Source organism: Xenopus laevis, chromosome 4L, assembly GCF_017654675.1.
Source record: "Xenopus laevis strain J_2021 chromosome 4L, Xenopus_laevis_v10.1, whole genome shotgun sequence".
NCBI lineage: Eukaryota > Metazoa > Chordata > Amphibia > Anura > Pipidae > Xenopus > Xenopus laevis.
Window position 1 is genome coordinate 122,241,437 of NC_054377.1, and position 72,089 is coordinate 122,313,525.

Here is a 72,089-nt window from a genome sequence, read left to right on the forward strand (position 1 = left end):
GGGGCGGGGCCCGGCTGCACATCCCGCGCCATGGCCCGCCCCCCTCTAGTTACGGCTCTGGGCATTGAAAGTACTGTTTCTATTTTTGCAGATGATACTAAATTGTGCAGAACTATAGGTTCCATGCAGGATGCTGCCACTTTGCAGAGTGATTTGTCTAAGTTGGAAAACTGGGCAGCAAACTGGAAAATGAGGTTCAATGTTGATAAATGCAAGGTTATGCACTTTGGCAAAAATAATATTAATGCAGGTCATACACTAAATGGCAGTGTGTTGGGAGTTTCCTTAAATGAGAAGGATCTTGGGGTTTTTGTAGATAACAAGTTGTCTAATCCTGGGCAGTGTCATTCTGTGGCTACTAAGGCAAATAAAGTTCTGTCTTGCATAAAAAAGGGCATTAACTCAAGGGATGAAAACATAATTATGCGCCCACCGCAAGCCCCACCTACAGGTCTGCCCTCCCCACCACACAGTAAAAAAACAAACATGTTAATAAAAAGATATTGGTGGTCAGGGCCCCCCATAAAAAAAACATTTGTGGCCAGGGCCCCCCCATTAAAAAATATTGGTGGCTAAGACCCCACATGAGAAAAAAAAATTGGTGGCCAGGGCCCCCCCACCCACATTATAAGAAAATTGGTAGCCAGGGCCCCTTAAACGTCCATGCCTTCCAGAAGTCAGCAGCTCTCAGAAAGATGGTGGCCCGCTAATCAAGTAAGTGGGTCATGGCCGGGCCCCCTACAACTCTCCCTGTCCCCCCCTGATGGCTGCCCTGCTGGTAAGGCCTCATCTGGAGTATGCAGTGCAGTTTTGGACTCCAGTCCTTAAGAGGGATATAAATGAGCTGGAGAGAGTGCAGGGACTAAGTGCAACTAAACTGGTTAGAGGAGTGGAAGACTTAAATTATGAGGGGAGACTGTCAAGGTTGGGGTTGTTTACTCTGGAAAAAAGACTGTTGTGAGGGGACATGATTACACTTTACAAGTATATTAGAAGACATAATAGACAAATAGCAGAGGAGCTTTTTACCCATATAGAGGATCACTGCACCAGAGGCCACCCCTTTAGACTAGAAGAAAAGAACTTTCATTTGAAGCAACGTAGGGGGTTCTTCACAGTGAGGACAGTGAGGTTGTGGAATGCACTGCCGGCTGATGTTGTGATGCTGATTCAGTTAATGCTTGGATGATTTCTTGTGATACTATATTCTATAGTTAGTATAGATATGGGCATATATAATTTATGTGAAAGTATGGAGGGTGTGTGTAAGGAGGGGTGTGATATATGGTGGACGTGTTCTAAGGTGCTCAGGTTCTGGGTGTACATCCTGATCTTTTCAGTCCTGCAAATGAACCTATGGAAAAATCCTTATGAAGCCCTGATGGGAGCACTACCCAAGGAAGTCCATAAAATAAAATGTACATTTTATAAATGAGAGATTAACTGTGTTAGCTGTAGATAGCCTTCAATAAGTCCAAAAGACATGGCAACCATGGGTCACATATAGGTTTAATGGCACTCTCTCTATAACAGTGAGTAAGTAACAAGTTAGGGGCATTTGCCCAGCGGGACGGGTAGGCCAGGGGGGAGGAGGGAGGGTGGGCAACAAACGGGTGGGGAGGTGGGGGGTTTGCGCCGACTAGGTTTCCTTCCCCTTTAAGGGGATGTGCTCTTGCACCCATTAGCGCTCTAGTAGTTGCATCCTGGGGTAATATAAATCATGGCCGCAAAAGACATCATCTGAGGCTGTACTTTGTTTCTGTGGTCAATAGAAGAGGCTGTGTGTATTACTATCTAGTGGGGGAAGCAGTCCCTGGGGTTACAGGGGACACAGAAGGGCAGAGGGATTGGCAGAGCTTTTATTTATGTATATAGTTTAGGAAAACAAGTCAACTTACTGAAGTTCTAATGGGCCCTAAAATTGTTTACTGTGAGGCCCAGTAACATCACTGGCATCAAGTAATGTGAAAACACCTTAACATTAAAGTCCAACAGCTCACAAGAAGGAAAGCGAGGACAGTCCTAAATATTGATAAATATTATAAATATAATTAAACTGTATTAATAACATAGGTATACAGTATCCTTCTAATGCATAAAGGAAGGCACGGGGAATTACAGAAGAGTTTTTGAGTCCAGCCGTACTAGAACTGGATGTGTTGCCTTTATTAGTCCTATTTGGGCGTCACAGGGTTAACTGAGCCTTAGCCCCTCCCACAGGCGTGTGTCTGGTTAGCGCTGGGGAGTGGGAGTCGCACTTGGGTTCAGTACAGAGTCGCACGCCTATAGTACAGTAGACAGTGATCAGCGAGCAGAAGTTGCAGGATGAAGCCCATGTTTGTAGCGGCGACTTTGCTCCTCCTTTGCCTGATCCCCGTGCCGGCAGGTCTGTCTCTTATTCTCCAAGCGATGCTCGGAACAGAATAGTAATATTTCTGCGCATGGCGCAACATGTGCGCCTCTGATCTAAAGGGGGTGGGATAGAGAGTTTGCTGCATATCTGATTGTGTCTGTGCAAGGATCCTGTACCTTTAATGACTTTGTATCCCCACATAGTGGGCCCCCTTGCTCACGGTATGGAGTAAAAACAGGGTGTTTGAGCAAATTCCCACCAGATCTTTTCTGACTGTGAACACTGACCAACACGCTACATAGTTACAGGCAACTACAGGGTTAAGACTTCTTTACCATGTCACTAGGACTAGGAGTGGTTCTAGTACATTTAGTGCTCTTTACATTACTCAGGCCTGGTCTGTACTCTTTGCTTATTATGCTGTGTATAGAACTCAGAGGTGCCTACGGTTTATTTTTCAATAAAGGTGGCAACTCTATCACAGTTATGTGTTGCTGCTAATCGTGTTGTGTATCACCTCTCATCATGCACCTGCGGGTGTGCCATACTGCTTGCCAACACCGTTCTTGCCATCAATTATAATTTACCTGTTAACTGGTGTCTTTCATTCTCCTCCTGTGACTGATGTGTAATCTCTGAAAATGGCCACACTATATAAATAAAAGCTAATAATAATGCTACTGTGAGAAAGTTACCAAAAAGTGTTAACTTGTAGTGGACCCCACCTGCTCGTATACCCAAAAGGGGTTTCTCTTAGGGTTCAAGCTGCAGCACACTGGCAGATTCGGGGAGATTTGCTCGCCTGGTGACTAATCGCTTCTTCTGCGGGGCGACAATCTCACCGAACTGCCTTCCCCCTGCTTTCCGCCTGCTATAATGCGAAAACGCCAGCACCAATGCTCTCACGGTGCTTCAATTTCCGAAGTCGCTCGAAGTTTCCTCGTGAGGCAGTTCGGGGAGATTGTCGCCCCGCAGAAGAGGCGATTAGTCCCCAGGCGACTAAATCTCCCCGAATCTGCCTGTGTGCTAGCACCCTTAGTGGTCCCTGCTCTTATACTCAAAAGGGATACCTCTTCATTGCTTCTTCCTTCAGCTTAGTACAATTATGGGACCTGTTATACAGAATGCTCAGGGACTGGGCTCTTCCAGATAACATATCTTTTCACAATTTGGCTTTTCATACCTTAAATCTACTAGAAATTCATTTAAATATTAAACATAAGGCCTTCTGAAAACAGAAGGTATTTACTTGCATATACAGAGCACTGCCTTAATACCAAAAAAGTGTATTTTTTAGTTTGTAATATTGGTGTGTAGGCAGCCATCTCCAGTCATTTTGCCTAGTCATGTGATTTCAGAAAGAGCCAGCACTTTAGGATGGAACTGCTTTCTGGCACGCTGCTGTTTCTCCCGCTCAATGTAACTAAATTAGTCACAGTGGGACCTGGATTTTACTATTGAGTGTTATTCTTAGATCTACCAGGCAGCTGTTATCTTGTGTTCGGTAGCTGCTATCTGGTTACCTTCTCATTGGCTGCTGGGGGGGGGTGATATCACTCCAATTTGTAGTACAGCAGTAAAGAGAGACTGAAGTTTATCAGAGCACAAGTCACATGACTGGGGGCAGCAGGGAAACTGACAATATGTCCATCCCCATTTCAGATTTCAAAATTATATATATATATATATATATATATATATATATATATATATAAAATCAGTTTTTAGGAAAAAAAAATTGTTTTCCTGTGACAGTATCCCTTTAAATATTAAATAAGCTCTATAGGCTGGTTTTGCTTCCAATAAGGATTAATTATATCTTAGTTTGGATCAAGGTGCTGTTTTATTATTACAGAGGAAAGGGAATTACATTTTAAAATTTGGACTATTGGGATAAAATAGAGTCTATGGGAGACAGCCTTACTGTATGTAATTCGGAGCAAGTCCAAACTGTACTAAGGACTTCCTGGTAACCCATGCAGGTGCAGTGTTCAACAAGCAGGTGCTGTAATGCCTGTGTGTTCACATACAGAATGTGAAAAGCACCTTGCTATATGGGCCAAGGCTTGTAAAGCAGCATCTGTTAGGACATGCACTTTTTAGCAGACAAAGAAGAGTCTCTCCAAGAGCAGATTATCATGAGTTGATACAGTAGGTTTATTCAAAAGAGACCTATAAGTCTGTCAGTGCCAGGTTCACTGTATTAAAGGGGAACCTGCCGAGAAGTGCTGCATCTTGGTTACATTGCCCCAACATGTCCTTCTGTTTCTCTGTATCACCAATCAAATAATGTGTGTATAAATCAAATAACCTTGAACAGTTTTAATTCTTGATCTTCATGTGATCACATACAAAACCACAATGCATAGGGAAACGTTTATCAGTAATACACCCAACACTGTAAGGGTAAGGGCACACCTGGCGATTCGGGGAGATTTAGTCACCTGGCCACTAATTGCCTCTTCTTTGTGGCGACTAATCTCCCCGAACGGCTTATCTTCCGCTGGCTAGAATGAAAAATCTCCTGCTGCATGGCACACGCGACACTTTCTTTTCCGAAGTCTCCCAAAGTTGCCTCAGGAGGAATCTTCGGGAAACTTCAGAATACGAAGCTCCACGTGTGTGCCCTTACCCTAACAGAGCCATGCAGGTTTGGACTGAGATTCAAAATGTTTTTTCAAGGCCATATAGGCACAGATATCTCCCTAGTGAGCCCAAAAATAGTGACCGTCTATAACATTTTACAGCAGCCCAATTGATATTTGCTAAAATCTACAGATTAACCAAACCAATCTGTCTTATTCCTTATATACGAGTGGCAGACTCTATAAGTAAATCCTTCTTAGGATCTCTTAAATAGAATCCTTTTAAATGGTCATAACATAGAGATACCTGTTTCAAAAATTATGTATCTTGCTCACCCCTAGTCCACAATAACCCGGTTGCTTAAACCCCAGGTCCCACGCTTGGATTCGCTGATGCTTTAAAAAGGCATGATTATTGTAAAGGGGGAAAGCACTCCCAGAATTACACGAGGGTGCATCGCCCCGAACCCATAGCTGAAGGTGAGATACACTTGAAGACAAAATCGGCAAGCACTACGTCCACCTGCCTATGACATGCATCAGGACATTTGATGGTTTTAACTTGCTGAAATAGTTTATCGTTTTACATACGAGTGGATCACGGAGTGCTTGTCGATTTTGTCTTCAAGAGACTCTACATATTGAATATTTTGTAATTGTCTATTGCTTAGCTAGTCTTTTCAGGGACAAGACATTGTTCTGTCTAGATTTGACATGTTGGAGGGGCATGAAAGGTGTTTTCCAGTCCTTATTCTGTCTGCTTGGCTGTTTTCCTTCTGTATGTATTGCCACCAGAGACTTTATTAGGGACAAGCCAGATTCTCTAAGAGTTTAGCTTCAAAATCTTTTTTGCACTGGGGCAAGCCAACTGTGTAAATATGGGCCCTTCTTAATCTTTAATACTGACCCCAAACCAATATTAACTGGTTAGGAGGCAGTACTAAACCCCTAAATTTAATGATCACATTTACAAGCATGGATTGACAATCATACACATTTGCCTTTAGAACTTGATATGAAGGGGTTAAGATATTTTGTATCAGGCCAGTCATCGTAGGGTAATACATTTTATTTCCTATCCAGAGAATATGGGTGGTAAGTGCATGACCCTTCCAGTAAAGCAGCTATTCACTAGCCCTGCATCGTATTTTTACTAGGTTTTGGGGGAAGTAAAAAAAAAAATCCTCAACAGCCCCTATTAATATTTGCAGTAGGCTCTAGATGAAACATGAAGAAAAATGCTCTACTGGCCATGTGGCAGCATGGAAGAGATTCTAACAATCTTCTTTCAAGTGTTCTAGCCAGTTAACCTCGTGAAATGACAAAACAGGAAGCTAAGCTCTGACTTGACTCTGTATATTATCAAGGAGGCAAACCAGGAAAAAAGCTTACAATACTACAATTTGCACCCAGACAGATAAACTGAGTGTATTTGTGCATTTATTCTGGTAGAACACACAAGAGATCACACTTCATGCTTTGTGCATACATTTTATTTGCAATAGCAATTTGTCAGTTCTGGGGAAAAGGGTGGCAATTCTACTTAACTTGTAGATTGGTGACACATATGGCAAGTAGGGTTGCCACCCGGCTGGTATTTTACCGGCCTAGCCGGTAAAATACCTGCCAGGGCCGGTATTACAAATTTACCGGCAATGTAGCTGCCGGTAATTTGTAATACCTATAACAAAAGCCCTTGGCCCTCCGGCAGAAACTTACCCCTCCTACGTCTTCTGCCCCTCTAGCGATGGGGCCCCGCCCCCTTTCGTGGCACACTGCATGTGGATCCGCCCCTTTTTATGTCAATCCGCCCATTTACCCGTGACCCGCCCCTTTTTCCGTCACGGCGTTACCGCCCCCCATCACTGGCCGGTAAATTTTTTTAAAATAGGTGGCAACCCTAATGGCAAGATGACAGTATCTAACACATCAGCTGAATATTAGTGATACGTGTTCATCCACATGGATGGGCTAATTGCTCTTATCCACTCTTCATACCTATAGCCTAAACGTGCAGATTAGTTTCAGTGCATTAAAAAGGGTTTATATCAGCCATAACATGAATTACATAATTGCATAATAATAGGTGTGTGGTCCGGACTGAAAATTAAAATAGGCCCTGGCATTTCAGGTACACAGAGGCCCGATCAGCGCACATAGAGGCCCAAACAGCCCCCACCAGCCCACTAAATACTGACTTTCTATGGGACCTTATAGCAGCCCCTCTGGCATTTGCCAGAACCCACAGATTGCCAGTCCGGCCTGTGTGTTAGTGACTGTGACTCCCTTGAGTTACCGACTAAATTGTATTATAGTGTATTGTCTGTGTGCCACCCATTGGGCTTCTATAGCTCTCTGTATATACTATTGACCTATTTTCTGTTTAGTTTAGTTAATTAATTCAGAGCTAAGTAGTTTAAACTTGCTCGCTTTCACCCAACTCATGTCTCTGATTCAAGTGTGTCATGTGATCACAGTGTGGGCAGCCGTTATTTCCCTTCAGAGTGGCAGCCATTCTACCTTGTTCAGCTTAGGGTGAGAAGTTATTCTGTTTTTACCTCGAGGATACATTTTTGGATTACGATTTCTTGCATCAAGTCATCAATAAAGGTCAAGGAATGAAAGTTCATCTAAGGCTGTGTTCTTGTGAGTAAGCTACTGTCAAATGTAAGTTCATCCATTTCCTACCACGACTTACTGGAAGCAGAATAGTCTGCCATACCCACATAAGCAAACATGATCTGTATTCATGTGTATTCAATTTCAGCAGTGCCCAATTCTGCCAGTAGCAAACAAACGGTTCTATAGCTGCACCTCCTGAAGTGTAATGGATATAGCAATGGGGTTTACTAACTCTGTGAAAGCAATTTCCTTATTGTACAGTAAAACACAGGCATTTGGATGTGTGACTCCTGTTTGTTATTATAAGGCCCAGAGCTGGCAGGAAATGGGTAAATTTTGTTCATGGGCACAATCTCCTCCTTAAAGGAACAGTAACACCAAAAAATTAAAGCTTATTAAAGCAAGAAAACATAACGTATCAATTGCACTGCGCTGATACAACTGGTGTGTTTGCTTCAGAAACTCTACTATAGTTTATTTAAAGAAGCTGCGTGTAGCGATGGGGGCAGCAATTCAAAGCTGAAAAAGGAGAAAAGGCACAGGATACACAGCAGATAACAGCTCTGTAGTATACAATGGAATTCTTTAGAGCTTATCTGTTATCTATGGTGTATCCTGTGCTTGAATGGCTGCCCCCATGGCCACACAGCAGCTTGTTTATATAAACTTTGGTAGTGTTCCTGAACTAAACACAAAAGTTCTACCAGTGCACGGAAACAGTACAGTATACTGTCATTCCTTTAAAACACTTTTTTGGTATGATTTTAATCAGTGCATCCAAATGTGCATCCAAAGCACATCAAATAATTAAAAAAAAAAACCAAAACTTTGTTTTGACAGAGGCCATTTTGTTGTCTTTTACATTCCCTAAATTAAAATAGGCATTGGGGGATAGAGTGTATATTAGGAATAAGATAAGATGGTAATAGTGGGGTTGATCGTCCTGTTAGTGCTACCAAACCTGCCTCCCTTCAGCTAATGTAGATGTAGAAGTGCAAATTCCAGTCAGATGGCGCATAGAGCTGTGCTACTATAACACCTGCAAAGGAGGGTTATGGGCTAGAGTGACTGTCAGTAGCCAAAACCATAAATGAAGACTGAGAGGGCATTTGCCTTTGGCCATGTGAGCTTAAATGTTCATATTTTGAGCATGATAGACTGTATGGGAAAAATAAGTCATAAAAAAGAAAGGGCACTGTCGCTTTTAGATTGTTTTCCTTGTGCTATGTAGAGTAACTTTGGAACTGGAATGTGGGCTCTATTAGCCTACACCTTTGGTTGGGGAAAATATTTTTGCCCAATGGGTGCCCTTTAAGCCTAGTGGAGATGTTGAATATTGGATGAATTGGCTATGGGCCTCTGTTAGCCATTTTCTGTCACCGACTGTATTGGCCCAATTGGCAAGCATTCTGCACATTTGACTACTGGCCATAGTTTTATCATTAGTCCTCATATGCTTCAAATGACTGTTAAATCAATTTTAGCACAAGTGCTGTGTGTTGCATGCATGTTTTATGCTTATGGAGAGCCAATTTTATTTACTGAAATTACTTTTCCTTCACCAGTTTTTGGGTGGTCCTTGGATTATTCCTCTTGGCAGTCATCTTAATCGTAGCTGGAGTTATCACTTGCATCTGCAAATCCGTCTGTTATCTGTTCAGCGCTTGCCTTGATTGTATCTGCTGCCGTAAGCCAAGTAAGTATTTGTCACCTGTAGTCTAATCGACTACAGGTTAAGTGAGTCACGTAACAAAAATGACACCACTAAGCACCAAATATAACTGATGACATCACTAAGTAACGTTTATAAGCATATCATTTACAGGATATTCATGGTTCTTGTGTATTTTAGAAATAAATTGCATCTCTGTACACAAGGCATTAAGGAGAGTGCATGTTGAATAACCTATTTCAGACATGTTTATGAGCTGTGCTTGAAACAGTTTTACTAGGGTTACGCAGTCGGTCATTCTTTGGATCTACCAGATGTCGGGTTGCTAAAATAGGGAATAACAGGCAGCAACCTGATTTCCAGTGCTCCATGAAGTGTCAGGTCTATATTTCAAGATGCTGTAGCTCAAAAAATACAGGGATTTTAGCCAGCTTTAGACAGCATTTATGGATATGGCAGTAAGTACAATGGGCAGAGGTGTTGCTTTAAACTATTTATGCTGATGCCCATGAGCTCTGGAACAGTGTATTCATGCACCTCAGTGCTATAGCTGAGCTGTTGTATTTAGCTACATTATATGAAGTATGTTTGTCATATACACAGTGCCGTGCAAACAATGAAATGAGTCTGTATGGAAATTCAGAAGGATCTTGTAACAGTCAGGTGGCAGGTGGTGGCTATTGTTATGTAGACTCACTTGCAGAACTGTAGGATGGGGTTAATTGGAGTTGCATACATTTTACTAGTCTATAAATATTTCTCAAAATGTGTTGCCTTATATACAGTATTGATTTGCAGTTTTCATCATAAGTGGGAGCAACTATAGAGTGTTTGTTCCAGATATGCATGTATTAAATCTGGATGGAAGTGCTTGCAGGAGCTCACTCACACTGCTCCACCAAACTTTGTGATGTGCAGTTGCTGCGTGTAGTGTAATGGTAAAACAATGGCAAAACATATGTGAATGAGATTTCCTTGTGCTTCTGGGAACACTCACAACTTTGCAATCATTTGGAGCAGCTACACTCCCATATACAGTGACATAACTATAGAGCAGTGCTCCCCAACCAGTAGCTTGTGAGCAACATGTTGCTCACCAACCACTTGGCTGTTGCTCCCAGTGGCATCAAAGTAGGTGCTTATTTTTGAATTCCTGACTTGGAGGTTTGAAGTTTGAAGTTTTGGTTGCATAAAATCCAGATGTATTGCCAAACAGAGCCTCCTGTAGACTGTCAGTCCACCTAGGGGCAACCATACAGCCAATAACAGCCCTTATTTGACATCCCCATTAACTTTTCCATGCTTGTGTTGCTCTCCACCTCTTTTTTACATTTAAATGTGGCTCACGAGTAAAAAAGGTTGGGGACCCCTGCTATAGAGGAAGCAGACCCCAGGGGAACAGGGGGCGTAGCCTGCTGGAATCTGTTGGGCGGGAGGGGTTAACAGAGCTGTCTTCTTACGTTACTAACCATATATACAGTACATGTAACATGATAAACTCCTGAGTCCTTCATCCTTAAAGCGAAAGTAAAACAAAAAAATAAAATATTTAAAAGTAATTAATATACCGTTACCCTGCACTGGTAAAAGCTGCGTGCTTGCTTCAGAAACTATTATAGTTTATATAATAAGCTGCTGTGTAGCAAGGAGGCAGCCATTCAGGCTGGAAAAAGGCACATGTTGCACAGCACATACCAGATAAGCACTTTCCAATACAATGGTGTCTATCCTGTGCCTTTTCTCCTTTTCCAGCTTGAATGGCTGCCCCCATGGCTATACAGCAGCTTTTTTATATAAACTATAGTAGTCTTTCTGAAGCCAACACACTAGTTTTACCAGTGCTGAGCAAAAGTACATATTTTAATTACTTTGATACTATTTAATTTTTTGGTGCTCCTGTTGCTTTAACACACTATGCCCTTGTCTCTCTTCCCTGCAGCTTTCCTCATCTCAGTACTCTCCTCTCCCTGATTTCCATGCTCTCACCTTCTCTTCCCAGTGGCTTCTCAGATCTGTGCCCTCTCCATCTCCTCTATGGATGCCTTGCTCTCTCCCAATATGCCAGTTATTTCTCACACAGGGGCATGTCTGACTCCATGGCACCCATACTCACCACCTGCCCCTAATATTTCTACTTCAGGGACAAATAATAGCACTGTCTGCATTAGAAGAGCTGGATTTTCTAAAACAAACTGGATTTCTGCTCTTAGAGTTCCAATATTATACAAGAACAAAACTTTTAATAACAGCTCAACTGGATCAATTTATAGCAACTGTCCTTCACTCCCTAACGTCAGATCTGTGCTTCTCATATTCCAGTATTATCACATATGTGGTACAAGGACAAAGGCCTTCAACCAATTCAACCAGTTGAATCCTTCAGCAGAGGTGTCAGGGAGCTATTATCTTATTATCTGTTGATAGACTGCTGGGGGAATATGGGAGGGGGGACAACACTTCATGTCACATGGTACACAGGTCCGGACTGAGAATTAAAATAGGCCCTGCCATTTCAGGTACACAGAGGCCCAATCAGCCCACACAGATGCCCAAACAGCCCCACCAGCCCACTAAATAGTCACTTTCTATGGCACCTTATAGCAGCCCCTCTGGCCTTTGCCAGAACCCACAGATTTCCAGTTCGGGCCTGATGGTACAAGTCACATGGCTGAGGGCACCTGGGAAACTAAGAACATGTCTAGCTCCACATCAAATTTTAAAATGTAATATACAAAAATCTGTTTGCTCTTTTAAAAAACAAATTTCAGTGCAGAATTCTATTGGAGGAGTATTATTAAAAGGACCCGTTTAATGTTTTCTTTTGAACTCCTCGTCGATTTCACGTTCCTGGATGTTTCCTATGCCCTAGAAAAGTTAGGTCACTGACTTTGGGCCTTTTAATATTAAATTTAGCATGAGTGGGCTTTTTTAGCTCCAAAATGCACAACCCTCTTTCCTTAGGGGAACGGATGAAGCCCTTTTCTTGGTACTTGGTATCGGTACTATTGCCTCTCTAGGGATACAGTTGTGTCACATCTGCTGTGGCTGATGGTACTCCTTTGTGGTGCTCACCAACTTGGAGCCTGATCACTAGACATGCCATGGGTATACAAGGCAACTGTCAATCATGCTCTGCTGCTCTACGTTTGCTTCACATGGGGGAGAAGGGATGGAATGCAGTTAAGAAGCAGGACTAGTTCAAGGCGTTATTAATAGTTGATAGAGCAGTAAGGGGCCTTTATTATTATTATTATTGACCTAAGTTTTAAGTGATTTTATAGTATTATTGTTCTTTTAAGGTGGCCATTCACTGGCCTTTTCATGAAGGCATCCATCTGATAAACCTGTGAGTTAAAGGAACAGATACCATATGACTGTCCATACAAAAGAATGGCAGACTATATTGTTTTGTTCATCTGTTTTTTGATATTTGATATAATGTGAAACACTGACTCCCCTCAGTTTATACACCATACACTGACTGTCTTATTTTGCTTCAACAGTTTTTGGATGGTCCTTGGATTTGGCATTTTTATAGGCCTCATATTCATAGGTGGAATTATTTCTTGCATCTGCAAATGCTGCTTGGTCCTGCCTGCATTAAAAACCATAAGTAAGCCAACCAGCATCATATAGGGTGTGAGCTAATGACATTAAGGGGTTGACCCTTAAATGGAATTCTCCATTGCAGGGTCAACTTCCAAGGTATTCTTCTGGCTGCATTGCAGCAGTCCATTTTAAGGGTACATTAATTCAAAGTAATGAGCGAGTGCAGGTCTAGATATGGCAGATGTCACCTGTTGATCACCCTGCGTACCATTGGCCTGAAGTTTTATTTCTATTGTTATCCTGATTTTGTTTTACTTGTCTATAAGCAGCTATAATATTGCTTAAATGACATTTAACAATTAAGTCCACTTAGCACTTATAGAACACACTATGAGATTAAAATGAATGTTGTTTTCTTGCATTATTGTTGCTCCATAGAGTGCTAACAATTGTTTTGTTTTGTGGCACAAAGAAAAGCATTTTCTTTTTGCCAGTTACCAAAATATTGTTTTTCCCTAACTGTAGTCTCCAGTCATACTGGCTAGTGATACTAGTCAGTCGCAACCCTGAATATGCATGTTAGCCGTGTAGCTTTAAAACCACCACTCCAAGCCTACCAATGTGAGATAGTCAAGGGCCCCTGGTAGGTAAATTCATTTTACACATCAAAGACAAGGGCATGAGCACCTTCAAGTGTTGTTGTACTGCAGCACCTTGTTCTCAAGGTGAAGGTTTTAAAGGGATACTTATTTTGTTTCTTTTACGGACTGATTTACTTAATTTATATATTTTTACCCAACCAATAACTTCTTAAATATATTCTACCACTATGTTGTGTGTGCAGGAACTGCTGCAAGCAAACAACTTGTGCTGTGAGTCATATGTACAGTAGATAGCATGAATAACTTGAGTGACATTGGTGGTTTATGGTATTACAGGTATGGGAGCTGTGATCCACAATGGATGGGACCTGGGGTTTTCCGGATAATGGATCTTTCCATAATTTGGATCTTCATACCTTAAGTCTACTAGAAAATCATGTAAACATTAAATAAACCCAATTGGGCTGGTATTGCTTCCAAGAAGGATTAATTATATATTAGTTGGATCAAGTACAAGGTACTGTTTTATTATTACAGAGAAAAAGGGAATAATTTTTAAATACTTGGATTATTTCTATAGAGTCTATGGGAGACGGCCATTCTGTAATTTGAAGCTTTCTGGATAATGAGTATCCGGATAATGGATCCCATACCGGACTGTTAAAGGTAGTGTAGTTGAAATTACCCATTAAAATCCCTGGTGGGTTAAAAAAAGTAAAGCAGATTTATTAAACATGTGCTTCCACCTATTAGATTGTTAGCTTTGGCCGCGACTCTCTTAAAAGTATTTGGAAATGGATATATATTCTTATGGCAGTGTTAGGTTATGTTTTGCACTTTTTTGACCTGATGAAGGATTGGGGGATCTGAAACATGTATACTACACAATAAATGAATGACTGGATGATTCATTTCTTTCTTGAAAGTCAAGTTGCTAAGATACAGGGGCAAATTTTCGCCAGCGACCGATTCGCCACATTTGCGCTCGGGTTAATTTGAATAGAGCGGGTACTTAAAAGTCGTATGGACGTCTTTATTAGTTGGTGCAAATGCTTGAAGTGGCCACTTTTTCAAACATGTCCAATGAACCATAATAAAGACAGAAGAGATTCTCTAATGCCTTAGATATGCGCCCACCTTAAAACAAATGTAACATGCCCCTCAAATTAGTTGAAAAAAATTGTTTTGTTATTAGGGTTAGTTCACATTTCTGAGCGAGAATCTCCCCGAACTGCCTCAGCGTGTTTTCCCATATAGGAAAACACGCTGAGGCAGGTCGGGGAGATTGTCGCTCAGAAGACGAGGCAATTAGTCGCCAGGCGACAAAATCTCCCCGAATCTCCTCGTGTGAACTAACCCTGAATGCATCTCTGGCATACAGGATATGATGTCACTGACTGAGGAAGGTGTAGCTTCATTTTAGCAGGTCACCTGATCTGAGGTGGCAAGGTAAACTCTGGCAAAAGAGGTAATGTTCAGTAAAATTCACATTTTAGTGAATTTGCGGAGTAACGACTGTTCGACAGAGCGGAAAGTCGACTGGCAATAGGGTGTGAACGAACAATAGCGATGGTCATTGTTCTCTAGTGAATTGTCCTCTACACCTGTTAGTAAATTGGTGATGTCCCTGCGGATGTGATTTTCGGTGAATTTTCACTAGCATCGGCCACTTTGCCCTTTAGTGAATCTGCCCCATAGAGTTTGGATGATGTGATGGTGCCTCTACTCTGTTTGCAAAACCCAAATACAAGTATAACAGTAGGAAAGCATAAAGACAAAGACAAAAGGTCCTCTGTATTCAACCCATTATCAATATATAAAGGACATTGAGACATCTGTGCAGTAAGCTACTAAAAATGCCTTACCCTTTATATACAAAACAGGGATTGTTTGTCCAATTATTGCAATATATTCAAGCTGGCCAACTATGTAAAAGTCATCCCTGGTCTGACCTGTCTTACACTCACATGACGTAGTTGCAACATATTTATTATCAATATTTCAGACCCACTGTGAATGCCTTTATCAGGATCAGTCTTGTAATAAAAGTAATCTTGTAATAAAAATTCAAAATTGCATCAATTGTAAACAAAAAATATATATAAGTATAGTTGCCCAGAGTTTAAATAAAAACCACTTTTAGGGTTTGGATTAAGTTTGGTTTAACACAGGGATTCTGTTTTATCTCAATCCTGCAAAAATTGCCTGGATTTGGCCAAATCGTGGATCCCTATTTTTATGCAGAGTTTGCATATCACTACTATGTACTGCTGAAGATATGTTGTTGTTAGCACTAAGCATTGCATTTAACAATTGTTTATTCTACAGTCAGGACACATGTGTAATGATAACCATTCTCCTTACAGCCTGCTATATACACTGACAGATCCATGTCTGTTTGTCTTTGCAGGAGAAGGAAATCAGACTTTTATGGAATTCCCTTGAAGCCTCTGACTTGCCAATTGCTTATATTTTACTACTGGATTATCTAAATGGAGAGAAGATGACCCACCCTTTGAGTGGCAAGTGTTGCTTTGCAGCCATATGAGTGCATTTTCTGGTACATGTTTTGCTTTAGTCACTACAGTTAGGAATCACTGATAGATTCTATACATTATGAGTTTACGTTTATGGCTATTCACTGACAATATAAAGCATTATGTTCATTCTTCTGGGATAAGAATTTCCCATACACATTCCATATACTGCCCGAACAGTTACATGGGGATCACACACTGTATGCCCCCCATTCCTGTTGTTCTGGAACTACAAAAACACGGGTATCCTGTACCCTCCAGATATTGTTAAATTATAATAGCCACAACTTAAGCCTGACAAGACGGTGTTGGGAGTTCAATATCTGGACAGATTTCTTTACTGAAACAATTAATGGCTTCAACATAACTCCCTGTACGTAAATTCCAAATATTTCCCCGTCAGATGCAGCTGATTGTGTTCTTTTTTATTGTAAGTTCTTTGTATTAAAACGGGATGTTCACCTTTAGAAATGTATTATTTTAAAGAAGTATACCACAAATACGCACTTTTTTCATTTACTTTTTAATTTCAATTTTTTTTACTTTAATTTAGGTTTATAATATAATTTATTATAATTTCCTCCCTCAGTAAGTTAAGTTGAAAGCTCAGGGAACATGTTCGCAAGGAGCCGAACATATTTTAAAACTGTTGTGGAGTTGATTCCTAAGAACCACTCAGTAGATTGTTCACTCCACTCTTTAACCTTGTTACGGTTCTTGTCATTATTGGCTATTATGGGCTTTTACCTACAAGCTGCTTTATCAAAGGGAGGAGCAGAGCTACAAAAAGAGGCTGCTCGGTGCATAAATTTATACCAAACAAAGGAAAATTGTGTGTTGTCACCTCTACAAACATTTTTAATGGTACAATTATGGCCACATACAGTATTATGAACAAAGATAACATGCTAGTGGTTTGTTTTCACCTTTAAAGCAACATTGCCATGTTCCAGATTTTAACCACAATGTCACTACAGGGCTTTAAAAAGTTTATTAACTTGTTAAATATAATGAATTTTGTAACAACAGTGTCACCTGCTGGTCAGGTCCTCTGATTGTATTTCATGAGAGAGATATATAAGTTCAGAAGGAAAATAGAGACCTTCTCTGATGTTGATCTCTGCTCAAGAAAGACATCAGAAGCCTCAGATGGCCTTTCTAGTATATATATAAATTTATAACGATTTTTAACAGTTCTTGTACGTGCATGTAGTCCTGGTGGCACCCAAGTAGCTTAGGGCCAGGCCCAAAGCCAAAGGTGGCTGTTATAGACAGTCAGTCCCTGGGGTTTGGTTTTGCTAATTGTGACACCAGCCACATTTGCATCGGTGAATAAATGTATTTGGTCTTTGGTTTTACCTATAGTCTCGTTTAAATTTCACTCTTGCAAAGCTTTCCTTCAAACCTGCTCTGTGACTGTTACTTGCAGAATTCATTCTGCTACATTCCCAAAAGTCTCTGACTTTGAATCCTGGTTGTTCTGACAGCCCTGAATTTGGGTGATTTTAATTGCCACATTGATGACCCCTCTCAGTTCTAGCCATTTCAATTTCTCTGTTTAACGTCCTCCCTCAATATCCAACAGGGGATATGTACAGTCACACATAAAGACAGTCACTTCCTTCCATTGTTGGTTAAGTTGGCCAGGCACCCTAGGTGACCCAGCCGACCATGTTACATAGTTACTTAGTTAAATGGGTTGAAAAAAGACAAAGTCTATCAAGTTTAACCCCTCCAAATCAAAACCCAGCATCCATACACACACCCCTCCCTACTTTCACATAAATTCTATATACCCATATCTATACTAACTATAGAGTTTAGTATCACAATAGCCTTTGATATTATGTCTGTCCAAGAAATCATCCAAGACCCTCTTAGAGGCATTAACAGAATCAGCCATCACAACATCACCCGGCAGTGCATTCCACAACCTCACTGTCCTCACTGTGAAGAACCCCCTACGTTGCTTCAAATGAAATTTCTTTTCTTCTAGTCTAAAGGGGTGGCTACTGGTACGGTGATCCACTTTATGGGTAAAAAGGTCCCCTACGATTTGTCTATAATGTCCTTTAATGTACTTGATGTAGCCCACTCATCTCACATGCGCACAAAAAAAGCAGGAGTGTGTGTGCCAAGAATGCGGGAATTGCTGCTGCAGGTGTGGTACAACTCTCAACTTACAACCTGCTCACTTGATCCTATGCCCTTACCATTACTTAAACAGTGTGCCCCTGCCCTTATTTCAGCTCTTATATATTCAGTTTCTCCCTAGATTTATTCAAACCGGGCAGTGTCAAAACCAGTTATAAAGGCTACAATGGACCGGATACGGTCCATCTAACTACCGCTGTGTCAGTTTTTTTGTCCCTAGCCTTTAAACTCCTAGAACCTTGAGTCTTTTCTTGCATTGCTAACTTTCTCCGCACCCATAATCTGCTAGACCCTATAGTCTATAATCTATTAATATCTGCTTCACCTTGCTGAAATAATACATTTCTAAATATAATCTATTAAAAATTATTTACCATTTATGAAATAATCAAGTTACTTTTTACTCTCCCACTCTGAGCAACCTGTCTCTCTCTCCATTCTGTCTTCATGCAGTAGGTGGAGTCAGATTTTGATTGACATTTAGATCTAATACATCCTTTGGGGGGGTTGCACCCTTAGGGTCTGGCCACAGGGGCAGATTCGGGGAGATTAGTTGCCAGGTGACAAATCTACTCTTCTTCGCGGCAACTAATCTCCCCAATCTGCCTACAATCTACATGAAGATTTGCAAGAATAAAGGGAATGGGACAGGGGCGACGAACACCAGGGGGCCTAGGGGCGCCCGCTATGTAAATCCGGTCCTGACTCAGAGCGCTTCATTTTCCGGAGAAGCCCGTAGTTGCCTCAACTGGGAAACTTTGGCATTGGGCACATTTTTCCCCACCATGCTCTACTCAACAAATACAGATACAGGTCAGGTTGAGAGGAGGGTTTAAAGATATGATAATCCTTTCATATAAATACAACAGCCCATGCTTCATAGGTTAGGTTTATGTACCTATTAAGCTTGGTAATCCTATTACTATTATAACATTTACCAATAATGTTTTAGTTATTTCAAAAATACATGACAAACAAAAGTATCTTTCTTCAACAGTTTTATTTTATTCATTTATATATAAATTAAAGATTGCAATATGGGATCTTTCTCACTCAAGTACGTGATCTGCTGGGGCTAGAGTCTGGGTTGTCTTTTTATTTTTGGATTATAATGTTTCATTTGTTTCAACATAAACTATACACTACACAGGATTAGTCATCGCTTGGGGTAAACAAGATTACAGTAAAGAATGTCTATAATTTATGCTTTTCCCATATTTGACTATACTTGCTGAATGTTCACGATCACTTGAACTTGAACCTGTTTTTGCATATGTAACTTTCACATCATTGTACTGTTCCCTCTGATTGCATATGACTGCCTGTGTATTTGTTTTTTCCTGACTGTAAAATACAACTAAAAAATATTGAAATTTAAATTAAAGATTGCATTGTAATTACTCTGCAATTGCACAATGTCAATCAGCAGAGTATTCACATTGCGATATCCAGGGTTCCGCGTTTTCCTTTGGTCCTTGATGTTTGTCTATGGTATGGCTATCCAACTGTAGACCTGCGGGCCTCCATGTGTCCATAGACTTTAAAAAAAAAAACATTAAGATTAATAACTTAAGATATGTTTTACAAAATAATTCAATTGAGGCAAATAAATTACAAAATAGTGACATGTGAAAGTTACTACCTGAAGGTTTTCAGTTATCCAGGTCAGAACATTAGTGAACTGTACAGATACATACTGGGGCTCATTTATCAACACTGGGCAAATTTGCCCTTGGGCAGTTACCTATAGCAACCAATCAGTGATTAGCTTTTTAAAGCCAGCTGCAAGTAGAACAATGAATACAGCAATTTGATTGGTTTCCATGGGTTACTGCCCATGGGCAAATATTCCCAGTGTTGATAAATGACCCCCTACAGTATCAAGTAGTGGTAAGTTATAGCAACTAGACTTGCTAATCAATCTTGAAAAATGTCACCAGCCATCTGAGCAACTTCTTCACTTCACCAGTAGACTGTTTTAGTTGAACAGGAGAAGATGCTCAGATAAGTGCTCAAAATCTTTCTAGGTTAAGGCGGCCATAGAATGGCTAATGCTGTCCAGTAACTGACTGGCCAACCCATGGTGCCGTAGGACCAGTTTGCATATACTGACAGTTTTATCTGCATGTGTATGGCCATAAAACTAAGGCTAATAGAATTTAAACAAACAGTAAAAGCCAAGATTAAACTGGATATAAAGTTATATATAAACAACCTATATAGTAAAGCCAATTAAATACTATTATATTTGAGCATGTTTACCCCTCCAGCATTTGGAAAATAATTCCTGTAAATTGAATCAATGTACTGCCTCAGCCTACAGAGTGTACCACTAATGTGGGCTCCTATTCTTTTTCATGTACTTGTGACATTACATTTTTGCAGCACTAATCAATAAACTAAAAATTTGCTTTGTATCATTTTCAGTACTATTTTGGAGGGGAACAGGCAGAACCCCAAAGAGGGAAACTATCTTAGGGAGCAGAATTAATTTAATGTATTTTCTCTCCAACCAACTCCCCAATATCAAGTTTATGCTGTCACCAAATGTCTTTATGTTAAAATGTTAGGTAGTTATAGTCCAAAAACAACTTTAGTTTAGTGGGGGGGATTTTTGCAACCCAAGTATTTTTTTCTCCCAGTGGAATTTCAATTCCAATGATTTCTGAACATGGGAGTCCTGGGTAAAATTTAGAACTTTTCAGTGTTAATTCTGGTCCTTGAGACTGCCCCAAGCTTTAATTTCCCCTATAAAATATTAGGCAAAGTGGTGGACTTGTGAAAAATATGACGTCGTCTGTGAACAGAGCCATTTTGTAAATGGCTGAGCCAATTATGGAACGTGTTATCTTTGAACGTGAAAAAGATCAGTGAAATATGGATTGTATTAGTTGTTTTAATAATATCTGGTTTTATTGATCACACCGGCTTTTAGATGCAACATTTTTAAATGTATTTTTTGCGCCTAATATATTTCAAAAATATACAAAGAAACTCAAATTCAAATTTGCACTTTTGCCTCAACAGTAAAAACTTAAATTTGAATGGTGATATCCTTAAAGGAATAGTGTTTTAAATTAATTGCGTGTGGCTGGCACAGGTAAAACTGATTTGTTTGCTTCAGAAACATTACTATCTGGTGTATAATAGTTATTGTGTAGTAATGGAGGTAATTGAAATAGGGCCTATCGGAACAGGTTGAAACATCTTAAAATACAAAAGGTTTAACAGTGTAAACTTACAAGTTAGGTTGAGGAAGCACTGGCGACTCTTCCTGGCATTACGATCTCTGCTCAGGAGAGCTTTCACTGGTTATAGGCAAAACATCTTTAGCAGGTGCGTCTGGCATTGTTTCAAGATGTGTTGCTTTACACTGCCTTAGATTATGTTTGAACTACTGTCTTTTCCTGGGATTTTTCATCTTGAGGAGTAGATGCTTCATCTTCATCATCTGTGATCTCATCTATCCATGTAAAAATTATTGTCCTGGACAATGAAAAGAAATATAAAGTTAAGAATCAAAATTGCTTCCACAAAATGCAGATTCATATTTTTCACAAAATGAATTGGTTTAGGCTTAAAAATCTTACCTTTTATATCTAGTTATAGAAGCAGGAGTTTCTTTCTGCTTTTCCACAAAAGGTTGTTGAAACTCTGGAATAATTGGCGACACAGAGACAATGTCTGGTGCCACATGTTCCTTAATCATAGATAAATCGTTTTCTGTTGGGACATGTTCCTGTTCTCTGAATAAATCTGCTAGTGGTACCATACACTGCTCTTCTGGTTGTATTACAATACAAACATTTCTAAACAAACACAAGAAATTAAAATATTATGTTAGTCTGATGTGTTTTTTTGAAAAGATGTTTCATTAAATATATTTAATCTTGAGAGAAAGAGAGGCCAAAGTAGCCTTTTTTGGAACAATTTTTTTCTGGAATGAGGTTTATTAACAATCCATGTGCCCTTTGTATTTAGTTTTAGAAATTCACATCTAAAAATAATTTACATTAAAGAAACAAAAATGCAAGATGTAAAATCCAAGAGGACTGACAACTCTGTCATAAAGCTTTAAGATAACAAGTAGGTAATATAAAAATAAATACACTTATTGATCATATTTTTTGTTCATTATTTAAAACTCTAGGGAGGTATTTACTAAGATTTTTCCCATTTTTTTCTAAAACAAAGTCGACCTATCCACAAATGGGCTATATATATCAAAAAATCTGAATAAAAATAGAAAATTTGGCACCTAAAATCATCCAAGCTTTTTTTGTTGGGGGAAAAATGATCACCAAGCTGAGCCATTCGAATTCAGAAACCACATGAGAATTGCTTGAGGCCAAAGTTTTACGCATTATTAAAGGAGAAGGAAAGGTTAAAACTAAGTAAGCATTATCAGAAAGGTCTATATAAATATACCAGTAAACCCCCAAAGTAATGCTGCTCTGAGTCCCCTGTCAAAAGAAACACTGCATTTCTTTCCTTCTATTGTGTACTCATGGGCTTCTGTATCAGACTTCCTGCCTTCAGCTTAAACCTCATTGCCCTGGGCAAGAGCATGCTCAGTTTGCTCCTCTCCCCCCACCCCTCCCTTCTCTACTGTAATCTGAGCCCAGAGCAGGGAGAGACTCAGGCAGGAAGTGATGTCACACCATGTTAATACTGCAGCTCCTATCCTAAACAAACAGAGAGCTTCTAGAGCTTTTTACTCAGGTATGGTAAATCATTCTACAGAATAAATATAGCATTCTAGCTTGCACTATTGCAGCTAATCTATTGGCAATAAAATGCCTCCGTAGCTTTCCTTCTCCTTTAAATCAGCCCCTAAGAATCAATTCTTACACCATAAAACAAAAAGTAATATTTAGACTTAAGCTTACTCTTTAGGCAGTGCAGTTGTTTGTACTTGCTCATTTGTTTCTTGTTTTACAGATGGCATTTCAATTGGCTCCCCCACAGATATATTAATAGTATCCTTCTTCTTTTTCTGCTTCTTCTTCTTGTATTTTTTCCTGGACAAAGAGAAGAAATAAACATATGGAATTACCTTTTATTTGGTGTGGAGAGCAAAATATCTTACCCAGTCATAATTCATACACGTTGACCCACTTTTTATACTGTAGTTGGTAGATGATCCGCTATTTAAAGGAGAGCTAAACCCTAAAGTTAAAAAACCCTACCCCCCTACCCTACATAGAAAAAATGTTCCTTGCATACAAGTGGCAGTTGCCTTTATGATTGTATTAGATCTTGGCAATTAATGTATAGCCAATTAAAAATTAATATTGTAATGCAGTATTAATAAAGGAAAATGACAAAGTCAAGAACTTTGGCCCATTATAGATGTAAGAATCTCCTGTTCTGTGCTTCTAGATTTGAGTAAAAATTCACTTCCAAAAAGCATCTATTTTTATTTTTGAACTCTTAAGTCACAATTTAATAACATTTTACCCTTCAGTTATGATACCCCCTCCCTAAGCTTTCCATTTGGGCTTATCCTGCAATTGTATTTAAAAGGAGAATTCAACCCTAAAGTTAAAAAAAACCCTACCCCTTACCCTATATAGACCCCCTCCCTCCAGCCTTCCTAGAAGTGTTACCCAAGGCAAATGCCCCTTACATTTTACTTACCCCTAGGTGCAGATTCAGGCATCAGAGTTCACGGGAGCCATCTTCAGCTGCTTCGGTAATCTTTGGAATGAGGCCATCACTTTGGCAATTTTCATGAGTTTTGGCACATGCGCAGTTGTCGCAAAACAAAATTGCTCCAACTGCGCATGCACCGGCATCCTGGTCTCATTCTAAAGATTTCCGAAGAGAAGAATCTGCACTGAGGGGTAAGTAAAACATTAGGGGCATTTGCCTGGGTAACACTTCTAAGAAGGCTGGAGGGAAAAAGGGGGGGGGTCTATGTACCGTAAGGTTTTTTAACTTTAGGGTTGAATTCTCCTTTAAAATACAGTTGCAGGATGAGCCCGAATGGAAAGCTTTGGGAGGGGTATCATAACAGAAGTAGGTAATATAAAAATAATTAAATTTATTGATCATATTTCTTGTTCAGTATTAAAACTCTAGGAAGGTATTTACTAAGATTCACATTTTTCCCATTTTTTTCTAACACCTATCCACGAATGTATCTAATATATCAAAAGATCTGATTAAAAATAGAAAATTTGGCATCTAAAATCTTCCAAGCTTTTTTGTTGGGGAAAAATGATCACAATGTTGAGCCATTTGAATGCTGAAACCACAAGAGAATTTAAGAACTCCTGCATGATTTCAGTAGCCGACTGCTTGAGGCCAAAGTCTTACGCATTATTAAATCAGCCCCTAAGAATCAATTCTTACACCATAAAACAAAAAGTAATATTTAGACTTAAGCTTACTCTTTAGGCAGTGCAGGTGTTTGTACTTGCTCATTTGTTTCTTGTTGTACAGATGGCATTTCAATGGCCTCCCCTACAGTTTTATTTATAGTATCCTTCTTCTTTTTCTGCTTTTTGTCTTCATTCCTGGAAAAGGAAAGAAATAAACATATGTAACTACCTTTTATTTGGTGTGGTGAGCAAAACATCATACCCAGTCATAATTCATACACGTTGACCCACTAGTTATACTGTATTTGGTAGATGATCCACTGTTTAAAGGCGAACTAAACCCTAAAGTTAAAAAAAAACACTACCACCCTACCCTATATAGAAAAAAATGTTCCTTGCATACAAGTAGCAGTTGCCTTTATGATTGTATTAGATCTTGGCAATTAACGTATAGCCAGTTAAAAAGGAATATTGTAATGCAGTATTAATAAAGACAAATTAAAAAGTCAAATGCTTTGGCCTATTATAGATGTAAGAATGTCCTGTAATGTGCTTCTAAATTTTAGTAAAAATTCACTTCCAAAAAGCAAACATTTTTTGTAGACAAAAAGCTGCACCCTTGTAGCTTTTATTTAAACACTAAATAAAAATAATAAAACCACTTTAAGAGAAAAAGAAAATAACTAAAAATAACTCATTTAGGGATACAAACCTTGTAATAGTTTCAGGTTTGGATGGTTTAGGCGTAGTCTGTGATTTATCTATTGCACTTTCTTCATCACAGATAGTCTTCCTCTTCTTTATTCTGTTACAGAGGAGCCTGAACATGTTACAAAAGCAGTTTTTAGACAACCGCAAACTTATTTTTGAAGTAAATTTCACAGGCTGTGGATCCTCCATTGCTTTTTCTACATCATGAATTGCCATCTTCTTCCTTAGTTTGTAATAAAGATACCTGCACAAGGGAAGGGAACAGATCATTGAAATAACCAAGTTCAGACAATGTACTGCACTGTGATCCCCTCAATTCTATCAGCCCAGCTAATATACTGAAAAAGTCATGAACATTGCAGTGCAAAAATTAGGTTCTAATGAATCTAGTTATCTCAGTTAGTGTGCCAATTTGATAAGCTATTTATTAGTCTATAAATGTACAGAAATGACTCTCAGTCCAGTAATTATAGTTACATTGCTCACAAGCTCATTCCAAGGCAGAGAAAATTTAAATTGTGGGAGTATTAGAGTTCTGCACCTCTAGCTGGCTGTAGATAAATATATATAATATATATGTGGATGAATAATGTGTTAGTGTAAGAGAAAAGACTTACCATCCAACTGCTCCTGGCAATGCAACCATTACAAAAGCAGATATTGCGATAATTAATGCTGTAAGATTTAATACAGCGAAGAGTTCATGGCTCTTTGTATTATTTGCAATTTCCTCTTGCCAGTTCTCTGTAATGTGACTTTCATTCACCATACTTTTGACTATCGTTTTATTCACCGCTGTCAAAACAAACATATGTAAGTGAAAATTCTTAAAATGTACTTTCCTGCATACTTAGGGGGGTTATTTATTAAAGGTCGAGTGTTAGGGGCAGATTTATCAAGGGCTGAATTTCGAAGTAATGGGAGTTTTTTTTAACTCCCATAACTTCAAAATTTGAAAAAAGAGCAAACGAAAATTATTAAAAAAAAAAATTCTGCGGTTGAATAGATGTTACATCTATCGTTTGAATCAAAGTAACGCCGTATTTGATTGAATTTGATTCAAAGTATTTTCAGAAAAAAAACTTTGAGTCCACCAATTGACTCCATATAGGTTCTAGGAGGTCCCCCATAGGCTAAAATAGCAATTCAGCAGGTTTCAGATGTTGAATGGTTGAAGTCGAATTTTTAAAGAGAGGGTATATGATTAATTTCGATATTCGAATTTTCGAATTATTTTTTTTTGGGTTAATAAGTTGTGTAAATATCAGGACTGTACCCGCTTGGTGCATGGAGGAATGAAGTGCATGGAGGAATGAAGTAAAAAGGTGTTGGCACATGTGGGGGGGCCTGGATATGTGGCCCAAGTGCAAATCCTGGGGCTATTCTATATTGGCTAACTATACCTGCCCTTTATATACCATACGTATTTGGAATCAATATAAAATAATTTAAATATATCCCTTAGATCAGATTAGACCAGGGCCGGAACTAGGGGTAGGCAGAGTAGGCACGTGCCTATGGCGCAAAGGTGGAGGGGCGCCAGGTACGTGCTTACTCCTACCCCTAGTCCGGTCCCTTCTCTGCCGACCGTCCATCTGTTCGCATACGCGAACGCATGCGTCGATTCGGGCATGCGCAGAAGCGTCTTTGCGATGAAGCGTCTTTTCGCGCATGCGCAGAAGCGTGCAACTAGCCGGCGCAGCAGCCGGGCAGGCTGCCTAGGGCGCCTGCCCGGCTTGGCCCGGCTCTGGATTAGACAATTTGCTATTAATGGCAGTTGTTATCTCTCTACTTACCAGATGTGGGATAGATACATAATAATAGGCTGAGTCCTATGATGATGCATTGAATGAAATGCATGTTAAATATCTTCATCAAATTAATGTTAGATTACTGCAGGAAAGAAGGAAAATGAAAAAAAAATAAGTAAGTGTTCATATAACCCGGTATCCATAACCTGTAAGAACCTGAGATATTCCTAACCCTGTTCTAAATACTATAGTCGGTCATACATCTTTAGATACATACTTTAGCTTTCATTGCAATTAATCAAGAGAGTCTTATGGGAAAAGACACATTCATAGCTACTGTCTCTAAAGGGGGGTCATTTATCAAAGTCTGAATTTATCATATTATATCAATATTATTTTTTCCACCCTATTTTTTTCATGTCTTTGATCGAAAACCACGAAAATGTTTGGGTTATTGCACAAAACCCAGCACAGTTCAGAAAATCTTTGGAACTTCTGCCATTGACTTACAGTCGAACCTCAATTTTACATCCCCTGATTTGAAGTTTTCCCTCATTTAACATTGTTGTTTTGTGTGCTGAAATGTGATGTTCTAATGGTCCTCTGCTTTTAGCCTAAGAATACTAACATTAAAGTTAGAAGCTGCTATAAAATATAAACAACAAATCTAAATATTTAAAAGAATACCTATAGAACATAGCATGGATTAAAAAAATAAGTAAACTGTAACATAGCACCATCATTTACAATTGAAGATTTTGGGGGTTATGTACTAAAATCCAAATGTATCTCATTTTTTTTTTATCAATGAAAGCTCAACCAACCCCCCATACACAATTTTGCCTTATTTATCATTAAAATAAATTGGATTAGGGAAAAACAAAATTGTATGATTTTTTTTGGTTATTGCCCGAAAACCCTGAATTATTCAGATTATCTGGCTAAACCCAGCGCAAACCATGATATCTTCAAATTGGGAAAGGGATATCTGCCATTGAATTAGACAGGTTTGAGATAGCAGAAAATTTAGCAGCTTGAGGGAATAATACATCTCAAAAATGTGGGGTTTTTTCCAATAAAAAATTAAGTTTTGTCACAAAAAGCCCGACCAAAAAAAAAAATTGGATTTTAATTAGGGATGCACCGAATCCAGGATTCGGTTCGGGATTCCGCCAGGATTCGGCCTGTTTCAGCAGGATTCGGATTCGGCCGAATCCTTCTGCCCGGCCGAACCTAATTCGAATCCTAATTTGCATATGCAAATTAGGGTCGGAGAGGGAAATCACGTGACTTTTTGTCACAAAATAAGGAAGTAAAAAAAGTTTCCCCTTCCCACCCCTAATTTGCATATGCAAATTAGGATTTGGCTCGGTATTCGGCAGAATCCTTTATGAAGGATTCGGGGATTCGGCCGAATCCAAAATCGTGGATTCGGTGCATCCCTAGTTTTAATAAATAACTCCCTTTGCATTCTGTAGTTCACTGACCATAGCAAAAGTCATTTGTTTGAATGTAAGGGTAAAAACATATGGCTATTGTATGCATGTGCATATTGGAAAACTGTTTAGAACTGCATTTTCCTTTTTGGACGGGCGAGTCATATAAAATGATCAATATCATGAAAATTAAAGTTAATTAGATTGCACACAGCCATAGTTTGTATATATAAATCTAAAATACATAAACAGCAGGACCATGAATAAGGACAAATAACAGGTCAGAGTCACTTACTTTTAGTCTGTTAAAATTCAGTAAGTAAAAGAATTGAGTTTTGATCTTGTGATTTTGTTCTGAGCTTTCAGCAAAGGCTGATCTAGCACTTTCAACTGACAAGCACAGAATAACCAGATTGAAAGGTTTTATCTAAAGCTTGAGGTCATATTATGATGTCATAATTGGTGACCTACTTTCAGCCAGGTGAGAATCATTAACATAATACATCACAATGGTGTTACTATGGTAACCTCTCATTGTGATGTCATGATAGTAATTCACTATGATATCAGTTCTAACATTAATATCAGCAAATACTGGAAAATATAAATCCATGGCTTAGATATTAATATTACCTACTTAGCAGATAATGGGAAATACAAAACATTAAAGGCAGATATATGGCATATTACCATAGCCTATTATTATTTTTTCCCATTATTCTGTAGATTGCTCTGAATTGCTGCAAAGTCTCTCAAATGCCTCCTATATGCAATATACTATTAGTTAGTTTAAAGGAGATCATCCCCATAAGTAAGTGTTCATATAAAGATATCCATAATTAGTAAGAGCCTGAGATATTCCTAACCCTGTTCTAAATATTATAGTTTGTAATACATCTTTAGATACATACTTTAGCTTTCATTGTAATTAATCAAGAGAGTCTAATGGGAAAAGACACTTTCAAAGCTAAATTCTCTAACGGAAAAGTCATTTAAAATGATCAATATCATGAAAATGAAAGTTAATTAGATTGCACACAGCCATTGTCTTTACTTATTTAGTCTATATATAAACCTAAAGTACATAAACAGCAGGACCATGAATAAGGACAAATAACAGGTCAGAGTCACTTACCTTTAGTCTTTTAAAATTCAGTTAGTAAAAGAATTGAGTTTTGATCTAGTTATTTTATTCTGAGCTTTCAGCAAAGGCTGATCTAGCACTTTCAACTGACAAGCACAGAATAACCAGATTGAAAGATTTTATCTACAGCTTGAGGTGATATTATGATGTCATAATTGGTGACCTACTTTCAGCCAGGTGACAATCTTAACATAATAAATTACATCATAATGGTGTTTCTATGGTAACCTCTCATTGTTTGATCATGAAAGTTGTAGTTAGCAGCTTTTGTGGACATTTTGTTTAAGGGCATTTCTGCTTTTGCCATTACCTTATGATTCATTTCCTGTTCCTGTTTGTCTCTCTTCCTGTCTAAGCTGAGAGCGAGTGTGGAGCAGGGCTGTGTTACCTGCCATGTTCAAATAAATGTATAAAGTTCCTGGGCTGGTTTGACTACTTCACCTGAACTAACACAGCAGTATCATTTAACCCACTGCTAGCCAAGCAGTTTATCACAATAGTAATCCAATATTATATCAGTTCTAACATTAAAGTCAGCAAATACTGGAAAATATAAATCCATGGCTTTAGATATTAATAATACCTACTTAGCAGATAATGGGAAATATAAAACATTAAAGGCAGATATATGGCATATTACCATAGTCTATTATTATTTTTTCCATTATTCTGTAGATTGCTCTGAATTGTTGCAAAGTTTCTCAAATGCCTTCTATATGCAATATACTATTAGTTAGTTTAAAGGAGATCATCCCCATTTATATTAAATAGAGATAAAAGATACTTATTTACTAAGGTACTTCCAGCACCAGAGTTTTTCTACAGCTACATGGTTGTGATGTTACAGTGAATTATGCTAAGAGTCTATCAATACTAATACTAATATTAGCAATTACTGTTACACCTGAATCTGACCTTGCACCTCCGGTTGCGGGTGATGGGCCAGAGTTGAGCTGTTCTTCCTGCTCTCCCCGCCCGCTACCTTGCACTGCCGGTCTGCTGGCTTCTGACTTCCTTTTTTATAGACACATGCCTTATCAACCCATCCATTTTTGTGACATCATTGGAGGGGCGGGTGAAGGGAGGCCAGTTTAGGGTCGGATCACTACCTTCTATATACATTTTAATATTTAATCTGAAAGTGATCTTCCCCTTTAATCATGTCATGGTGATCTCATAATAGTCACCTGCTATTGGCCTAATAAGATTTCTCCTAAATTAAGTACTTATTGGAAATGTAAACTCTTAGTTATTAAGAAAATACCTACTGAGCAGAATACAGGGTAAAAATATACCGTAAGCAAAGTCCACATAATACCATCGTTTTTGAATTACAATTTTAATTCTGCAGGTCACTGACCCCAGTAAAGCAGGAATTTCTCCTGTTGTGTTGTAAGGCTATATCTGTAGACCAATATTTAACCCAAATTTTATCAAAATCATTATAATAATGTGCCACACCATATTTCATCTTTTATCATTCTTTGCTTTAGGGATACACTGTACATGTTGACACATAAAATGCCTTTGAATGCATAATATCCCCCACACCCTCATGTGTGCAGACAGCATATGTTTTATGTGTAATAGAACTTGCCAGACTAACTTAATTTCTTTTTACGAGAAGGTAAGTAAGGAACTCGATTCTGGGATGACAGTGGATGTGACTTTTGCGAGGGGACATGATTACACTTTACAAGTACATTAGAGGACATTATAGACAAATAGCAGGGGACCTTTTTACCCATATAGAGGATCACTGCACTAGAGGCCACCCCTTTAGACTAGAAGAAAAGAAATTTCATTTGAAGCAACGTAGGTGGTTCTTCACAGTCAGGACAGTGAGGTTGTGGAATGCACTGCCGGGTGAACCCATAGCTGAAGGTGAGATACACTTGAAGACAAAATCGGCAAGCACCACGTCCACTCGCCTTTGACTACGTAACGTGGATACGAAATGCATAAGGACGTTTGATAGTTTTAACTTGCTGAAATAGTTTATCGTTTTACATACGAGTGGATCGCGGAGTGCTTGCCGATTTTGTCTTCAAGAGAATCTACAGATTGCCAGTTCAGGCCTGGAACCATGAGTTCCAGGTCTTATTGAATATTTTGTAATTGTCTGTTGCTTAGCTAGTCTCTTCAAGGACATTGTTCTGTCTAGATTTGACATGTTGGAGGGGCATGAAAGGTGTTTTCCAGTCCTTATTCTGTCTGCTTGGCTGTTTTCCTTCTGTATGTATTGCCACCAGAGACTTTATTAGGGACGAGCCAGATTCACTTAGAGTGTAGCTTCAACATCTTTTTTAGCTCTGGGGCAAGCCAACTGTGTAAATATGGGCCCTTCTTAATCTTTAATACTGACCCCAAACCAATATAAACTGGTTAGGAGGCAGTACTAAACCCCTAAATTTAATGATCACATTTACAAGCATGTATTGATAATCATACACATTTGCATTTAGAACTTGAAATGCATGACCCTTCCAGTAAAGCAGCTATTCACTAGCCCTGCATCGTATTTTTACTAGGTTTTGGGGGAAGTAAACAAAAATCCTCAGCAGCCCCTATTAATATTTTCAGTAGGCTCTAGATGAAACATTAAGAAAAATGCTCTACTGGCCATGTGGCAGCATGGAAGAGATTCTAACAATCTTCTATTAAGTGTTCTAGCCAGTTAACCTTGTGAAATGACAAAACAGGAAGCTAAGCGCTGACTTTAATCTGTATATTATCAAGTAGGCAAACCAGGAAAAAAGTTTACAATAATACGATTTGCACCCAGACAGATAAACTGTGTATTTGTGCATTTATTCTGGTAGAACACACAAGAGATCACACTTCATGCTTTGTGCATACATTTTATTTGCAATAGCAATTTGCCAGTTCTGGGGAAAAGGGTGGCAATTCTACTTAACTTGTAGATTGGTGACACATATGGCAAGGTGACAGTATCTAACACATCGGCTGAATATTAGTGGTACGTGTTCATCTACATGGATGGACTAATTGCATATATCCACTCTTCATACCTATAGCCTAAACGTGCAGATTAGTTTCAGTGCCTTAAAAAGGGTTTATATCAGCCATAACATGAATTACATAATTGCATAATAATAGGTGTGTTCAGGTCCGGACTGAGAATTAAAATAGGCCCTGGCATTTTTAGATACACAGAGGCCCAAACAGCCCCCACCAGCCCACTAAATACTGACTTTCTATGGCACCCCTCTGGCATTTGCCAGAACTCACAGATTGCCAGTCCGGCCTGTGTGTTAGTGACTGTGACTCCCTTGAGTTACCAACTAAATTGTATTATAGTGTATTGTCTGTGTACCGCCCATTGGGCTTCTATAGCTCTCTATATATACTATTGACCTATTTTCTGTTTAGTTTAGTTAATTCATTCAGAGCTAAGTAGTTTAAACTTGCTCGCTTTCACCCAACTCATGTCACTGATTCAAGTGTGTCATGTGATCACAGTGTAGGCAGCCGTTATTTCCCTTCAGAGTGGCAGCCATTCTACCTTGTTCAGCTTAGGGTGAGAAGTTATTCTGTTTTTACCTCGAGGATACAGTTTTTGGATTACAATTTCAAGTCATCAATAAAGGTCAAGGAATAAAAGCTCATCTAAGGCTGTGTTCTTGTGAGTAAGCTACTGTCAAATGTAAGTTCATCCATTTCCTACCGATCTGTATTCATGTGTATTCAATTTCAGTGGTGCCCAATTCTGCCAGTAGCAAACAACCGGTTCTATAGCTGCACCTCCTGAAGTGTAATGGATATAGCAATGGGGTTTACTAACTCTGTGAAATTTCCTTATTGTACAGTAAAACACAGGCATTTGGATGTGTGACTCCTGTTTGTTATTATAAGGCCCAGAGCTGGCAGGAAATGGGTACATTTTGTTCATGGGCACAATCTCCTCCTTAAAGGAACAGTAACACCAAAAAATTAAAGCTTATTAAAGCAAGAAAATATAACGTATCAATTGCACTGCGCTGATACAACTGGTGTGTTTGCTACACATTGTATACAATGGTATTCTTTAGAGCTTATCTGTTATCTACGGTGTATCCTGTGCTTGAATGGCTGCCCCCATGGCCACACAGCAGCTTGTTTATATAAACTTTGGTAGTGTTCCTGAACTAAACACAAAAGTTCTACCAGTGCACGGAAACAGTACAGTATACTGTCATTCCTTTATAACACTTAGAATTTGTGGTGTGACTTTAATCAGTGCATCCAAATGTGCATCCAAAGCACATCAAATAATAAAAAAAAAACAACAACTTTGTTTTGACAGAGGACATTTTGTTGTCTTTTACTTTTCCTAAATTAAAATAAGCATTGGGGATAGAGTGTATATTAGGAATAAGATAAAATGGTAATAGTGGGGTTGATCGTCCTGTCAGTGCTACCAAACCTGCCTCCCTTCAGCTAATGTAGAAGTGTGAATTCCAGTCAGATGGCGCATAGAGCTGTGCTAATGTAACACCTGCAAAGGAGGGTTATGGGCTAGAGTGACTGTCAGTAGCCAAAACCATAAATCAAGACTGAGAGGGCATTTGCCTTTGGCCGTGTGAGCTTAAATGTTCATATTTTGAGCATGATAGACTGTATGGGAAAAATAAGTCATAAAAAAGAAAGGGCACTGTCGCTTTTAGATTGTTTTCCTTGCGCTATGTAGAGTTACTTTTAGTCATTTCTATTTATAATGCAAGAAGTAGTATTTATTCATTGCTTCTGAAGGGAAAATACTCTCTGCTAATATCTTTTGTAAATGAAACTGCTTTCAAAGGCTACAAAAGTCGGTGAAGCAACCCTCTGAGTGTTCTTATCGCTCCCTTTTACATAAGAAACAGGTGGTTTCCATGACAATTTGTGGTGCATGGATGTTTTGAAGTACATTTCTATAGGTGGCCACACACGCACAGATATTATCCTGCAGAACAAAGTTTTGTATGATATTCGGTGTGTGTATGGTGGAAGATGAGACCACCAATAGTGACGTGCAGAAGATCATTATGCGCGTGTGCTATTTATGACATGGCCGCTCACACCGGGTGCTTCCTAACAGTGCAAGTGTCCTAGCAGGTGCAATTAAAAAAAAAAACTACTGTTACCCCAAACTGGAATGTGGGCTCTATTAGCCTACACCTTTGGTTGGGGAAAATATTTTTGGCCAGTGAGTGCCCTTTAAGCCTAGTGGAGATATTGAATATTGGATGAATTGGCTATGGGCCTCTGTTAGCCATTTTCTGTCACCGACTGTATTGGCCCAATTGGCAAGCATTCTGCACATTTGACTACTGGCCATAGTTTTATCATTAGTCCTCATATGCTTCAAATGACAGTTAAAGGAAAACTATACCCCCCAAACAATGTAGGTCTCTATTAAAAGATACTGAGTAAAGCAGCTCATGTGTAAAACCCTGCTTCATGTAAATGAACCATTATCATAATAATATACTTTTTTAGTAGTATGTGCCATTGGGTAATCATAAATAGAAAATTGCCATTTTAAAAAATAAGGGCTGCCCCCTGAGATCGTAAGATTCACTGTGCACACATACAAACCACAAGTAAGGTCACATGAGCCAATTAACAGACAGAGTTCTGCCTTTTGCTTCCTCACTTCTTCCTGTTACAGTTAGTGTTGTAGTATTTCTGGTCAGGTGATCTCTGAGGCAGCACAGATAGAGTCACGAAATGGTGGTTCAAGGCAAGAGATGTAAAAGGGCAATATTTATGTAAATATATATTCCAGTTTTGTGAGATTCTTTAATAATTCTTTAATATGTCATTCAATTTGATATAAACTGTTGCTTAAGTATTCATTTTGGGGGTATAGTTTTCCTTTAAATCAATTTTAGCACAAGTGCTGTGTGTTGCATGCATGTTTTATGCTTATGGAGAGCCAATTTTATTTACTGAAATTACTTTTCCTTCACCAGTTTTTGGGTGGTCCGACTCCTTGGATTATTCCTCTTGGCAGTCATCTTAATCATAGCTGGAGTTATCACTTGCATCTGCAAATCCGTCTGTTATCTGTTCAGCGCTTGCCTTGATTGTATCTGCTGCCGTAAGCCAAGTAAGTATTTGTCACCTGTAGTCTAATCGACTACAGGTTAAGTGAGTCACGTAACAGAAATGACACCACTAGCACCAAATATAACTGATGACATCACTATGTAACTATTATAAGCATATAATTTACAGGATATTCATGGTTCTTGTGTATTTTAGAAATAAATTGCATCTCTGTACACAAGGCATTAAGGATAGTGCATGTTGAATAACCTATTTCAGACATGTTTATGAGCTGTGCTTGAAGCAGTTTTACTAGGGTTACGCAGTCGGTCATCCTCTGGATCTACCAGATGTCGGGTTGTTAAAATAGGGAATAACGAGCAGCAACCTGATTTCCAGTGCTCCATGAAGTGTCAGGTCTATATTTCAAGATGCTGTAGCTTTAAAAATACAGGGATTTTAGCCAGCTTTAGACAGCATTTATGGATATGGCAGTAAGTACAATGGGCAGAGGTTTTGCTTTAAACTATTTATGCTGATGCCCATGAACAGTGTATTCATGCACCTCAGTGCTATAGCTGAGCTGTTGTATTTAGCTATATGAAGTATGTTTGTCATATACACAGTGCCGTGCAAACAATGAAATGAGTCTGTATGGAAATTCAGAAGGATCTTGTAACAGTCAGGTGGCAGGTGGTGGCTATTGTTATGTAGACTCACTTGCAGAACTGTAGGATGGGGTTAATTGGAGTTGCATACATTTTACTAGTCTATAAATATTTCTCAAAATGTGTTGCCTTATATACAGTATTGATTTGCAGTTTTCATCATAAGTGGGAGCAACTATAGAGTGTTTGTTCCAGATATGCATGTATTAAATCTGGATGGAAGTGCTCACAGGGGCTCACTCACACTGCTCCACCAAACTTTGTGATGTGCAGTTGCTGCGTGTAGTGTAATGGTGAAACTATGGCGAAACATATGTGAATGAGATTTCCTTGTGCTTTTGGGAACACTCACAACTTTGCAATCATTTGGAGCAGCTACACTCCCATATACAGTGACATAACTATAGAGCAGTGCTCCCCAAACAGTAGCTTGTGAGCAACATGTTGCTCACCAACCGCTTGGCTGTTGCTCCCAGTGGCATCAAAGTAGGTGCTTATTTTTGAATTCCTGACTGGGAGGTTTAAAGTTTGAAGTTTTGGTTGCATAAAATCCAGATGTATTGCCAAACAGAGCCTCCTGTAGACTGTCAGTCCACCTAGGGGCAACCATACAGCCAATAACAGCCCTTATTTGACATCCCCATTAACTTTTCCATGCTTGTGTTGCTCTCCACCTCTTTTTTACATTTAAATGTGGCTCACAAGTAAAAGGTTCTGGACCCCTGCTATAGAGGAAGCAGACCCCAGGGGAACAGGGGGCGTGGCCTGCTGGAATCTGTTGGGCGGGAGGGGTTAACAGAGCTGTCTTCTTGCGTTACTAACCATATATACAGTACATGTAACATGATAAACTCCTGAGTCCTTCATCCTTAAAGCGAAAGTAAAACAAAAAAATAAAATATTTAAAAGTAATTAATATACCGTTACCCTGCACTGGTAAAAGCTGCGTGCTTGCTTCAGAAACTATTATAGTTTATATAATAAGCTGCTGTGTAGCAAGGAGGCAGCCATTCAGGCTGGAAAAAGGCACATGTTGCACAGCACATACCAGATAAGCACTTTCCAATACAATGGTGTCTATCCTGAGCCTTTTCTCCTTTTTCCAGCTTGAATGGCTGCCCCCATGGCTACACAGCAGCTTTTTTATATAAACTATAGTAGTCTTTCTGAAGCCAACACACTAGTTTTACCAGTGCTGAGCAAAAGTACATATTTTAATTACTTTGATACTATTTAATTTTTTGGTGTTCCTGTTGCTTTAACACACTATGCCCTTGTCTCTCTTCCCTGCAGCTCTCCTCATCTCTGTACTCTCCTCTCCCTGATTTCCATGCTCTCACCTTCTCTTCCCTGTGGCTTCTCAGATCTGTGCCCTCTCCATCTCCTCTATGGATGCCTTGCACTCTCCCAATATACCAGTTATTTCTCACACAGGGGCACGTCTGACTCCATGGCACCCATACTCACCACCTGCCCCTAATATTTCTACTTCAGGGACAAATAATAGCACTGTCTGCATTAGAAGAGCTGGATTTTCTAAAACAAACTGGATTTCTGCTCTTAGAGTTCCAATATTATACAAGAACAAAACTTTTAATAACAGCTCAACTGGATCAATTTATAGCAACTCTTGGAGACACTGTCCTTTACTCCCTAACGTCACATCTGTGGTTCTCATATTCCAGTATTATCACATATGTGGTACAAGGACAAAGGCCTTCAACCAATTCAACCAGTTGAATCCTTCAGCAGAGGTGTCAGGGAGCTATTATCTTATTATATGTTGATAGACTGCTGGGGGAAAAGGGGAGGGGGACAACACTTCAAGTCACATGGTACATAGGTCCGGACTGAGAATCAGCCCACACAGAGGCCCAAACAGCCCCACCAGCCCACTAAATAGTCACTTTCTATGGCACCTTATAGCAGCCCCTCTGGCCTTTGCCAGAACCCACAGATTTCCAGTTCGGGCCTGATGGTACAAGTCACATGGCTGAGGGCACCTGGGAAACTAAGAACATGTCTAGCTCCACATCAAATTTCAAAATGTAATATACAAAAATCTGTTTGCTCTTTTAAAAAACAAATTTCAGTGCAGAATTCTATTGGAGGAGTATTATTAAAAGGACCCGTTTAATGTTTTCTTTTGAACTCCTCGTCGATTTCACGTGCCTGGATGTTTCCTATGCTCTAGAAAAGTTAGGTCACTGACTTTGGGACTTTTAGTATTAAATTTAGCATGAGTGGGCTTTTTTAGCTCCAAAATGCACAACCCTCTTTCTTTAGGGGAACGGATGGAGCCCTTTTCTTGGTACATGGTATTGGTACTATTGCCTCTCTAGGGATACAGTTGTGTCACATCTGCTGTGGCTGATGGTACTCCTTTGTGGTGCTCACCAACTTGGAGCCTGATCACTAGGCATGCCATGGGTATACAAGGCAACTGTCAATCATGCTCTGCTGCTCTACGTTTGCTTCACATGGGGGAGAATGGATGGAATGCAGTTAAGAAGCAGGACTAGTTCAAGGTGTTATTGTTGATAGAGCAGTAAGGGGCCTTTATTATTATTATTATTATTATTATTGACCTAAGTTTTAAGTGATTTTATAGTATTATTGTTCTTTTAAGGTGGCCATTCACTGGCCTTTTCATGAAGGCATCCATCTGATAAACCTGTGAGTTAAAGGAACAGATACCATATGACTGGCCATACAAAAGAATGGCAGACTATATTGTTTTTGTTCATCTGTTTTTTGATATTTGATATAATGTGAAACACTGACTCCCCTCAGTTTATACACCATACACTGACTGTCTTATTTTGCTTCAACAGTTTTTGGATGGTCCTTGGATTTGGCATTTTTATAGGCCTCATATTCATAGGTGGAATTATTTCTTGCATCTGCAAATGCTGCTTGGTCCTGCCTGCATTAAAAACCGTAAGTAAGCCAACCAGCATCATATAGGGTGTGAGCTAATGACATTAAGGGGTTGACCCTTAAATGGAACTCTCCATTGCAGGGTCAATTTCCAAGGTATTCTTCTGGCTGCATTGCAGCAGTCCATTTTAAGGGTACATTGGCCCTTTAATTCAAAGTAATGAGCGAGTGCAGGTCTAGATATGGCAGATGTCACCTGTTGATCACCCTGTGTACCATTGGCCTGAAGTTTTATTTCTATTGTTATCCTGATTTTGTTTTACTTGTCTATAAGCAGCTATAATATTGCTTAAATGACATTTAACAATTAAGTCCACTTAGCACCACTATGAGATTAAAAAGAATGTTGTTTTCTTGTATTATTTTAGCTCCATAGAATGCTAACAATTGTTTTGTTTCCCCTTTACTTAAACATCAGGTGCTGTGAAAGCATTTTCTTTGTGCCAGTTACCAAAATATTGTTTTTCCCTAACTGTAGTCTCCAGTCATACTGGCTAGTGATACTAGTCAGTCGCAACCCTGAATATGTATGTTAGCCGTGTAGCTTTAAAACCACCACTCCAAGCCTACCAATGTGAGATAGTCAAGGGCCCCTGGTAGGTAAATTCATTTTACACATCAAAGACAAAATGAGTGTGGATATTTAAATGTTTTTGGGCAGTCTGCAGTTCCTCTGCTTTGAGTTCTAGTTTTTTTGGGCACTGCTCACAAGGGCATGAGCACCTTCAAGTGTTGTTGTACTGCAGCACCTTGTTCTCAAGGTGAGGGTTTTTAAGGGATACTTATTTTGTTTCTTTTACGGACTGATTTACTTAATTTATATATTTTTACCCAACCAATAACTTCTTAAATATATTCTAACACTATGTTGTGTGTGCAGGAACTGCTGCAAGCAAACAACTTGTGCTGTGAGTCATATGTACAGTAGATAGCATGAATAACTTGAGTGACATTGGTGGTTTATGGTATTACAGGTATGGGACCTGTGATCCACAATGCATGGGACCTGGGGTTTTCCGGATAATGGATCTTTCCATAATTTGGATCTTCATACCTTAAGTCTACTAGACAATCATGTAAACATTAAATAAACCCAATTGGGCTGGTATTGCTTCCAAGAAGGATTAATTATATATTAGTTGGATCAAGTACAAGGTACTGTTTTATTATTACAGAGAAAAAGGGAATCATTTTTAAAAACTTGGATTATTTCTATAGAGTCTATGGGAGACGGCCATTCTGTAATTTGAAGCTTTCTGGATAATGAGTTTCCGGATAATGGATCCCATACCGGACTGGTAAAGGTAGTGTAGTTGAAATTACCCATTAAAATCCCTGGTGGGTTAAAAAAAGTAGAGCAGATTTATTAAACATGTGCTTCAACCTATTAGATTGTTAGCTTTGGCAGCGACTCTCTAAAAGTTTGGAAATGGATATATATTCTTATGGTGTTACAGTATGTTATGTTTTGCACTTTTTGACCTGATGAAGAATTGCGGGATCTGAAACATGTTGTATACTACACAGTAAATGAATGACTAGATGATTCATTTCTTTCTTGAAAGTCAAGTTGCTAAGATACATGGGCAAATTCACGAAAGGACGAATTTTCGCCAGCGACCGATTCGCCACACTTGCGCTCGAGTTAATTTGAATAGAGCGGGTACCTAAAAGTCATATGGACGTCTTTATTAGTAATGTTGGTGCAAATGCTTGAAGTGGCCACTTTTTCAAACACATGTCCAATGAACCATAATAAAGACAGAACAGATTCTCTAATGCCTTAGATATGCTGCGCCCACCTTAAAACAAATGTAACATGCCCCTCAAATTAGTTGAAAAAAATTGTTCACACATAAATCTTTAACAGTTAGAACTTTTGAAGGCAATCCCACTTTAAAAAAGAATAGTTGCCACCGCTTTTTACAACTTTAGGGTTAGTTCACACTTCTGAGCGACAATCTCCCTGAACTGCCTCAGCGTGTTTTCCCATATGGGGAGGCAGTTCGGGGAGATTGTCGCTCAGAAGACGAGGCAATTAGTCGCCAGGCGACAAAATCTCCCCGAATCTCCTCGTGTGAACTAACCCTGAATGCATCTCTGGCATACAGGATATGATGTCACTGACTGAGGAAGGTGTAGCTTCATTTTAGCAGGTCACCTGATCTGACGTGGCAAAGTAAACTCTGGCAAAAGAGTTAAGGTTCAGTAAAATTCACATTTTAGTGAATTAGTGAGTAACGACCATTTGACAAGTGGAAAGTCATCTGGCAATAGGGTGTGAACGAACGATATCGATGGTCTTGTTCTCTAGTGAATTGTCCTCTACACCTGTTAGTAATTGGTGATGTCCCTGCGGATGTGATTTCTGGTTAATTTTCACTTCGCCCTTTAGTGAATCTGCCCCATAGAGTTTTGCCCCATAGAGATTGTTCACTCCACTCTTTAACCTTGTTACGGTTCTTGTCATTATTGGCTATTATTATGGGCTTTTACCTACAAGCTGCTTTATCAAAGGGAGGAGCAGAGCTACAAAAAGAGGCTGCTCGGTGCATACATTTATACCAAACAAAGGAAAATTGTGTGTTGTCACCTCTACAAACATTTTTAATGGTACAATTATGGCCACATACAGTATTATGAACAAAGATAACATGCTAGTGGTTTGTTTTCACCTTTAAAGCAACATTGACATGTTCCAGATTTTAACCACAATGTCACTACAAGGCTTTAAAAAGTTTATTAACTTGTTAAATATAATGAATTTTGTAACAACAGTGTCACCTGCTGGTCAGGTCCTCTGATTGTATTTCATGAGAGAGATATAGAAGTTCAGAAGGAAAATAGAGACCTTCTCTGATGTTGATCTCTGCTCAAGAAAGGCATCAGAAGCCTCAGATGGCCTTTCTAGTATATGCTATAAGTTTATAAAGATTTTTAACAGTTCTTGTACGTGCATGTAGTCCTGGTGGCACCCAAGTAGCTTAGGGCCAGGCCCAAAGGTGGCTGTTATAGACAGTCACTCCCTGGGGTTTGGTTTTGCTAATTGTGACACCAGCCACATTTGCATCGGTGAATACATGTATTTAGTCTTTGGTTTTACCTTATAGTCTCGTTTAAATTTCACTCTTGCAAAGCTTTCCTTCAAACCTGCTCTGTGACTGTTACTTGCAGAATTCATTCTGCTACATTCCCTGCTACAAAACTCTCTGACTTTGAATCCTGGTTGTTCTGACAGCCCTGAATTTATCATGGGTGATTTTAATTATCACATTGATGACCAGTCTCAGTCCTAGCCATTTCAATTTCTCTGTTTAACGTCCTCCCTCAATCTCCAACAGTGGATATGTACAGTCACACATAAAGACAGTCACTTCCTTCCATTGTCGGTTAAGTTGGCCAGGCACCCTAGGTGACCCTGCCGACCATGTTACATAGTTTACATAGTTAAATGGGTTGAAAAAAGACAAAGTCTATCAAGTTTAACCTCTCCAAATGAAAACCCAGCATCCATACACACACCCCTCCCTACTTTCACATAAATTATATATACCCATACCTATACTAACTATAGAGTTTAGTATCACAATAGCCTTTGATATTATGTCAGTCCCATAAATCATCCAAGACCCTCTTAAAGGCATTAACAGAATCAGCCATCACAACATCACCCGGCAGTACATTCCACAACCTCACTGTCCTCACTGTGAAGAACCCCCTACGTTGCTTCAAATGAAATTTCTTTTCTTCTAGTCTAAAGTGGTGGCTACTGGTACGGTGATCTACTTTATGGGTAAAAAGGTCCCCTACGATTTGTCTATAATGTCCTTTAATGTACTTGATGTAGCCCACTCATCTCATGTGCGCACAAAAAAAGCAGGAGTGTGTGTGCCAAGAATGCGGGAATTGCTGCTGCAGGTGTGGTACAACTCTCAACTTACAACCTGCTCACTTGATCCTATGCCCTTGCCATTACTTAAACAGTGTGCCCCTGCCCTTATTTCAGCTCTTATATATTCAGTTTGTTCCTAGATTTATTCAAACCGGGCAGTGTCAAAACCAGTTATAAAGGCTACAATGGACCAGATCCGGTCCATTTAACTACCACTGTGTCCGTTTTTTTGTCCCTTGCATTGCTAAATTTCTCCGCACCCATAATCTGCTGGACCCTACGCAGTCTATAATCTATTAATATCTGCTTCACCTTGCTGAAACTTTCTAAATATAATCAATTAAAAATTATTTACAATTTATGAAATAATCAAGTTACTTTTTACTCTCCCACTCTGAGCAACCTGTCTCTCCATTCTGTCTTCATGCAGTAGGTGGAGTCAGATTTTGATTGCCATTTAGATCTAATACATCCTTTGGGGGGGTTGCACCCTTAGGGTCTGGCCACAGGGGTAGATTCGGGGAGATTAGTTGCTAGGTGACAAATCTACTCTTCTTCGCAGCAACTAATCTCCCCAATCTGCCTTCCGTCATCTAAAATAAAAATCGCCTGGGGGCAGGCACTCAGAGCGCTTCATTTTCCGGAGAAGCCCGTAGTTGCCTCAACTGGGAAACTTCGGCATTGGGCACATTTTTCCCCACCATGCTCTACTCAACAAATACAGATACAGGTCAGGTTGAGAGGAGGGTTTAAAGATATGATAATCCTTTCATATAAATACAACAGCCCATGCATCATAGGTTAGGTTTATGTACCTATTAAGCTTGGTAATCCTATTACTATTATAACATTTACGAATACTATTTTAGTTATTTCAAATATACATGACAAACAAAAGTATCTTTCTTCAACAGTTTTATTTTATTCATTTATATATAAATTAAAGATTGCAATATGGGATCTTTCTCACTCAAGTACGTGATCTGCTGGGGCTAGAGTCTGGGTTGTCTTTGTATTTTTGGATTATAATGTTTCATTTGTTTCAACATAAGGTATACACTACACAGGATTAGTCATCGCTTGGGGTAAACAAGATTACAGTAAAGAATGTCTATAATTTATGCTTTTCCCATATTTGACTATACTTGCTGAATGTTCACGATCACTTGAACTTGAACCTGATTTTGCATATGTAACTTCAACATAATTTTACTATTCCCTCTGATTGCATATGACTGCCTGTGTATTTGTTTTTTCCTGACTGTAAAATACAAATAAAAAATATTGAAATTTAAATTAAAGGTTGCATTGTAATTACTCTGCAATTGCACAATGTCAATCAGCAGAGTATTCACATTGCGATATCCAGGGTTCCGCGTTTTCCTTTGGTCCTTGATATTCGTCTATGGTATGGCTATCCAACTGTAGACTTGCGGGCCTCCATAGACTTTAAAAAAAAAAAAATACATTAAGATTAATAACTTAAGATATGTTTTACAAAATAATTCAATCAAGGCAAATAAATTACAAAATAGTGACATGTGAAAGTTACTACCTGAAGGTTTTCAGTTATCCAGGTCAGAACATTAGTGAACAGTACAGATACATACTGGGCTCATTTATCAATGCTGGGCAAATTTGCCCTTGGGCAGTTACCTATAGCAACCAATCAGTGATTAGCTTTTTAAAGCCAGCTGCAAGTAGAACAATGAATGTAGCAATTTGATTGGTTTCCATGGGTTACTGCCCATGGGCAAATTTGCCCAGTGTTGATAAATGACCCCACAGTATCAAGTAGTGGTAAGTTATAGCAACTAGACTTGCTAATCAATCTTGAAAAATGTCACCAGCCATCTGAGCAGCTTCTTCACTTCACCAGTAGTGGAACAGGAGAAGATGCTCAGATAAGTGCTCAAAATTTTTCTAGGTTAAGGCAGCCATAGAATGGCTGATACTGTCCAGTAACTGACTTGCCAACTTATGGTGCCGTAGGACCAGTTTACATATACTGACAGTTTTATCTGCATGTGTATGGCCATAAAACTAAGGCTAATAGAATTTAAACAAACAGTAAAAACCAAGATTAAACTGGATATAAAGTTATATATAAACAACCTATATAGTAAAGCCAATTAAATACTATTATATATGAGCATGTTTACCCCTCCAGCATTTGGAAAATAATTCCTGTAAATTGAATCAATGTACTGCCTCAGCCTACAGAGTGTACCACTAATGTGGGCTCCTATTCTTTTTCATGTACTTGTGACATTACATTTTTGCAGCACTAATCAATAAACTAATAATTTGCTTTGTAACATTTTCAGTACTATTTTGGAGGGGAACAGGCAGAACCCCAAAGAGGTAAACTAACTTAGGGAGCAGAATTAATTTAATGTATTTTCTCTCCAACCAACTCCCCAATATCAAGTTTATGCTGTCACTAAATGTCTTTATGTTAAAATGGTAGGTAGTTATAGTCCAAAAACAACTTTAGTTTAGGGGGGATTTTTGCAACCCAGGTATTTTTTTCTCCCAGTGGAATTTCAATTCCAATGATTTCTGAACATTGGAGTCCTGGGTAAAATTTAGAACTTCTGATTTTTCAGTGTTAATTCTGGTCCTTGAGACTGCCCCAAGCTTTGATTTTCCCTATAAAATATTAGGCAACGTGGTGGACTTGTGAAAAATATGATGTCATCTGTGAACAGAGCCATTTTGTAAATGGCTGAGCCAATTACGGAAAGTGTTATCTTTGAACGTGAAAAAGATCAGTGAAATATGGATTGTATTAGGTGTTTTAATAATATCTGGTTTTATTGATCACACCGGCTTTTAGATGCAACATTTTTAAATGTAATTTTTGCGCCTAATAAATTTCAAAAATATACAAAGAAACTCAAATTCAAATTTGCACTTTTGCCTCAACAATAAAAACTTAAATTTGAATGGTGATATCCTTAAAGGAATAGTGTTTTAAATTAATTGCGTGTGGCTGGCACAGGTAAAACTGATTTGTTTGCTTCAGAAACATTACTATCTGGTGTATAAAAGTTATTGTGTAGTAATGGAGGTAATTGAAATAGGGCCTATCGGAACAGGTTGAAACATCTTAAAATACAAAAGGTTTAACATTGTAAACTTACAAGTTAAGTTGAGGAAGCACTGGCGACTCTTCCTGGCATTTCGATCTCTGCTCAGGAGAGCTTTCACTGGTTATAGGCAAAACATCTTTAGCAGGTGCCTCTGGCATTGTTTCAAGATGTGTTGCTTTACACTGCCTTAGATTATGTTTGAACTGCTGACTAGCCCTGAAACAAAACAGTACATTAAAAGTTGCTGTAGTAACCTTAAAGGACACCACTATGTTATCAGTCTAAGAAAAAATATATATAGTATATATATATGTTGCTTTGTTTCCAAACAAGCTATTAATGATAATGATATTATATCCTAACATTCTATAAGTTTTATCACCAGTGTCACCCTAGTTATATTGCCCATTTATCCCACCGTTATGAGAAGTATGTTTTATTTATACTGTATATATATACTGTATATATATATATATATATATTTTTTTTTTTAACATTTTTAAATTAAATGTTCATACTTTTGTGTGCTTTAATTGTTTTAATGTAAACCATAATAAATCTCACATTTAAGATTAGATTAGTTAGATTTAAGATCCATGGCAATGTCTGTCTTTTCCTGGGATTTTTCAGCTTGAGGAGTAGAAGCTTCATCTTCATCATCTGTGATCTCATCTATCCATGTAAAAATTATTGTCCTGGACAATCAAAAGAAATATAAAGTTAAGAATCAATATTGCTTTAACAAAATGCAGATTCGTATTTTTCACCAAATGAATTGGTTTAGGCTTAAAAATCTTACCTCTTATATCTAGTTATAGAAGCAGGAGTTTCTTTCTGCCTTTCCACAAAAGGTTGTTGAAACTCTGGAATAATTGGCGACACAGAGACAATGTCTGGTGCCACATGTTCCTGAATCATAGATAAATCGTTTTCTGTTGGCACATGTTCCTGTTCTCTAGATAAATCTGCTAGTGGTACCATACACTGCTCTTCTGGTTGTATTACAATACAAACATTTCTAAACAAACACAAGAAATTAAAATATTATGTTAGTCTGATGGGGTTTTTTTTGGAATAAGGTTTATTAACAATCCATGTGCCCTTTGTATTTAGTTTTAGAAATTCACATCTAAAAATAATTTACATTAAACAAAAATGCAAGATGTAAAATCCAAGAGGACTGACAACTCTGTCATAAAGGTTTAAGATAACAAGTAGGTAATATAAAAATAAATACACTTATTGATCATATTTCTTGTTCATTATTTAAAACTCTAGGGAGGTATTTACTAAGACTCAAATTTTTCCTATTTTTTTTCTAAAACAAAGTTGACCTAACACCTATCCACAAATGGGCTATATATATCAAAAAATCTGATTAAAAATAGAAAATTTGGCACCTAAAATCATCCAAGCTTTTTTTTGTTGGGGGGAAAATGATCACCAAGCTGAGCCATTCGAATTCAGAAACCACATGAGAATTGCTTGAGGCCAAAGTCTTACGCATTATTAAATCAGCCCCTAAGAATCAATTCTAACACCATAAAACAAAAAGTAATATTTAGACGTAAGCTTACTCTTTAGGCAGTGCAGGTGTTTGTACTTGCTCATTTGTTTCTTGTTTTACAGATGGCATTTCAATTGGCTCCCCCACAGATTTATTAATAGTATCTTTCTTCTTTTTCTGCTTCTTCTTCTTGTATTTTTTCCTAGACAAAGAGAAGAAATAAACATATGGAATTACCTTTTATTTGGTGTGGAGAGCAAAATATCATACCCAGTCATAATTCATACACGTTGACCCACTTTTTATACTGTAGTTGGTAGATGATCCGCTATTTAAAGGAGAGCTAAACCATAAAGTTAAAAAACCCAACCCCCCCCCCCTACATAGAAAAAATGTTCCTTGCATACAAGTGGCAGTTGCCTTTATGATTGTATTAGATTTTGGCAATTAATGTATAGCCAATTAAAAATTAATATTGTAATGCAGTATTAATAAAGGCAAATTACAAAGTCAAGAACTTTGGCCTATTATAGATGTAAGAATCTCCTGTTCTGTGCTTCTAAATTTGAGTCAAAATTCACTTCCAAAAAGCATCTATTTTTATTTTTGAACTCTTAAGTCACAATTTAATAACATTTTACCCTTCGGTTATGATACCCCCTCCCTAAGCTTTCCATTTGGGCTTATCTTGCAATTGTATTTTAAAGGAGAATTCAACCCTAAAGTTAAAAAAAAACCATACCCCTTACCATACATAGACCCCCTCCCTCCAGTCTTTCTAGAAGTGTTACCCAAGGCAAATGCCCCTTACATTTTACTTACCCCTAGGTGCAGAATTAGGCATCAGAATTCACGGGAGCCATCTTCAGCTGCTTCGGTAATCTTTGGAATGAGGCCATCACTTTGGCAATTTTCATGAGTTTTGGCACATGCGCAGTTGTTGCAAAACAAAATTGCTCCAACTGCGCATGCACCGACATCCTGGTCTCATTCTAAAGATTTCCGAAGAGAAGAAGATGGTGCCCATGAACTCTGATTCCTGAATCTGCACTGAGGGGTAAGTAAAACATTAGGGGCATTTGCCTGGGTAACACTTCTAAGAAGGCTGGAGGGAGAGGGGGGTCTATGTAGCGTAGGGTTTTTTTAACTTTAGGGTTGAATTCTCCTTTAAAATACAGTTGCAGGATGAGCCCGAATGGAAAGCTTTGGGAGGGGTATCATAACAGAAGTAGGTAATATAAAAATAATTAAATTTATTGATCATATTTCTTGTTCAGTATTTAAAACTCTAGGAAGGTATTTACTAAGATTCACATTTTTCCCATTTTTTTTCTAAAACAAAGTCGACCTAACACCTATCCACGAATGTATCTAATATATCAAAAAATCTGACTAAAAATAGAAAATTTGGCACCTAAAATCTCCCAAGCTTTTTTGTTGGGGGGAAAAATGATCACAATGTTGAGCCATTTGAATGCTGAAACCACAAGAGAATTTAAGAACTCCTGCATGATTTCAGTAGCCGACTGCTTGAGGCCAAAGTCTTACACATTATTAAATCAGCCCCTAAGAATCAATTCTAACACCATAAAACAAAAAGTAATATTTAGACGTAAGCTTACTCTTTAGGCAGTGCAGGTGTTTGTACTTGCTCATTTGTTTCTTGTTTTACAGATGGCATTTCAATTGGCTCCCCCACAGATTTATTAATAGTATCCTTCTTCTTTTTCTGCTTCTTCTTCTTGTATTTTTTCCTAGACAAAGAGAAGAAATAAACATATGGAATTACCTTTTATTTGGTGTGGAGAGCAAAATATCATACCCAGTCATAATTCATACACGTTGACCCACTTTTTATACTGTAGTTGGTAGATGATCCGCTATTTAAAGGAGAGCTAAACCATAAAGTTAAAAAACCCAACCCCCCCCCCCTACATAGAAAAAATGTTCCTTGCATACAAGTGGCAGTTGCCTTTATGATTGTATTAGATTTTGGCAATTAATGTATAGCCAATTAAAAATTAATATTGTAATGCAGTATTAATAAAGGCAAATTACAAAGTCAAGAACTTTGGCTTATTATAGATGTAAGAATCTCCTGTTCTGTGCTTCTAAATTTGAGTAAAAATTCACTTCCAAAAAGCATCTATTTTTATTTTTGAACTCTTAAGTCACAATTTAATAACATTTTACCCTTCGGTTATGATACCCCCTCCCTAAGCTTTCCATTTGGGCTTATCTTGCAATTGTATTTTAAAGGAGAATTCAACCCTAAAGTTAAAAAAAAACCATACCCCTTACCATACATAGACCCCCTCCCTCCAGCCTTTCTAGAAGTGTTACCCAAGGCAAATGCCCCTTACATTTTACTTACCCCTAGGTGCAGAATTAGGCATCAGAATTCACGGGAGCCATCTTCAGCTGCTTCGGTAATCTTTGGAATGAGGCCATCACTTTGGCAATTTTCATGAGTTTTGGCACATGCGCAGTTGTTGCAAAACAAAATTGCTCCAACTGCGCATGCACCGACATCCTGGTCTCATTCTAAAGATTTCCGAAGAGAAGAAGATGGTGCCCATGAACTCTGATTCCTGAATCTGCACTGAGGGGTAAGTAAAACATTAGGGGCATTTGCCTGGGTAACACTTCTAAGAAGGCTGGAGGGAGGGGGGGTCTATGTAGCGTAGGGTTTTTTTAACTTTAGGGTTGAATTCTCCTTTAAAATACAGTTGCAGGATGAGCCCGAATGGAAAGCTTTGGGAGGGGTATCATAACAGAAGTAGGTAATATAAAAATAATTAAATTTATTGATCATATTTCTTGTTCAGTATTTAAAACTCTAGGAAGGTATTTACTAAGATTCACATTTTTCCCATTTTTTTCTAAAACAAAGTCGACCTAACACCTATCCACGAATGTATCTAATATATCAAAAAATCTGACAAAAAATAGAAAATTTGGCACCTAAAATCTCCCAAGCTTTTTTGTTGGGGGGAAAAATGATCACAATGTTGAGCCATTCGAATGCTGAAACCACAAGAGAATTTAAGAACTCCTGCATGATTTCAGTAGCCGACTGCTTGAGGCCAAAGTCTTACGCATTATTAAATCATCCCCTAAGAATCAATTCTTACACCATAAAACAAAAAGTAATATTTAGACGTAAGCTTACTCTTTAGGCAGTGCAGGTGTTTGTACTTGCTCATTTGTTTCTTGTTGTACAGATGGCATTTCAATTGCCTCCCCCACAGATTTATTCATAGTATCCTTCTTCTTTTTCTGCTTTTTGTCTTCATTCCTGGAAAAGGAAAGAAATAAACATATGTAACTACCTTTTATTTGGTGTGGTGAGCAAAACATCATACCCAGTCATAATTCATACACGTTGACCCACTAGTTATACTGTAGTTGGTAGCTGATCCACTGTTTAAAGGAGAACTAAACACTTAAGTTAAAAAAAAACCCTACCACCCCTACCCTATATAGAAAAAATGTTCCTTGCATACAAGTAGCAGTTGCCTTTATGATTGTATTAGATCTTGGCAATTAACGTATAGCCAGTTAAAAATGAATATTGTAATGCAGTATTTATAAAGACAAATTAAAAAGTCAAATGCTTTGGCCTATTATAGATGTAAGAATGTCCTGTAATGTGCTTCTAAATTTTATTAAAAATTCACTTCCAAAAAGCAAACATTTTTTGTAGACAAAAAGCTGCACCCTTGTAGCTTTTATTTAAACACAAAATAAAAATAATAAAACCACTTTAAGAGAAAAAGAAAATAACTAAAAATAACTCATTTAGGGATACAAACCTTGTAATAGTTTCAGGTTTGGATGGTTTAGGCGTAGTCTGTGATTTATCTATTGCACTTTCTTCATCACAGATAGTCTTCCTCTTCTTTATTCTGTTACAGAGGAGCCTGAACATGTTACAAAAGCAGTTTTTAGACAACCGCAATCTTATTTTTGAAGTAAATTTCACAGGCTGTGGATCCTCCATTGCTTTTTCTACATCATTAATTGCCATCTTCTTCCTTAGTTTGTAATAAAGATACCTGCACAAGGGAAGGGAACAGATCATTGAAATAACCAAGTTCAGACAATTTACTGCACTGTGATCCCCTCAATTCTATCAGCCCAGCTAATATACTGAAAAAGTCATGAACATTGCAGTGCAAAAATTAGGTTCTAATGAATCTAGTTATATCAGTTAGTGTGCCAATTTGATAAGCTATTTATTAGTCTATAAATGTACAGAAATGACAGTCCAGTAATCATAGTTACATTGCTCACAAGCTCATTCCAAGGCAGAGAAAATTTAAATTGTGGGAGTATTAGAGTTCTGCACCTCTAGCTGGCTGTAGATAAATAAATATAATATATATGTGGATGAATAATGTGTTAGTGTAAGAGAAAAGACTTACCATCCAACTGCTCCTGGCAATGCAACCATTACAAAAGCAGATATTGCGATAATTAATGCTGTAAGATTTAATACAGCGAAGAGTTCATGGCTCTTTGTATTATTTGCAATTTCCTCTTGCCAGTTCTCTGTAACGTGACTTTCATTCACCATACTTTTGACTATCGTTTTATTCACCGCTGTCAAAACAAACATACTTAAGTGAAAATCCTTACAATTTACTTTCCTGCATACTTAGGGGGGTTATTTATTAAAGGTCGAGTGTTAGGGGCAGATTTATCAAAGGCTGAATTTCAAAGTAATGGGAGTTTTTCTGAACTCCCATTACTTCAAAATTTGAAAAAAGAGCAAATGAAATGTATTAAAAAAAAATTCTGAGGGTGAATAGATGTTACATCTATCTATGAATCAAAGTAACGTCGTATTTGATTGAATTCGATTCAAAGTATTTTCAGAAAAAAAACTTTGAGTCCACCAATTGACTCCATATAGGTTCTAGGAGGTCCCCCATAGGCTAAAATAGCAATTCAGCAGGTTTTAGATATTGAATGGTTGAATTCGAATTTTTAAAGAGAGCGTATATGATTAATTTCGACATTCGAATTTTCGAATTATTTTTTAAATCAGAATTGAATTTGGACTATTCCCTGGTCGAAGTACACAAAAATAGCTTGAAATTCCAATTTTTTTACTTTGAATTTTCAATTCGATCCTTGATAAATCTTCCCCTTAGATTTTTTTATACCTCGAATGAACTCACAACTCGAATGGTATCTTATTTAAGAAAAAACTTGAATGGGAAAAACCAGATTCTGCAAGTTCGAGTTCCAAAACACGAAAACTTGAATTAATCAAGTTTTCTGCGGGGAATCACTCTAATTATTCAAGTTTTCAGGCAAAACCCTCCTATAAATATAGATATAATCTTGGGGAAAAAAAATTCAACTCGAAAATTTGAGTTTTGATCAAAAAATACGACTCAAAAACTCGAATCTATGTGGAAAGCACAACTCGAAGCTTAATAAATCTGCCCCATGAATATACTCGCATTCAAACAGGCCATGCAGAAAACCACATTCATACTCATTATCACATTTTTATAAACCAAACGATTTACATGCAAAACAGCCACATTTATACACACACCAGGACAACCATTTTTCAGATGCATTAACTTATCTTAACTATTATCACAGCTTGTCTATATGATTCATACATTTAAAAAGGTTGAGCCCCGCAAGTCCCTTAAGGGCGAAGTGACTAATGCTTGCGAAAATTTGCCAGCGTGATGTCATTTCAGAACTTTACTGATTCCCTAAGGGGTGCAGGCGTTACTTTGCTAGCAAAGGAGATAGACGCTAGCGTTGCTTTGCATTCTAATGCTAGGCGAATTTTCGCCTTGGTGAACAGACTCCGCAAATTCTCTAAGATGCAGATTTTACTGAATGTTACCTCGTTCGCCAGACTTGCCTTCGCCAGCTCAGACCAGGCGAAGTGCAATTGAGTGAATAGGACTTCCTCAATTTTTAGTGCAAAAAAAAAAAAAGTCCCAAAAAACACTGGCGTCTTTTCCTTTTTTCTGAGTGACAGCCTGCAAAGGTCCATAAAATTTTTTGGGGTAACCGGGTTCCCCACTCCATTTTCACTTTGATTGCCGAAGTAACACTAGCGAAAATTCGCCAGCGTTGCGATGCAAATTTTCGCCGGTTAGGGAATTTGCCCCCTAGTGAGGGATTGGGTTAATAAGTGGTGTAAATATTGGGACTATACCCGCTTGGTGCATGGAGGAATGAAGTGCATGGAGGAATGAAGTAGAAAGGTGTTGGCACATGTGGGGGGGCCTGGATATGTGGCCCAAGTGCAAATCCTGGGGCTATTCTATATTGGCTAACTATACCTGCCCTTTATATACCATATGTATTTGGAACCAATATAAAATAATTTTAATTTTTAGTAAAAAAAAACTGTACCCAAAATATATCCCTTAGATCAGATTAGACAAGTTGCTATTAATGGCAGTTGTTATCTCTCTACTTACCAGATGCGGGATAGATACATAATAATAGGCTGAGTCCTATGATGATGCATTGAATGAAATGCATGTTAAATATCTTCATCAAATTAATGTTAGATTACTGCAGGAAAGAAGGAAAATGAAAAAAACATAAGTAAGTGTTCATATAACCTGGTATCCATAACCTGTAAGAACCTGAGATATTCCTAACCCTGTTCTAAATACTATAGTCGGTCATACATCTTTAGTTACATACTTTAGCTTTCATTGCAATTAATCAAGAGAGTCTTATGGGAAAAGACACATTCATAGCTACTATCTCTAAAGGGGGGTCATTTATCAAAGTCTGAAGTTATCATATTATATCAATATTATTTCTTCCACACTATTTTTTTCATGTCTTTGCTCGAAAACCACGAAAATGTTTGGGTTATTGCACAAAACCCAGCACAGTTCAGAAAATCTTTGGAACTTCTGCCATTGACTTAGGCTAGGGGCACACGGCGCGATTTCGCCGCGATTCTGCGCTAAGCGAGTTGTCGCTGCGTTTTTTAAGCCGAAATAGCTTTGCTAACTTTGGCGCTGGCGTCAATGCAAATCGCGGCGAAATCGCTGCGCTAATTCACACGCGGCGATTCGTTTTCTATTGTCGTCCGAAGTTGCCTCGCTGGGCGTTTCCGGGCGACAGTAGAAAAAGAATCGCCGCGTGTGAATTAGCGCAGCGATTTCGCCGCGATTTGCATTGACGCCAGCGCCAAAGTTAGCAAAGCTATTTCGGCTTAAAAAACGCAGCGACAACTCGCCCAGCGCAGAATCGCGGCGAAATCGCGCCGTGTGCCCCTAGCCTTACAGTCGAACCTCAAATTTACATCTCCTGATTTGAAGTTTTCCCTCATTTTACATTGTTGTTTTGTGGTTCCCACATATATTATGCATAAAACATTTCCCTGATTTTATATTTTCCTGGATTTTACACACTTTGTTCTGGTCCCCTGAAAAATGTAAAATGGGGGCTCTACTGTATATGCAACCTTGGCAGGTCTGAGATGCCGGATTTTTTGGAATCTGACTTTTTCCATCCTCTGTTTATAATAAATCTAGAAAAATTCATGTTTTTTTACCCCACAAAAATTTGGATTTTATACTAAAAAAACACAAATTTTTCAGGTTTTTGGCATTTGGAGTTACTATATAACCTCCTAAATCGCTTTAGACCATAGAGACATTTACACTGTTATACTTCAAATTATTCTCTCTGTTACTAGAGTTAAGTTCTGTTCTTCTGCTTTAGTTTGTGTTTGCCCGTTAAGCCATTTTCAGCACCTTAAGGTAACAAGTACAAACTGAGAAGATATGACTGTGATGTCATTGTGATGCTGAAATGTGATGTTCTAATGGTCCTCTGCTTTTAGCCTAAGAATACTAACATTAATGTTAGAAGCTGCTATAAAATATAAACAACAAATCTAAATATTTAAAAGAATACCTTTAGAACATAGCATGGATTAAAAAAATAAGTAAACTGTAACATAGCACCACCATTTACAATTGAAGATTTTGAGGGTTATTTACTAAAATCCAAATGTATCTCATTTTTTTTTTTATCAAACAAAGCTCAACCAACCCCTCATACACAATTTTGCCTTATTTATCATTAAAATAAATTGGATTAGGGAAAACCAAAATTGTATGATTTTTTTTGGTTATTGCCCTGAAAACCCTGAATTATTCAGATTATCTGGCTAAACCCAGCGCAAACCATGATATCTTCAAATTGGGAAAGGGATATCTGCCATTGAATTAGACAGGTTTGAGATAGCAAAAATTTTTAGCAGTTTGAGGGAATAATACATCTCAAAAATGTGGGGTTTTTTCCAATAAAAAATTAAGTTTTGTCACAAAAAGCCCAACCAGAAAAAATACATTGTATTTTAGTTAGGGATGCACCGAATCCAGGATTCGGTTCGGTATTCGGCCAGGATTCGGCCTGTTTCAGCAGGATTCGGATTCGGCCGAATCCTTCTGCCCGGCCGAACCTAATTCGAATCCTAATTTGCATATGCAAATTAGGGTCGGAGAGGGAAATCATGTGACTTTTTGTCACAAAACAAGGAAGTAAAAAAGTTCCCCCCTTCCCACCCCTAATTTGCAGGATTTGGTTCACTATTCGACCGAATCCTTTGTGAAGGATTCGGCCGAATCCAAAATAGTGGATTCGGTGCATCCCTAGTTTTAATAAATAACTCCCTTTGCGTTTTGTAGATCACTGACCATAGCAAAAGTCATTTGTTTGAATGTAAGAGTAAAAACATATGGCTATTGTATGCATGTGCATATTGGAAAACTGTTTAGAACTGCATTTTTCTTTTTGGACGGACGAGTCATATAAAATGATCAATATCATGAAAATTAAAGTTAATTAGATTGCACGCAGCCATAGTTTGTATATATAAACCTAAAGTACATAAGCAGCAGGACCATGAATAAGGACAAATAACAGGTCAGAGTCACTTACTTTTAGTCTGTTAAAATTCAGTAAGTAAAAGAATTGAGTCTTGATCTTGTGATTTTGTTCTGAGCTTTCAGCAAAGGCTGATCTAGGACTTTCAACTGACAAGCACAGAATAACCAGATTGAAAAGTTTTATCTAAAGCTTGAGGTCATATTATGATGTCATAATTGGTGACCTACTTTCAGCCAGGTGAGAATCATTAACATAATACATCACAATGGTGTTACTATGGTAACCTCTCATTGTGATGTCATGATAGTAATCCACTATGATATCAGTTCTAACATTAATATCAGCAAATACTGGAAAATATAAATCCACGGCTTAGATATTAATATTATCTACTTAGCAGATAATGGGAAATACAAAACATTAAAGGCAGATATATGACATATTACCATAGTCCATTATTATTTTTTCCCATTATTCTGTAGATTGCTCTGAATTGCTCTGAATTGCTGCAAAGTCTCTCAAATGCCTTCTATATGCAATATACTATTAGTTAGTTTAAAGGAGATCATCCCCATAAGTAAGTGTTCATATAAAGATATCCATAATCAGTAAGAGCCTGAGATATTCCTAACCCTGTTCTAAATATTATAGTTTGTCATACATCTTTAGATACATACTTTAGCTTTCATTGTAATTAATCAAGAGAGTCTAATGGGAAAAGACACTTTCAAAGCTAAATTCTCTAACGGAAAAGTCATTTAAAATGATCAATATTCATGAAAATGAAAGTTAATTAGATTGCACACAGCCATTGTCTTTACTTATTTAGTCTATATATAAACCTAAAGTACATAAACAGCAGGACCATGAATAAGGACAAATAACAGGTCAGAGTCACTTACCTTTAGTCTGTTAAAATTCAGTTAGTAAAAGAATTGAGTTTTGATCTAGTTATTTTATTCTGAGCTTTCAGCAAAGGCTGATCTAGCACTTTCAACTGACAAGCACAGAATAACCAGATTGAAAGATTGTATCTACAGCTTGAGGTGATATTATGATGTCATAATTGGTGACCTACTTTCAGCCAGGTGACAATCTTAACATAATAAATTACATCACAATGGTGTTACTATGGTAACCTCTCATTGTTTGATCATGATAGTTGTAGTTAGCAGCTTTTGTGGACATTTTGTTTAAGGGCATTTCTGCTTTTGCCATTACCTTATGATTCATTTCCTGTTCCTGTTTGTCTCTCTTCCTGTCTAAGCTGAGAGCGAGTGTGGAGCAGGGCTGTGTTACCTGCCATGTTCAAATAAATGTATAAAGTTCCTGGGCTGGTCTGACTACTTCATCTGAACTAACACAGCAGTATCATTTAACCCACTGTTAGCCAAGCAGTTTATCACAATAGTAATCCAATATTATATCAGTTCTAACATTAAAGTCAGCAAAGACTGGAAAATATAAATCCATGGCTTAGATATTAATATTACCTACAGTACTTAGCAGATAATGGGAAATATAAAACATTAAAGTCAGATATATGGCATATTACCATAGTCTATTATTATTTTTTTCCATTATTCTGTAGATTGCTCTGAATTCTTGCAAAGTTTCTCAAATGCCTTCTATATGCAATATACTATTAGTTAGTTTAAAGGAGATCATCCCCATTTATATTAAATATAGATAAAAGATACTTATTTACTAAGGTACTTCCAGCACCAGAGTTTTTCTACAGCTACATAGTTGTGATGTTACAGTGAATTATGCTAAGAGTCTATCAATACTAATACTAATATTAGCAATTACTGTTACACCTGAATCTGACCTTGCACCTCCGGTTGCGGGTGATGGGCCCGAGTTGAGCTCTTCTTTCTGCTCTCCCGCCCGCTACCTTGCACTGCCGGTCTGCTGGCTTCTGACTTCCTTTTTTATAGACACATGCCTTATCACCCCATCCATTTTTGTGACATCATTGGTGGGGCGGGTGAAGGGAGGCCAGTTTAGGATCACTACCTTCTATATACATTTTAATATTTAATCTGAAAGTGATCTTTCCCTTTAATCATGTCATGGTGATCTCATAATAGTCACCTGCTATTGGCTTAATAAGATTTCTCCTAAATTAAGTACTTACTGGAAATGTAAACTCTTAGTTATTAAGAAAATACCTACTGAGCAGAATACAGGGTAAAATATACCGTAAGCAAAGTCAACATAATACCATACTTTTTGAATTACAATTTTAATTCTGCAGGTCACTGACCCCAGCAAAGCAGGAATTTTTCCTGTTGTGTAAGGCTATATCTGTAGATAATACCACAATATTTAACCCAAATTTTATCAAAACCATTATAAAAATGTGCCAATATTTCAGTACAGTAAAACAGTCAATCCTGAAAGTATGATTTTCTACCAGATGGTACTGTATAATTTTATTCTACGGTGAACTGTTATAACTAGTTTTCAGGGGATTATCCCCCACTATGTAGAAGTCAAATAAACACATGGTTTGCTAATGTTAATTTGTAGAATCAGTTGAGTAAAAAAACCTTGTTATATCTGTGAATATGAAAAACTGTACAAATAAAAATATTTAAAAAAAAAAATACTAGCCAGCGGTTTATTGAATGTTGATTTTTCTATAGTTCTAGTTACAGTTGGATACATACAGTGAAGCCTCCATTTTACATAATTTTATGTTTTTCCATGTGTTATACCATTTTTTTGTGGTCCCACCGTATCATAATGCATAATATATTTCCATGACATTACACCATTTTTTTTTGGTCCCATGTAAAATGGGGGTTCTACTGTACATAAAGAAGAGTAACAACACGAGGAGGAGGTTGTGCACAACTGTCTGCTTGGCTGTTATCCTTCTGTATGTATTGCCACCAGAGACTTTATTAGGGACGCGCCAGATTCACTTAGAGTTTAGCTTCAACATCTTTTTTTGCTCTGGGGCAAGCCAACTGTGTAAATATGGGCCCTTCTTAATCTTTAATACTGACCCCAAACCAATATAAACTGCTTAGGAGGCAGTACTAAACCCCTAAATTTAATGATCACATTTACAAGCATGTATTGACAATCATACACATTTGCATTTAGAACTTGAAATGAAGGGGTTAAGATATTTTGTTTCAGGCCAGTCAGGTGGTAAGTGCATGACCCTTCCAGTAAAGCAGCTATTCACTAGCCCTGCATCGTATTTTTACTAGGTTTTGGGGGAAGTAAACAAAAATCCTCAGCAGCCCCTATTAATATTTGCAGTAGGCTCAAGATGAAACATGAAGAAAAATGCTCTACTGGCCATGTGGCAGCATGGAAGAGATTCTAACAATCTTCTATTAAGTGTTCTAGCCAGTTAACCTTGTGAAATGACAAAACAGGAAGCTAAGCTCTGACTTTAATCTGTATATTATCAAGGAGGCAAACCAGGAAAAAAGTTTACAATACTACAATTTGCACCCAGACAGATAAACTGAGTGTATTTGTGCATTTATTCTGGTAGAACACACAAGAGATCACACTTCATGCTTTGTGCATACATTTTATTTGCAATAGCAATTTGCCAGTTCTGGGGAAAAGGGTGGAAATTCTACTTAACTTGTAGATTGGTGGCACATATGGCAAGGTGACAGTATCTAACACATCGGCTGAATATTAGTGATACGTGTTCATCCACATGGATGGGCTAATTGCATATATCCACTCTTCATACCTATAGCCTAAACGTGCAGATTAGTTTCAGTGCATTAAAAAGGGTTTATACCAGCCATAACATGAATTACATAATTGCATAATAATAGGTGTGTTCAGGTCCGGACTGAGAATTAAAATAGGCCCTGGCATTTTTAGGTACACAGAGGCCCACACAGAGGCCCAAACAGCCCCCACCAGCCCACTAAATATTGACTTTCTATGGCACCTAACAGCAGCCCCTCTGGCATTTGCCAGAACCCACAGATTGCCAGTCCGGCCTGTGTGTTAGTGACTGTGACTCCCTTGAGTTACCGACTAAATTGTATAATAGTGTATTGTCTGTGTGCCACCCATTGGGCTTCTATAGCTCTCTATATATACTATTGACCTATTTTCTGTTTAGTTTAGTTAATTCATTCAGAGCTAAGTAGTTTAAACTTGCTCGCTTTCACCCAACTCATGTCACTGATTCAAGTGTGTCATGTGATCACAGTGTGGGCAGCCGTTATTTCCCTTCAGAGTGGCAGCCATTCTACCTTGTTCAGCTTAGGGTGAGAAGTTATTCTGTTTTTACCTCGAGGATACAGTTTTTGGATTACAATTTCAAGTCATCAATAAAGGTCAAGGAATGAAAGCTCATCTAAGGCTGTGTTCTTGTGATTAAACTACTGTCAAATGTAAGTTCATCCATTTCCTACCGATCTGTATTCATGTGTATTCAATTTCAGTGGTGCCCAATTCTGCCAGTAGCAAACAACCAGTTCTATAGCTGCACCTCCTGAAGTGTAATGGATATAGCAATGGGGTTTACTAACTCTGTGAAAGCAATTTCCTTATTGTACAGTAAAACATAGGCGTTTGGATGTGTGACTCCTATTTGTTATTATAAGGCCCAGAGCTGGCAGGAAATGGGTACATTTTGTTCATGGGCACAATCTCCACCAAAAAGGAACAGTAACACCAAAAAATTAAAGCTTATTTAAGCAATAAAATATAACGTATCAATTGCACTGCGCTGATACAACTGGTGTGTTTGCTACACATTGTATACAATGGTATTCTTTAGAGCTTATCTGTTATCTACGGTGTATCCTGTGCTTGAATGGCTGCCCCCATGGCCACACAGCAGCTTGTTTATATAAACTTTGGTAGTGTTCCTGAACTAAACACAAAAGTTCTACCAGTGCACGGAAACAGTACAGTATACTGTCATTCCTTTAAAACACTTAGAATTTGTGGTGTGACTTTAATCAATGCATCCAAATGTGCATCCAAAGCACATCAAATAATTAAAAAAAAAAAAACAACTTTGTTTTGACAGAGGCCATTTTGTTGTCTTTTACTTTTCCTAAATTAAAATAGGCATTGGGGATAGAGTGTATATTAGGAATAAGATAAGATGGTAATAGTGGGGTTGATCGTCCTGTCAGTGCTACCAAACCTGCCTCCCTTCAGCTAATGTAGAAGTGTAAATTCCAGTCAGATGGCGCATAGAGCTGTGCTAATGTAACACCTGCAAAGGAGGGTTATGGGCTAGAGTGACTGTCTGTGGCCAAAACCATAAATCAAGACTGAGAGGGCATTTGCCTTTGGCCGTGTGAGCTTAAATCTTCATATTTTGAGCATGATTGAATGGGACTGAATGGGAAAAATAAGTGATAAAAAAGAAAGGGCACTGTCGCTTTTAGATTGTTTTCTTTGTGCTATGTTGTGACTTTCATTCATTTCTATTTCTGATGCAAGAAGTAGTTTGTATTCATTGCTTCTGAAGGGAAAATACTCTCTGCTAAAATCTTTGGTAAATGAAACTGCTTTCAAAGGCTACAGACAACGGTGAAGCAACCTTCTGAGTGTTCTTATCGCTCCCTTTTACATAAGAAACAGGTGGTTTCCATGACATTTTGTGGTGCATGGATGTTTTGAAGTACATTTCTAAAGGTGGCCACACACACACAGATATTATCCTGCAGAACAAAGTTTTGTATGATATTCGGTGTGTGTATGGTGGAAGATGAGACCACCAATAGTGACGCACAGAAGATCAATATGCGCGTGCGCTATTTACGACATGGCCGCTCACACCGGGTGCTTCCTAACACTGCAAGTGTCCTAGCAGGTGCAATTAAAAAAAAAAACTACTGTTACCCCAAACTGGAATGGGGGCTCTATTAGCCTACACCTTTGGTTGGGGAAAATATTTTTGCCCAATGGGTGTCCTTTAAGCCTAGTGGAGATGTTGAATATTGGATGAATTGGCTATGGGACTCTGTTAAGCTCCCCATAGACGCGACGATTCTTTTTGCCGAACGACTGATTTTAGGGAAGCCCGACGGATCCTTCGAAATTATCATGCGGTTAGTGGGATTCGAACGATCATACATCTTACGATTTTTCGGCCAACATCTGTCAGGAAATTAATCGGCCAGGTAAAAAAATCTTTATCGGTCCCAGTGCAATCTATCTATGTTTGCAGGGTCAAGCAGGCAACTCCCCTTTGTTTTCCTGCCAAATTGGTCTTTTTAGTTGATGGTCAATTCGTACGATCGTTCTGAGAAGATCGTGGTCTCACGATCAGGATCTGATCTTTTAAAAATCTCCATCTATGGCCAGCTTTAGCCATTTTCTGTCACTGACTGTAGCCCAATTGGCAAGCATTCTGCACATTTGACTACTGGCCATAGTTTTATCATTAGTCCTCATATGCTTCAAATGACAGTTAAATAAATTTTAGCACAAGTGCTGTGTGTTGCATGCATGTTTTATGCTTATGGAGAGCCAATTTTATTTACTGAAATTACTTTTCCTTCACCAGTTTTTGGGTGGTCCTTGGATTATTCCTCTTGGCAGTCATCTTAATCGTAGCTGGAGTTATCACTTGCATCTGCAAATCCATCTGTTGTCTGTTCAGCGCTTGCCTTGATTGTATCTGCTGCCGTAAGCCAAGTAAGTATTTGTCACCTGTAGTCTAAGTGACTACAGGTTAAGTGAGTCACATAACAGAAATGACACCACTAAGCACCAAATATAACTGATGACATCACTAAGTAACGTTTATGAGCATATCATTTACAGGATATTCATGGTTCTTGTGTATTTTAGAAATAAATTGCATCTCTGTACACAAGGCATTAAGGAGAGTGCATGTTGAATAACCTATTTCAGACATGTTTATGAGCTGTGCTTGAAGCAGTTTTACTAGGGTTACGCAGTCATTCATCCTCTGGATCTACCAGATGTCGGGTTGTTAAATAGGGAATAACGGGCAGCAACCTGATTTCCAGTGCTCCATGAAGTGTCAGGTCTATATTTCAAGATGCTGTAGCTCAAAAATACAGGGATTTTAGCCAGCTTTAGACAGCATCTATGGATATGGCAGTAGTACAATGGGCAGAGGTGTTGCCTTAAACTATTTATGCTGATGCCCATGAGCTCTGGAACAGTGTATTCATGCACCTCAGTGCTATAGCTGAGCTGTTGTATTTAGCTATATGAAGTATGTTTGTCATATACACAGTGCCGTGCAAACAATGAAATGAGTCTGTATGGAAATTCAGAAGGATCTTGTAACAGTCAGGTGGCAGGTGGTGGCTATTGTTATGTAGACTCACTTGCAGAACTGTAGGATGGGGTTAATTGGAGTTGCATACATTTTACTAGTCTAAATATTTCTCAAAATGTGTTGCCTTATATACAGCATTGATTTGCAGTTTTCATCATAAGTGGGAGCAACAATAGAGTGTTTGTTCCAGATATGCATGTATTAAATCTGGATGGAAGTGCTCGCAGGGGCTCACTCACACTGCTCCACCAAAGTTTGTGATGTGCAGTTGCTGCGTGTAGTGTAATGGTGAAACAATGGCAAAACATATGTGAATGAGATTTCTTTGTGCTTCTGGGAACACTCACAACTTTGCAATCATTTGGAGCAGCTACACTCCCATATACAGTGACATAGATAGAGGAAGCAGACCCCAGGGGAACAGGGGGCGTGGCCTGCTGGAATCTGTTGGGCAGGGGGGGGTTAACAGAGCTGTCTTCTTACGTTACTAACCATATATACAGTACATGTAACATGATAAACTCCATCCTAGTCCTCCATCCTTAAAGGACTAAATTAAATTTTTTAAAATTAATTAATATACCTTTACCCTGCACTGGTAAAAGCTGCGTGCTTGCTTCAGAAACTATTATAGTTTATATAATAAGCTGCTGTGTAGCCAAGGAGGCAGCCATTCAGGCTGGAAAAAAGGCACAGGTTACACAGCACATACCAGATAAGCACTTTCCAATACAATGGTGTCTATCCTGTGCCTTTTCTCCTTTTTCCAGCTTGAATAGCTGCCCCCATGGCTACACAGCAGCTTTTTTATATAAACTATAGTAGTCTTTCTGAAGCCAACACACTCGTTTTACCAGTGCTGAGCAACAGTACATATTTTAATTACTTTGATACTATTTAATTTTTTGGTGTTCCTGTTGCTTTAACACACTATGCCCTTGTCTCTCTTCCCTGCAGCTCTCCTCATCTCTGTCCTCTCCTCTACCTGATTTCCATGCTCTCACCTTCTCTTCCCTGTGGCTTCTCAGATCTGTGCCCTCTCCATCTCCTCTATGGATGCCTTGCACTCTCCCAATATACCAGTTATTTCTCACACAGGGTCATGTCTGACTCCATGGCACCCATACTCACCACCTGCCCCTAATATTTCTACTTCAGGGACAAATAATAGCACTGTCTGCATTAGAAGAGCTGGATTTTCTAAAACAAACTGGATTTCTGCTCTTAAGAGTTCCAATATTATACAAGAACAAAACTTTTAATAACTGTTCAACTGGATCAGTTTATAGCAACTCTTGGAGACACTGTCCTTCACTCCCTAACGTCAGATATGTGCTTCTCATATTCCAGTATTATCACATATGTGGTACAAGGATAAAGGCCTTCAACCAATTCAACCAGTTGAATCCTTCAGCAGAGGTTTCAGGCAGCTATTATCTTATTATCTGTTGATAGACTGCTGGGGGAAAAGGGGAGGGGGACAACACTTCAAGCCACATGGTACAAGTCACATGGCTGAGGGCACCTGGGAAACTAACAACATGTCTTGCTCCACATCAAATTTCAAAATGTAATATACTCTAATCTGTTTGCTCTTTTAAAAAACAGATTTCAGTGCAGAATTCTATTGGAGGAGTATTATTAAAAGGACCCGTTTAATGTTTTCTTTTGACCTCCACGTCGATTTCACGTGCCTGGATGTTTACTATGCCCTAGAAAAGTTAGGTCACTGACTTTGGGCCTTTTAATATTAAATTTAGCATAAGCGGGCTTTTTTAGCTCCAAAATGCACAACCCTCTTTCCTTAGGGGAACGGATGTAGCCCTTTTCTTGGTATTTGGTATCCGTACCATTGCCTCTCTAGGGATACAGTTGTGTCACATCTGCTGTGGCTGATGATACTCCTTTGTGGTGCTCACCAACTTGGAGCCAGATCACTAGACCATGGGTATACAAGGCAACTGTCAATCATGCTCTGCTGCTCTACGTTTGCTTCACATGGGGGAGAAGGGGCAGATTATGGGAATGCAGTTAAGAAGCAGGACTAGTTCAAGGCGTTATTGTTGATAGAGGGGGCCTTTATTATTATTATTGACCTAAGTTTTAAGTGATTTTATAGTATTATTGTTCTTTTAAGGTGGCCATTCACTGGCCTTTTCATGAAGGCTTCCAGCTAATAAACCTGTGAGTTAAAGGGACAGATACCATATGACTGGCCATACATAAGAATGGCAGACTATATTGTTTTGTTCATCTGCTTTTTGATATTTGATATAATGTGAAACACTGGCTCCCCTCAGTTTATATACCATACACTGACTGTCTTACTTTGCTTCAACAGTTTTTGGATGGTCCTTGGATTTGGCATTTTTATAGGCCTCATATTCATAGGTGGAATTATTTCTTGCATCTGCAAATGCTGCTTGGTCCTGCCTGCATTAAAAACCGTAAGTAAGCCAACCAGCATCATATAGGGTGTTAGCTAATGACATTAAGGGGTTGACCACCCTAATCCCATAAATGGAACTCTCCATTGCAGGGTCAACTTCCAAGGTATTCTTCTGGCTGCATTGCAGCAGTCCATTTTAAGGGTACATTGGCCCTTTAATATAAAGTAATGAGTGAGTGCAGGTCTAGATATGGCAGATGTCACCTGTTGGTCACCCTGTGTACCATTGGCCTGAAGTTTTATTTCTATTGTTATCCTGATTTTGTTTTACTTGTCTATAAGCAGCTATAATATTGCTTAAATGACATTTAACAATTAAGTCCACTTAGCACTTATAGAACACACTATGAGATTAAAACTAATGTTGTTTTCTTGCATTATTTTTGCTCCAGTGAGTGCTAACAATTGTTTTGTTTCCCCATAACTTAAACATCAGGTGCTGTGAAAGCATTTTCTTTGTGCCAGTTACCAAAATATTGTTTTTCCCTGACTGTAGGCTCCAGTCATACCAGTCGCAACCCTGAATATGCATGTTAGCCGTGTAGCTTTAAAACCACCACTCCAAGCCAAGGTGAGATAGTCAAGGGCCCCTGGTAGGTAAATTCATTTTACACATCAAAGACAAAATGAGTGTGGATATTTAAATGTTTTTGGGCAGTCTGCAGTTCCTCTGCTTTGAGTTCTAGTTTTTTTGGGCACTGCTCACAAGGGCATGAGCACCTTCAAGTGTTGATGTACTGCAGCACCTTGTTCTCAAGGTGAAGGTTTTTAAGGGATACTTATTTTGTTTTTTTTTCGACTGATTTACTTAATTTATATATTTTTACCCAACCAATAACTTCTTAAATATATTCTACCACTATGTTGTGTGTGCAGGAACTGCTGCAAGCAAACGACTTGTGCTGTGAGTCATATGTACAGTAGATAGCATGAATAACTTGAGTGACATTGGTGGTTTATGGTATTACAGCTATGGGACCTGTGATTCACAATGCATGGGACCTGGGGTTTTTTCCGGATAATGGATCTTTCCATAATTTGGATCTTCATACCTTAAGTCTACTAGAGAATCATGTAAACATTAAATAAACCCAATTGGGCTGGTATTGCTTCCAAGAAGGATTAATTTTATATTAGTTGGATCAAGTACAAGGTACTGTTTTATTATTACAGAGAAAAAGGGAATCATTTATTAAAAACTTGGATTATTTCTATAGAGTCTATGGGAGACTGCCATTCTGTAATTTGAAGCTTTCTGGATAATGAGTATCCGGATAATGGATCCCATACCGGACTGGTAAAGGTAGTGTAGTTGAAATTACCCATTAAAATCCCTGGTGGGTTAAAAAAAGTAAAGCAGATTTATTAAACATGTGCTTCAACCTATTAGATTGTTAGCTTTGGCCGCGACTCTCTAAAAGTATTTGGAAATGGATATATATTCTTATGGCAGTGTTATGTTATGTTTTGCACTTTTTGACCTGATGAAGGATTGCGGGATCTGAAACATGTTGTATACTACACAGTAAATGAATGACTGGATGATTCATTTCTTTCTTGAAAGTCAAGTTGCTAAGATACAGGGGCAAATTCACGAAAGGACGAATTTTCGATTCGCCACACTTGCGCTCGGGTTAATTTGAATAGAGCGGGTACCTAAAAGTCGTATGGACGTCTTTATTAGTAATGTTCGGGCTAATGCTTGAAGTGGCCACTTTTTCAAACACATGTCCAATGAATAAAGACAGAAGAGATTCTCTAATGCCTTAGATATGCGCCCACCTTAAAACAAATGTAACATGCCCCTCAAATTAGTTGAAAAAAATTGTTCACACATAAATCTTTAACAGTTAGGACTTTTGAAGGCAATCCCACTTTAAAAAAAGAATAGTTGCCGCCACTTTTTACAACTTAAGGGTTAGTTCACATTTCTGAGCGACAATCTCCCCGAACTGCCTCAGCGTGTTTTCCCATATAGGAAAACACGCTGAGGCAGTTCGGGGAGATTGCCGCTCAGAAGACGAGGCAATGTCGCCAGGCGACAAAATCTCCCCGAATCTCCTCGTGTGAACTAACCCTAAATGCATCTCTGGCATACAGGATATGATGTCACTGACTGAGGAAGGTGTAGCTTCATTTTAGCAGGTCACCTGATCTGAGGTGGCAAAGTAAACTCTGGCAAAAGAGGTAAAGTTCAGTAAAATTCACATTTTAGTGAATTTGCGGAGTAACGACCGTTCGACAGAGAGGAAAGTCGACTGGCAATAGGGTGTGAACGAACAATAGCGATGGTCTTGTTCTCTAGTGAATTGTCCTCTACACCTGTTAGTAAATTGGTGATGTCCCTGCGGATGTGATTTCCGGTGAATTTTCACTAGCATCGGCCACTTCGCCCTTTAGCGAATCTGCCCCATAGAGTTTGGATGATGTGATGGTGCCTCTACTCTGTTTGCAGAACCCAAATACAAGTATAACAGTAGGAAAGCATAAAGACAAAGACAAAAGGTCCTCTGTATTCAACCCATTATCAATATATAAAGGACATTGAGACATCTGTGCAGTAAGCTACTAAAAATGCCTTACCCTTTATACAAAACAGGGATTGTTTGTCCAATTATTGCAATATATTCAAGCTGGCCAACTATGTAAAAGTCATCCCTGGTCTGACCTGTCTTACACTCATATGACTTAGTTGCAACATTTTTATTATCAATATTTCAGACCCACTGTGCATGCCTTTATCAGGATCAGTCTTGTAACAACAGTAATCTTGTAATAAAATTCAAAATTGCATCAATTGTAAACAAAAAAAATATATAAGTATAGTTGCCCAGAGTTTAAATAATAAACCACTTTTAGGGTTTGGATTAAGTTTGTTTTAACACAGGGATTCTGCTTTATCTCAATCCTGCAAAAATTGCCTGGGTTTGGCCAAATCGTGGATCCCTATTTTTATGCAGAGTTTGCATATCACTACTATTTACTGCTAAAGTTATGTTGTTGTTAGCACTAAGCATTGCATTTAACAATTGTTTATTCTACAGTCAGGACACATATGTGTAATGATAACCATTCTCCTTACAGCCTGCTATATACACTGACAGATCCATGTCTGTTTGTCTTTGCAGGAGAAGGAAATCAGACTTTTATGGAATTCCCTTGATGCCTCTGACTTGCCAATTGCTTATATTTTACTACTGGATTATCTAAATGGAGAGAAGATGACCCACCCTTTGAGTGGCAAGTGTTGCTTTGCAGCCATATGAGTGCATTTTCTGGTACATGTTTTGCTTTAGTCACTACAGTTAGAAATCACTGATAGATTCTATACATTATGAGTTTACGTTAATGGCTATTCACTGACAATATAAAGCATTATGTTCATTCTTCTGGGATAAAAATTTCCAATACACATTCCATATACTGCCCGAACAGTTACATGGGGATCACACACTGTATGCCCCCCATTCCTGTTGTTCTGGAACTACAAAAACATGGTTATCCTGTACCCTCCAGATATTGTTAAATTATAATAGCCACAACTTAAGCCTGACAAGACGGTGTTGGGAGTTCAACATGTGGACAGATTTCTTTCTGAAACAATTAATGGCTGCAACATAACTCCCTGTGCGTAAATTCCAAATATTTCCCCGTCAGATGCAGCTGATTGTGTTCTTTTTTATTGTAAGTTCTTTGTATTAAAAGGGGACGTTCACCTTTAGAAATGTATTATTTTAAAGAAGTATACCACAAATACGCACTTTTTTCATTTACTTTTTTATTTTAATTTTTTTTTACTTTAATTTAGGTTTATAATATAATTTATTATAATTTCCTCCCTCAGTAAGTTAAGTTGAAAGCTCAAGGAACATGTTCGCAAGGAGCCGAACATATTTTAAAGCTGTTGTGGAGTTGATTCCTAAGAACCACTCAGCAGATTGTTAGCTCCACTCTTTAACCTTGTTACGGTTCTTGTCATTATTGCCTATTATTATGGGCTTTTACCTACAAGCTGCTTTATCAAAGGGAGGAGCAGAGCTACAAAAAGAGGCTGCTCGGTGCATAAATTTATACCAAACAAAGGAAAATTGTGTGTTGTCACCTCTACAAACATTTTTAATGGTACAATTATGGCCACATACAGTATTATGAACAAAGATAACATGCTAGTGTTTTGTTTTCACCTTTAAAGCAACATTGACATGTTCCAGATTTTAACCACAATGTCACTACAGGGCTTTAAAAAGTTTATTAACTTGTTAAATATAATGAATTTTGTAAAAACGGTGTCACCTGCTGGTCAGGTCCTCTGATTGTATTTCATGAGAGAGATATATAAGTTCAGATGGAAAATAGAGACCTTCTCTGATGTTGATCTCTGCTCAAGAAAGACATCAGAAGCCTCAGATGGCCTTTCTAGTATATGATATAAGTTTATAAAGATTTTTAACAGTTTTTGTACGTGCATGTAATCCTGGTGGCACCCAAGTAGCTTAGGGCCAGGCCCAAAGCCAAAGGTGGCTGTTATAGACAGTCAGTCCCTGGGGTTTGGTTTTGCTAATCGTGACACCAGCCACATTTGCATCGGTGAATAAATGTATTTGGTCTTTGGTTTTACCTTATAGTCTCATTTAAATTTCACTCTTGCAAAGCTTTCCTTCAAACCTGCTCTGTGACTGTTACTTGCAGAATTCATTCTGCTACATTCCCAAAACTCTCTGACTTTGAATCCTGGTTGTTCTGACAGCCCTGAATTTATCATGGGTGATTCTAATTGCCACATTGATGACCAGTCTCAGTCCTAGCCATTTCAATTTCTCTGTTTAACGTCCTCCCTCAATCTCCAACAGTGGATATGTACAGTCACACATTAAGACAGTCACTTCCTTCCATTGTCGGTTAAGTCGGCCAGGCACCCTAGGTGACCCAGCCGACCATGTTACATAGTTACATAGTTAAATCGGGTTGAAAAAAGACAAAGTCTATCAAGTTTAACCCCTCCAAATGAAAACCCAGCATCCATACACACACTCCTCCCTACTTTCACATCAATTATATATACCCATATGTATACTAACTATAGAGTTTAGTATCACAATAGCCTTTGATATTTTGTCTGTCCAAGAAATCATCCAAGACCCTCTTAAAGGCATTAACAGAATCAGCCATCACAACATCACCCGGCAGTACATTCCAAAACCTCACTGTCCTCACTGTGAAGAACCCCCTACGTTGCTTCAAATGAAATTTCTTTTCTTCTAGTCTAAAGTGGTGGCTACTGGTACGGTGATCTACTTCATGGGTAAAAAGGTCCCCTACGATTTGTCTATAATGTCCTTTAATGTACTTGATGTAGCCCACTCATCTCACAAAAAAAGCAGGAGTGTGTGTGCCAAGAATGCGGGAATTGCTGCTGCAGGTGTGGTACAACTCTCAACTTACAACCTGCTCACTTGATCCTATGCCCTTGCCATTACTTAAACAGTGTGCCCGTGCCCTTATTTCAGCTGTTTTATATTCAGTTTGTCCCTAGATTTATTTAAACCGGGCAGTGTCAAAACCAGTTATAAAGGCTACAATGGACCAAATCCATCTAACTACCGCTGTGTCAGTTTTTTTGTCCCTAGCCTCTAAACTCCTAGAACATTGTGTCTTTTCTTACATTGCTAATTTTCTCCGCACCCATAATCTGCTAGACCCTACGCAGTCTATAATCTATTAATATCTGCTTCACCTTGCTGAAATAATAAACTTTCTAAATATAATCAATTAAAAATTATTTACCATTTATGAAATAATCAAGTTACTTTTTACTCTCCCACTCTGAGCAACCTGTCTCTCTCCATTCTGTCTTCATGCAGTAGGTGGAGTCAGATTTTGATTGACATT

At 38.4% G+C, this 72,089-nt stretch overlaps 1 protein-coding gene and 2 long non-coding RNA genes across 3 annotated transcripts; 1 reads left to right on the plus strand and 2 right to left on the minus strand.

Moving 5' to 3' along the window:
* Window positions 1-2,169: 2,169 nt before the first annotated feature.
* On the plus strand, window positions 2,170-16,413 carry LOC108714572. Its single transcript, XR_005967057.1, has 3 exons — window positions 2,170-2,386; window positions 9,126-9,256; window positions 15,794-16,413. It is a non-coding gene; the product is annotated as an uncharacterized LOC108714572 (long non-coding RNA).
* Window positions 16,414-24,468: 8,055 nt separating this feature from the next.
* LOC121403109 lies at window positions 24,469-25,229 on the minus strand. The gene is made up of 2 exons (XR_005967058.1): window positions 25,113-25,229; window positions 24,469-24,595 (listed from the first exon to the last, which is right to left on the minus strand). It is a non-coding gene; the product is annotated as an uncharacterized LOC121403109 (long non-coding RNA).
* Window positions 25,230-46,855: 21,626 nt separating this feature from the next.
* LOC121403159 lies at window positions 46,856-57,787 on the minus strand. Its single transcript, XM_041591060.1, has 7 exons — window positions 57,781-57,787; window positions 56,709-56,831; window positions 52,005-52,182; window positions 51,393-51,635; window positions 50,750-50,875; window positions 49,200-49,331; window positions 46,856-47,779 (listed from the first exon to the last, which is right to left on the minus strand). Exons 1-7 carry the CDS (start codon window positions 57,785-57,787, stop codon window positions 47,644-47,646), a joined length of 945 nt encoding a protein of 314 aa, XP_041446994.1. The 3' UTR covers window positions 46,856-47,643.
* Window positions 57,788-72,089: the final 14,302 nt, after the last annotated feature.

Coding starts and splice junctions, on each gene's coding strand:
- LOC121403159 (XM_041591060.1), bottom strand. Junction 50,876..51,392: donor AAACCTGAAACTATTACAAG/GTTTGTATCCCT, acceptor TTCCTTTTCCAG/GAATGAAGACAAAAAGCAGA. Junction 49,332..50,749: donor ACACCTGCACTGCCTAAAGA/GTAAGCTTACGT, acceptor CTCTTTGTCTAG/GAAAAAATACAAGAAGAAGA.